Source organism: Thamnophis sirtalis, unplaced genomic scaffold, assembly GCF_051295495.1.
Source record: "Thamnophis sirtalis isolate CommonGarterSnake01/CBP01778 unplaced genomic scaffold, rThaSir2_p1.2 scaffold_4, whole genome shotgun sequence".
In the NCBI taxonomy this organism is placed as follows: domain Eukaryota; kingdom Metazoa; phylum Chordata; class Lepidosauria; order Squamata; family Natricidae; genus Thamnophis; species Thamnophis sirtalis.
The window spans coordinates 123779254-123834320 of NW_028261384.1; the positions used below are offsets into that span (position 1 = coordinate 123779254).

At 44.0% G+C, this 55067-nt stretch overlaps 2 protein-coding genes across 3 annotated transcripts; both read left to right on the top strand.

Annotated features, from left to right (window-relative positions):
• The first annotated feature begins 430 nt into the window (after positions 1-430).
• On the top strand, positions 431-22502 carry MAPK7 (mitogen-activated protein kinase 7). Of its 2 annotated transcripts, XM_014076649.2 has the most exons (7): positions 431-533; positions 5746-5968; positions 10294-10459; positions 13609-14744; positions 16943-17865; positions 19189-19316; positions 22025-22502. In XM_014076649.2, exons 2-7 carry the CDS (start codon positions 5749-5751, stop codon positions 22176-22178), a joined length of 2727 nt encoding a protein of 908 aa, XP_013932124.2. In that variant the 5' UTR covers positions 431-533; positions 5746-5748; the 3' UTR covers positions 22179-22502. The 2 variants fall into 2 exon arrangements, with proteins under 2 accessions (XP_013932124.2, XP_087570231.1); XM_087714105.1 differs by lacking the exon at positions 431-533 and having other exon boundaries at positions 5679-5968.
• A 15097-nt stretch (positions 22503-37599) lies between these two features.
• Positions 37600-52965, top strand: LOC106557407 (zinc-binding protein A33). The gene is made up of 6 exons (XM_014076645.2): positions 37600-38078; positions 44186-44281; positions 45602-45838; positions 47740-47762; positions 50566-50690; positions 52415-52965. The coding sequence occupies exons 1-6, from the start codon at positions 37638-37640 to the stop codon at positions 52963-52965; spliced, it is 1473 nt and encodes a 490-aa protein (XP_013932120.2). The 5' UTR covers positions 37600-37637.
• The last annotated feature ends 2102 nt before the right edge of the window (positions 52966-55067 follow it).

Consider the following 55067-nt stretch of genomic DNA (forward strand, 5'->3'; position numbering starts at 1 on the left):
TGCTGAATAATTGAGGCTATATATTTCTCTTTCCAATTTGGAAAGAGTAGGGTGGTGAATGGTGCCTCCGATATTCGTTTCGCGAGGCGTTCGCTTCGCAGCAACCCACAACAATAGCGGGCTGAAGGGCAACAGGTGAAGCTCCCGCCCTCCACATAAAGCTACAGAACAGCTCCACTCGTATATGTTAATATCATTCCATTCCCTCTCCCATTGGTTCCCTTGCTTTTTTCCCCTCCGCGCTCTCCGATTGGCTCTCCGAAGCGGGCGAGGTGGGGCGTTCCGTTTTGTTCAAGAAAAGGTACCGACGCCGAAGCAATCTCGGGGCGCTTTCGCCCTCGTAGCCACGCCCGCCTGCGTTTTGATTGGCCGAGGAGCAGTCGGAGCCGTAACATCCGGGCACTCTTGTCCAGCCGGGCGAGCCATCATCATCACCACCACCACCAGCGCTAGGGAGTAGCGGACCAGAGTGGGAACCGCCCCTGTTTGTCCACCTCCTGAGACCTTCGGCGCCTCTTCTCGCATCTTGGCAGGTGGGGAATCCTCTTTCTCCCGCGCCTTCCTTCCTATCCTTATTAGGGGGAGACGGTTCCAGCGGGAAGGAGGTTGGGCAGCGGTAGAATTTCCTCTTTGCCTTGCAGCCTCTCCCGCTCATCCTCCAGCCCTCTCCCCCCTCCCCATCCATCGGCAGCCCTTTCCCTTCCTCCTTGTTCTCTTCCCCATCCAAGCTTTGCGCTGCTCTACCCAGCCCCTCCCCATAAGACACCCACCCCCAATTACTGTCATTGTCCGTCAGAGATCAACGTGGGTTGGGGGGGGTCTCCCTTCATTCTTTGTCCTGTTGGGTGGGGGGAGGGAATGTGGCTGATTCGAAGTTGCTCGGGAGAGTTTTTAGAGTGGATTTGAACTTGGGATTCCCCAGTCTTGAGCAAGTGCCTTATCATACCAAACTCGACTCCCTTCCTGTAAAGACATGCTTTTCCTTTTCTTGCTCTATAAAATTGGCTAGTGTCACTTTCTGTTTTTTTCCCTCCAAATCGAGCCCCAGCTTGCTTCTTACTTTTTCTTTTTTATACTTTATTGAAAAGAGAGTGCCATGTCAGGGTAACACTTACAAATAAAGCAAAGCCAAAGAAAAATCAATAGCAAATCTTAACATACTTAACAAGCTAATAACTGTAACAGTGATATATTTACAGTCATTATAATAATACAACCAAAGGGGAAAAAAGAAAATGAGCTTTAACTAAATTTCTACTGACATTACCCCATTTACAATGTTTCCATATTATATCCATAATTCTATAGATCTTTATTTTCCGTGCTGTTATTCGTCAATTTCCCTCTCATTTCTTCCTCTTGTCCCTATCCATTCGTAAAATTTATTCCATGTCCTATAATATTTTGAGTCTTATTTATCTTTAATTTTTAAGGTTAATCTATCCAGCTTGCTTCTTAAGCTCACTCTGTCCTGAGAATTGATTGGGGTGGGGGTGGGGGGAAAACTATTTTTTCTCTTCTTTGAGATCTCTGTGATAACTATGTTTTGATTGATAGGAGGACAACTTTTCCATGCTTCCCTCCCCTGCATTCCATCTCATAATAGATTCTTCTTAATTTCAGACTGTCACTCTTCCCTATTTTATTTTCCCAGTCAGAGGGACGTAAGCTGAAGACTACTCTCTGATGAGTTCTTTACTCTGTTGTTAGTTGCAATCTGATCCATCACGACCCCATGGACAATGTTCCTCCAGGCCTTCCTGTCCTCTACCATCCTCTGGAGTCAATAGCAATAGCAATAACAATTAGACTTATATACCGCTTCATAGAGCTTTCAGCCCTCTCTAAGCGGTTTACAGAGTCAGCATATCGCCCCCACAGTCTGGGTTCTCATTTCACCCACCTCGGAAGGATGGAAGGCTGAGTCAACCTTGAGCCGGTGAGATTTGAACTGCAGTACTGCAGTCAGCTGAAGTAGCCTGCAGTGCTGCATTTAACCACTGCGCCACCTCGGCACCTACTGCTTCAATGACTCCATCCAGCCACCTCATTCTCTGTCGTTCCCTTCTTCTTTTGCCCTCAGTATTTCCCAGTATTAGGCTCTTCTCCAGTGAGTCCTTCTCATTAGGTGGCAAAAGTACTTGAGTTTCATCTTCGGGATCTGGCCTTCTAAAGAGCAGTCAGGGTTGATCTCCTCTAGGACTGACTGCCTAGATTGGATTGCCTTGCAGTCCAAGTTTACTCTACTGTTCCTAAATTAAAAAGGAACTTTTCTTTCACCTTCTCTCAAGTTTTGTATCCCTCTTTCCTTCTACAGTACTTTATACAGTGCAGTACTTCATTACAAGATGCTCAGTGGGTTGAATTATCTTGCAAGTAACTTGAGTTTGTCACAAATAATTTGCACACCCGCTTTTGTGCAAGATTGTTGATGATCTGCTTTTAATTGTATGTTCTCCTTTTGTTCTTTTTTAAAAAAATTGTAGCTCACCCATTACAATCTGCATAGCTAGCTAATTGAGGTCAATCACAGAGGGGCAGGGGAAAAACAATTGATGGACTACATTCAATTATATGTTTCATCTATTGATATAACACACTCATATTTTGCCTGTCATTCTGCCCATCATTCCAAATTTTGCAACTCTAAAGCCTATAAAATAATATAGTCAGTGAGTATTTCAGGACAAATTGGTTTGAGATTTGAAATGCTGTACTGAATACCAGCACTTTCAGCTTGTGCTTAAATTGTAACAAGGTTGGCACATATTTGAAAGCTGGCATGTCTCGAAGCCCATCTACAATCACTGAGGACTCAGAGATGGAGAATAGCATTTTTTGGATAAAAATGTTTAGTCTCAGATTTTGAAACCACAAGCAAATTAAAATAACAAGTAGAAAGACTTTATCCAAAGAATAGATAAGATTTTTTTTTGTATGTGGGCCTTCAAGTCAGTCTTGACTTCTGTTGACCCCTGCCTGAGCTAGTTCCTTCAATTTTTTTGGCAAGATCTTTGGAAATGATTTTCCCTTGCCTTCTGCCTGGGACTGAGAGAGACAGTGACTGACCTCATTCACTAGCTTTGGGTCTAAGATGGTGCTAGAATTAAAAACTCTTCTGGTTTCTTGTCTTTTGCCTTAACCAGCTTAACTAAAGATGCTTTTTTCAGGAGGCAACTGAACTTTCTTGTTTTTTTTTTTTGAAGACGTTTCGCTTCTCATCCAAGAAGCTTCTTCAGCTCTGACTGGATGGTGGGGAATGGAAGGATTTATACACCTTGCAGAGAGCTGGTCATTTGCACCCTTTTAGAGAGTCATTGAGGTCACTTGGAGGTTTGTTTGTGTCCTTAGGGTCACTTGACCAGCTGTTTGCAAGGAGTATAAATCCTTCCAATTCCTACCATCCAGTCAGAACCGAAGAAGCTTCTTGGATGAGAAGCGAAAGTCTTCAAAAGAAGAAACAAGAAAGTCCAGTTGCCTCCTGAAAAAAAGCATCTTTGGGAAAACCATGATGTGAATTGAATGACTGAGAATCTCCATACAGCTTAATTAAACTGGTTCTCTGGTAAGGCATACATATCTTTAAAAGGTAAAGGTTCCCCTCGCACATATGTGCTAGTCATGCCTGATTCTAGGGGGCGGCGCTCATCTCCGTTCCAAAGCCGAAGAGCCAGCCCTGTCTGAAGACGTCTCCGTGATCATATGGCCGGCATGACTAAATGCCAAAGGCGCACAGAACGCTGTTACCTTCCCACCAAAGATGGTCCCTATTTTTGTACTTGCATTTTTTACGTGTTTTCGAACTGCAAAAAACATTTAAAAATTTAAAAATAAAGGTGCATAATTAAAATTGTACATCATCCATTCAGTGTGGGTGGGGCTGGACATTGATCAACAGCCCCAGCCTGCCGGAACAGCCAGGTCTTGGTGGCTTTACGGAAGGCTGGGAGAGTGGTAAGGATCCGGATCTCTACGGGTAGATTGTTCCACAGGGCCGGCGCAGCTACAGAGAAGGGTCTCCCCCGGGGAGTCGCCAACCGGCATTGTCCGGTCGACGGCACCCGGAGGAGGCCCAACCTGTGAGATCTAGTTGGTCGTTGGGAGATATGTGGCAGGAGCCGGTCTCTCAGGTAGCCAGCTCCTAAACCATGTAGGGCTTTAAAAGTAACGATTAGCACCTTGAAGCGCGTTCGGAGACCAATAGGGAGCCAGTGCAGCTCGCAGAGGATGGGTGTAACATGGGTGTATCTAGGTACACTTAATATCACTCGCGCGGCTGCATTCTGGACCAACTGCAGTCTTCGAACACTCTTCAGGGGCAGCCCCATGTAGAGCGCGTTACAGTAATCCAGTCTTGAGGTGACGAGGGTGTGAGTGACCATTCGAAGTGCCTCCCGGTCCAGATAGGGCCGCAACTGGTCAGAGCTGACAGATGGTGTTCTAACGTCAGCTGTGGGTCCAGGAGGACACCCAAATTGCGGGCCCTCTCTGAGTGGTGTATAATTTCACCCCCCAGGCTAAGAGGTGGAATGTCTGGACTGTCCTTGGGAGGCAGCATCAATAGCCACTCGGTCTTGTCTGGGTTGAGTGCAAGCTTGTTCGCTCCCATCCAGACCCTGACAGCCTCCAGGCACTGGCACATCACTTCCACTGCTTCGCTGAGTTGGCATGGGGCGGACAGATACAATTGAGTATCGTCCGCATATTGATGATATTTGATCCCGTGCCGGCGTATGATCTCACCCAGCGGCTTCATGTAGATAATAAATAGGAGGGGGGACAGGACTGAACCCTGCAGCACCCCATATTTGAGGGGCCTAGGGTTCAATCTCTGTCCTCCAACCAACACCGACTGCGACCTGTCCGAGAGGTAGGAGGAGAACCACCGTAAAACGGTTCCACCCACTCCCACCTCCCGTAACCGACGCAGAAGGATACCATGGTTGATGGTATCGAAGGCCGCTGAGAGGTCAAGAAGTACTAGGATAGAGGAATGTCCTCTATCCCTGGCCCACCAGAGATCATCGATCAGCTCGACCAAAGCAGTTTCAGTGCCGTAACCAGGCCTGAACCCCGACTAAAAGGGATCCAGATAATCTGCTTCATCCAAGGTCCGTCGGAGTTGAAAGGCCACCACTTTCTCAACAATCTTCCCTACAAACGGGAGGTTGGAGACTGGATGGTAGTTGTTTAAGATGGCTGGATCCAGGGAAGGTTTCTTAAGGAGGGGTCTCACCACCGCATCCTTTAGGGGGCGCGGGAAGGATCCCTCCCGAAGAGAGGTGTTAACAATCCTCTGGATCCAACCATGTGTCACCACCCTGCTGGTCGAGACCAGCCAGGAGGGACACGGGTCCAGTAAACAAGTGGAGGCACTTACCGCTCCCATGGCCTTGTCCACTTCCTCAGGGCGACAAGTTAAAACTCACTCCATAAAATCGGGATATGTCCCTATTGTACATATCTTTAGTTGGCCCTAAATCCATTCATTGTTCATCATCTTCTAAATTCTATTGCTACCTTGGATTACCTTGAACATCTTGGGTGCCACCCAGTGGTTTAAAGGATTGTCTTTTGTGTCCACCTGCTACATTTCCTGTAACAAAGCTGAGAATAGGAAGCTGGGCATTGGACCAGTAACCTCCTGGAACGTTTGGGCTGGGCAGAAGGATTTCATAATTCACATTTGTCTCTCTGTGTGTGTTTCTGTGTGTGTATGTGTATGTGTGTCTGTGTATGTGACAGACCATGGCTGAACCACCAGTGGAAGACGAGGGCGAGGAAGCAGCTCAAAGCCAACCCAAGCAGGAGTCCACCCATCAGGCCACAGTGGCAGCGAAGAATTTAGCCATTTTGAAGGCCCGGTCATTTGACGTCACTTTTGAAGTGGGAGATGAGTATGAAGTCATTGAAACAATTGGCACCGGAGCTTACGGTGTGGTGAGCTCAGCACGGCGCAAAGACACAGGTGTGTAAGTCGGAGTGCTGCTTCACACTGCTCTCTGCTGTTAAGTGGCTGTTAAGAACTTGTGTGGTTTCCCTCCTGCATAGAGACGGAGCGTAGAGGAATTCTCCTTGACTAGCAGTGTGCATCAATAATATATTTCCTGCTGTTCTCTATGTGGTGTTTTCCGCAGCCTGGGTTTAGTACCCTGAAAAATTAATGCATAGGCGTAGTCCTCATTTTAGCCACTGCCTCGTACAGCCACTATTTGCATTGATGATTGTAATGAAAAAGTAACAATGCAGCCAAGCTTCGCACTTACGATCTTAGCAGGCTTGTAAAACTGAAGGGAAACTGAAGTATGGTCGTATCATAACCGCAGTCACGATTTCACTTAGCTGCTTTGTTTATTGATGAATTGTTGATTCCGGGGGCTATCACAATTCTCCGCAGCCAACTTGCCATGGTCAACTTACCCCAGGGCAACTCACTGTGGGATCATTCAACAATTCAATTATTTAAAATAATTTTAAAAAAATAATTTAATTTTTATCATTCACATTTCATTTTTGTCCCTCCTTTGGCATCCTTTCTTTTAATGATTCTGTTCCACCATTTTTTCCGATATTAATGTAATTCTTGTCCTGCTTCGAGTTGGCTGTAATGCATTGCCCCATTCCTCTGATTCCAATTATGGCTATTAAGCTAGGTCTACCTATAATTTACTCACAGCAGATATTTTATGTGTTAATATTGAAACACGTAACAAACTATACAGATTAATGAGCTACTATTATTGGACTTTTGTTCCTCTTTTTAAAAACATAAATTCTGTATATATATATTGGAACAACTCAAGACAGTCAACATACCTAATAATCCTGCTTCCTGTTTTCCCCACCACAACAAACACATGAGGTGGATTTATTCACTTAATGACAGTTGCATTCACATTTTGGCAGTGGCATTCACTTTACTACCATGCACTAGTGTCTGCATCTGTTGTGGCCCACCAGTGGCCAGTGGAGCTGGCAGCAGATTTGGACAGTGAGCGGGTTGGGAAGGAACAAGGGCCAGTCCTGGAGTCTGGGGAAGACTCTGATGAGGGCTCTGTGTCAGAGGCAGAGAGGGGGCCAGAGCCATATGCCAGATATCAGCTGCCTTCAGAGTCAGACATCAGTGAGACAGATGAGCAGCTGGAGCCTGTTCCCAGTGTGCACATGCGCAGAGTTGCCAGACGAAGGGAACAGCTAAAGAACAGGGGTCGACTTGGGAGTAAGGCCACAGGTGGACAATGAATGGCCCCTCCCAGAGGAAATAAAAGAGGAGCGAAAGGGGAGTGGAGTTTGCAGGAGACAATTAGTTCGTTTAATTAGTTCGTGACTTTCTTAGACTCCTTGCCAGGTTTTGCAGATATCGCCCTGTCAGCTCTCCAAGCCAGATAAGGTCTGTGATTGTAAAGCCTCCCTTGAAAGTCTTTGCTGGGTGTGAATGAGCAGAATTCACAGAAAATTAATAAAAGGGTTTTTTTTGCCCAGGCCATGCATTTTCTGTTAAGACAAAATCCTTCAGAATGCTTTTCACTGTGCCACGTTCAAACTTGATGCCTGGATCCAGGCCAACCTTCGTGCTGGGTTGGAATTTTAGGAAATATAATTCCAAAGGAACTAATCGATGCCAGCCGGGGAAGGCTTGCCAGAGTCTGGAAAATAGGGAGACTTTGTTTTATATATTACACTGAGATGCAGGGTAGGCCCTTGGCATAAGGGCCCACAGAAATGCCAAGGTCCAAAAAGAAAGGAAGAGAGGAGTAGAGGAGAACAGAGGAAAGGAGAGGGAAGGAAGAAAGAGGAAAGGAGAGGAAGGCTGGAAGGGATAGAAAGAGGAGAGAGGGTAGGAAGGGGAAGAGGAAAAGAAGAGTAGGGGTGAGGTAAGGGAAGAAGAAAAGGAGAGGAGGAAGGAAGAAAGTAGGGAAGGGAGGGAGAAAAGAGAGGGAAAGTAGGATGGTGATAATACAAAATAGGTGTATGGGATGGTAAACAAAGCAACCCCGAATGCATATTTTAATTTTTTATATGGAAAAATAAATGTGTAAAAGTAATAAATATAAATAAGTGTTCTGACCCCCCTCCGTCCGGTGATTAACGCCGACACAGGCTTACTGTTAGCCATGCTTTATTCACAGTAATTACTCACAGACAAGACGTTGGCAGCAACCCAAACTCCCACAGATAAGCGATACAATACACAAGAGCTTCTCCAGCTTGGTATGAACGGTTGTGTCCTGCAAAAGGTCTCCTCCCAAAGTCTCATCTTATATACTCTCTTGGGAGGAGCCAAGCCACAACCACCTGGTCTTGATTATCTCTTATGAGTCTGTCTCTGTAACTGCTGCCTCCGTTTCTCCGCCCTCCTTGGCCTGGAGTCAGGGACAAACTCCCTTTGATCTTCACCACTGCTCCATGCCTCAGGTGCCTCCTGGTCCCTGCTCGGAGTCTGAACCCTGCCCAGAGTCCTCCACATTTTTCATAGCAGACTCATAGGGTCCCTCGCTATCGGAGTCCATCGGCAGCTCCAACGGCTCCTGCTGGGCCACAACAAATAAGAATAATAATTAAGTGAATGTATACCTGAAATTGTATGTAAGAGACTAAAAAAATAAAAAACTTTTTTCGACATATTTTTTTTTGCCAACGTCCCAAATCACATAAAATGTTTGTTAGATTCAGAAACTGTCTGAATAAAGGAATAATGTAGTTGTTTACTTTGGTTCATCTTCTTGTACAGCTAGTCCTTGAATCATGACGATAAGAGACGTTAGAATTTCCATTGTAAGTCATGACCATCATAAGGCATCCACATGATTGGATCTGATTTCATGGGATTTTGTGGGCGGGGCGGTGGGGGTGGGGCACTTAAGCAAATGCCACTGCCGTTATGTGGATGCAACAGGCCATTAAGTTAATCAGTATATTCCTATGAGTGATAAGTCACATGACTATAACTTGTGGTCATGTGACTATGATAGACTGCAGGTGAGCTAGTTGCCAAGTGCCTGATATGCATGTGTGTGTTTGTACGCGCATGCACCTGTTGGGACTCCGGAAGCAGGTGCTATGCTTTTGGGTTGTCCGTTGTAATTTTGAATGATTGCTAAAGGACCAGGCATAACCTGAGGACTACCTGTATGAATTTGAACCCATGCATGTATGGTTCATATCTAAACAGTGGTTAAGGAAAGGTGTGAGTTAACTGGTTGGATCTGTGAAATAACTTAGTTTGCAAAGTGAATTACCTGTTTTCGGGGTTCATGCAGTACAGTGGAATATGCATTGACTGACTAGGCTGAGTTCCTACAAGACAGTGTTACGATGACGTAAATATATTAGAAACAAAAGATGTATCTAACTCTCCTGACAGTCAGAACAATGAATCAGTGGAACTGCTTGCCTCCAGAAGTTGTGAATACTCCAACACTGGAAGTTTTTAAGAAGAGATTAGACAACCATTTGTCTGAAGTGGTATAGGGGAGGGGTATCAAACTGGTGGCCTGTAGGTTGGATGTGTCACATGCAGGCCATGCCCACCCAGCTCTGCGAAGGGAAAAAACATTGCCATATGTCATGTGACACAAATGTGATGCTGTGAGTTTGACACTCGTGGTATAGGGCAGTGGTCTCCAACCTTGGCAACTTTAAGACCTGTGGACTTCAACTCCCAGAGTTCCTCAGCCAGCAAAGCTGGCTGAGGAACTCTGGGAGTTGAAGTCCACAAGTCTTAAAGTTGCCAAGGTTGGAGACCACTGGTATAGGGTTTCCTGCCTGAGCAAGTGGTTGGACTAGAAGACCTCCAAGGTCCCTTCCAACTCTGTCATTCTATTCTATTCCATTCCATTCTATTCTATTCCATTCCATTCTTGCACTTTAATAATATTCACATTAGATCAATATTTTACTTTTTATTTTTTCTATTGTATTTTTAAATTTTTGCTTCTAAAACACACTGTACTTTCAATGCATTTCCCCCCTCATTCGCGAACGTCTCCATTGTAATTATTTTGGCCTTTTGTTCCTTTTCCTTTTGTTAGTACTTTAAAAGGAAAATAAATAAATACAAGTTGCACTAAGGAAACACTCCTCAAGTCCTCTCTCTAATAAAAGCCATTAGTTTGAACAGCGTGTAACCAATTAAAAACAAAACCAGCTTTGCTGGCTGATGAATTCTGGGAGTTGAAGTCCACAGGTCGTAAACTTGTCAAGATTGGAGACCCCTGCTTTAGAGTGACGTTCCTGTGAATAGGAACCAAATTTCACGCACACCTCGTCTTCTTCCTGTTTTCCACTTACCAGGCCAGCAGGTGGCGATCAAGAAGATCCCAAATGCCTTCGACGTTGTGATGAATGCCAAGCGTACCCTCCGGGAACTTAAAATCTTGAAGCATTTCAAGCATGACAACATTATTGCCATCAAGGATATCCTGAAACCTTCCGTGCCTTATGCTGAATTCAAGTCTGTGTAAGTGTCTTGCCTTAATTTTTTTTGCCAGGTTTATATGCCTATGCTCTCAGTGTACATAAAAGAAAAGATACATTTGTTACGAATCATAAGGTACAACACCTAATGACAGTCATAAGGTACAAATCAGCAATCAAGTTATACTAGGGAACAATCAATATAAATCATAAGGATGCAAACAACAAAGTTACAGTCCTGCAGTCATAAGTGGGAGGAGATGGATGATAGGAACGATGGGAAGATTAATAGTAATGCAGACTTAGTAAATAGTTTGACAGTGTTGAGGGAATTATTAATGATTATAATATCAGTGATGATGTTTGCAATGTTAACACCTTGGATACCTAGAAAACACACTGTTCAACATAGAGATGGAATGTGTGATATAAAGCAATAAAAATATTTAACAAAAAAAGATAGGTAAGTATCTTCCCCGTGGTAACAGCAAGCATATTTTTGCGTGTCTTTTGCAGATATGTTTATATATTTAAACCAGACATACGTGGGATTTAAGAAAGTTTGCATCTCATTTGGCAGCCCCAACTTACTTGGAATGTTACTATCAAAATCTTCAAAGGATGCTCACAGCAAGAGGGAATAGCTAGGGGACAAATAGATCCATTTCTGTAACAAAGAACAATAAAAGTGCAATGATATCTTTTTAAAAAAAAGTTTGCCAGCGTTGAGAAATACTAGCTGGTCCTAGCCATGCCTTCTAGCCCTGTTTGAAATTCTGGTAGCCTTTATGAATTAAAACAGTTTATCTCTTCTTGTCGAAAGCTGATTAAATCAGTGTGAGCTCAGAAGGTTACATGAAGAGTCCCGAGGCCACAAGTTACCCATCTCTACTTTTGAAAGATTAGTTGACATCTTAATTTAATTGTTCGTTCTATGTAGCTGTCCATCTTCAAGTGTATGACTTTGGTAAATGTCTATGGATATTTTCAGTCATCCAGGTCGTGGTTGTCCCAAAGGTGCTTTTTTCAAGAGGCAACTGGACTTCCTTGTTTTTTCTTCGAAGACCTTTTGCTTCTCATCCAAGAAACTGAAGAAGCTTCTCAGATGAGGAGCGAAATGTCTTCAAAGAAAAAAAAGCAGAAAGTCCAGTTGCCTCTTGAAAAAAGCACCTTTGGGATATATGATTTTGGATTTCTCACCTTTATTAAAAAGAACCCAATTGTTTGTTTTATATAACTGCCCATCTTCAAGTATAGACTGGGTGCCTTACGTATATAATAAATAATGAATATTAAAAACAATTAAAACACCAGTATTAACCTAAAACAAAAATAATAACCTTCTTTGGCTAATTGACATGAAGGATTCTTGAAATACTGAGTGCTTGGGGAATTGGCTGCTTCTGATGGAGGTGATTCCCCCCGCTCCCCAATCCCCCCGCATCAGGTTCCCAGATCCTTTTGGGACCATGAGTGTTTCCAGTGAAAGATCTGTCCTGTTTCTCGAATAAGATGAGATAATGTTAGTGGTTGTCAGGAAGTCTGGAAATCCAGATTCAAATAATGATAGTTTCGTTGGTTGTCCTTGGGTGAGTTGGTCTTGTCCTTATTTTCCAGTCTTATTGTGGATATTTTATTGACTTGGAAACAGCATGTATGACTTCTCAGTTCAAGGAAGTAGAATCAAAATGTACGAAGACCACTTTTTATTCATTTATTTAAGAAAATATAGATGGCCATCCCACTCACTCTCAGTGGCTTTGATGGTTTATAAGGATAAAAGCTTAATGCAAGAACAAGTAGATAATCTGATAATATTACTAATCTTGAATGTAATTTGAACAATGTTGGGAATTCTAAAATATTAGCAATTAGGAAAGGGGAATTCATGAGGTTATTTTTTTTTATAGAAGAAGAGATAAGGTAAATGTATGTGAAAATTGTTTTAAAAAAGATGAAATATAGGACATATAGTGATGTTAACTATATTAAAAAATTAAATGAGAAAAGATAAAGAAATATGTAAAGAGAGCAATATGATTGAAGTTGGTATACCAAAACTATGGTTAAAAATGATTTATTTGTAAAGATTAAGTGCTTAGCAAGCTTAAATGAATTAATGGGAAAAAAGAAAAGATTATATAAAAGAGATTAATATTAATGGAAGTGGGGAAATTAGAATATACTGAAATTATGATTATAAATGAGATGTATAAAATATGACCCAGTCAACACTCTGTCCATAAAGTATGTATGATGAGGGGGGTGGGTGGCAAAAGAACAAATGGGGACCAATCTTAGCTCCAGATGGATTATGTTTCTCAGGAGGGAGAAAATACAGAGAAGGCCTTTCATCTTGGTCCTGCTGGGTGGAGATCCTTAGGAGAGGGAACCCTAACGCTAGCGGAGCTGGTGGCAGATTCAGAGAGTGAGGAGGTTGGGGAGGAATGTGGGCCAGTCCTGGAGTCTGGAAAAGGCTGTGATGAGGGCTCTGTGTCGGAGGCAGAGATGGAGCCAGGGCTGTCAGTTATCAGCTGCCTTTGCAGTTGGAGAGCAATGGGGCAGAAGAACAGCTGGAGCCTGTTCCCGGTGTGCGAATGCTCAGAGTTGCCAGGAGAAGGGAACAGCTAAGGAACGAGGGTCGACTCGGGAGTAAAGCCACAGGTGAACGGTGAATGGCCCCTCCCATAGAGAATAAAAGAGGAGCAGAAGGGGAGGGGATTTTGCAGGAGACAATTAGTTCATTTAGTTAGTGTGAATATTTGTTCGTGACCCTCAGAGACTCTTTGCCAAGTATTTTCTTGTACAGAGTGGCCTTTGGGAGATATCGGCCTGGCAGCTCTCCAAGCCTGATAAGGTCTGTGATTGTAAATTCACCCTTGAAAGACTGTTTGCCGGGGCTTTGCTACAGGAATTCACATTAGCTTAATAAAAAGGGGTTTTGTTGGGATAAGGAATCTACTTCGTGTATTTTGTAAAGCCGAGGTCAGAACAATACATGCAGTGCTACCATTTGGCTCTTGAATAGCCCACAGGGTTATTTTTACAATAACCCCCAACAAGGAAGGTTGCATGCCTGCATACGGGGAGAGAAGAGTCCAAGATTATTCAGTATTGTATGTGACCAGATTCACGCTTTCATTGTTTTATGCCCTTTCTCTCTCTTTCTCTCCCCCCCCCCCCCATTGACAGCTATGTGGTGCTAGACTTAATGGAGAGTGACCTTCACCAGATTATCCATTCATCACAGCCTCTCACCTTGGAGCATGTGCGCTACTTCCTCTACCAGCTCCTCCGAGGCCTTAAGTACATCCACTCGGCAAATGTCATCCACCGAGACCTCAAGCCCAGCAACCTGCTGATCAATGAGAACTGTGAGCTGAAGATCGGTGACTTTGGGATGGCCCGAGGCCTCTGCACCAAGCCGGTTGAATACAAGTATTTCATGACGGAGTACGTGGCCACTCGCTGGTACAGAGCCCCAGAACTGATGTTGTCTCTGCATGAATACACACAGGCTATAGATTTGTGGTCTGTGGGGTGCATTTTTGCAGAGATGCTCGGGCGGAAGCAGCTTTTCCCCGGGAAAAACTATATCCATCAACTGCAGCTGATTATCACCGTCCTGGGCACTCCTCCCGCCAAAGTGGTCCACTCCATTGGTGCTGACCGGGTGCGTGCCTACATCCAGAGCTTGCCGTCGCGCCAGCCAGTGCCGTGGGACAGCCTCTACCAGAATGCCGACCGGAAGGCCTTGTCTTTGCTCTCCAAGATGCTCCGCTTCGACCCACGTGAGCGCATCTCCGTAGTGGAGGCCTTGAACCACCCGTTCCTGTCTAAGTATCACGATCCAGACGACGAGCCAGATTGCGTCCCGGCTTTCGATTTTGACTTCGACAAACAGGTGCTTACCAAGGAACAAATCAAGGAGACCATTGTGGCGGAAATCAAGGACTTCCACGAACGCCGGGAAGGCATCCGGCGGCAGATCAGCTTCAAGCCCGCTCTTAGACCAGCTATGTTGGATGGCGGGGTGGATGATGCCGCTAGCCAGGCGTTGCTACTGCGCTGCAATGATATTGACATGCCCAGTGCTGGTTCTCCACGGGCCGATGATGATTATGCGATGGCCTCTCCCATGCCTTACCCAACGGAGACCATTGACTTCACCTCTCCTCTGGTGGCTTCATCTGTCACGCCGCCAGAAGTAAAGGCTGAGGTGGAGGCCCCAGTGGCGCCACCAAAGCGGGAAGGCGCCATCTCAGATGACACCAAGGCTGCTCTCAAAGCCCTCATCTTGCAATCTGCACTCCGGAATAAAAACAAAGGTGAGGTTTCTCCTGGTTTTGCCCTGGGAAGTGATATGACATGCCTCAAGGTTGGAGGTAACCCAACTCATGGGTCTCCAGCAACTGGCCCGCGAAAATGGCCGGCGAGCCCATGCGCACACACGGGCCGCCTCACTTGTTTTAGCAGCGGTAGAACATGCGCTCATGCTCTGTTAAAATGAGTGGCAGGCATGTGTGTACGCTGCTTGTGTAAAGGGAGCTGTGTGTACGTGTGTGCTTTCCAGTCATTTGCACAGAACCCTCCCCTCTCCTCCCACCCGCAAATCCAGAAACTTTGAAGAATTCTATGTCATTTAATTGCCTCTCTGATATACAGGTAGTCCTCGGCTTATTATCACCATTGCACAGCAATTATTAGTTTTCCAGGGTTCAGTATCCTGGATACTGTAAAATCATGATCTGTTAAAACCCGGTTAGAACCCAGGAAAATGCTTAGAAAGTTTGGGATAATTGCAGTGAAAGTATTAACAAGCTTGTACTCAATCCAGATAAGACCGAGTGGCTGTTGTGCTTCCCTCCCACTAATTGGCCCAGTGTTCCATCTCTCAGGCTGGGGGGTCAAATTATACGCCCCTCAGATAGGGTCCGCAACTTGGGAGTCCTCCTGGATCCACAGTTGACTTTTGAACATCATTTGTCAGCTGTGACCAGGGGGGCATTTGCCCAGATTCGTCTGGTGCGCCAGTTGCGACCCTACCTGAACCGGGAGGCCCTCACAACAGTCACTCGTGCCCTTGTGACCTCTAGGCTGGAGTACTGCAATGTGCTCTACATGGGGCTGCCCTTGAAGAGTATCCGGCGACTTCAGCTGGTCCAGAATGTGGCCGCGTGAGTGATCGTGGGTGTACCTCGCTTCACCCACGTAACACCTATCCTCCGCGAGCTGCACTGGCTACCTGTTGATCTCCGGGTGCACTTCAAGGTGCTACTTGTCACCTACAAAGCCCTTCATGGTATTGGGTCTGGGTACTTGAGAGACCGCCTACTGCCAATTACCTCCACTAGACCGATCCGATCGCATAGATTAGGCCTCCTCCGAATTCCATCAATGAGCCAATGTCATCTGGCAACTACCCGGAGGAGAGCCTTCTCGGTGGCTGCTCCGACCCTCTGGAACAAACTCCCGTGGAGATTCGTACCCTCACCACCCTCCAGACCTTCCGCACTGCCCTTAAAATCTGGCTGTCCCAGCAGGCCTGGGGCTAAAGACCCTAACCCCACCCGAATGGTATGATTGTTGTGTTCTCTTTTAACAATGTATTGTTTTATGTTCATAACTTGTTTTGTCCTCCCCTTCCCCTAACTTGTGAGCCGCCCTGAGTCCCCTCAGGGAAAAGGGCGGCATACAAATAAATAAACTATAAACTATAAACTATAAACTATTTACTGCTTAAATACAGGTAATCCTTGACTTACAACCACATTTGAGTCCCAGATTTCTGTTTCTAAGCGAGACAGTTATTAAGTGAATTTTGCCCCATTTTACAACCTTTCTTGCCACAATCATTAGGCAAATCACTACAGTTGTTAAGTTAGCAATGAGGTTGGCATTTGAATCTGGCTTCACTGTTGACTTTGCTTATTGGGAGGTCGCCAAAGGTGATCACATGACCCTGGGACACTGTGACCGGATATCGGCCGTAAATATGAACCAGTCCACCCAAATTTTGATTATGTGACTATTTGGTTGCTCCAACGGTCATAAGCGTGAAAAACGGCCGTACATCATTTTTTTCAGTGCCGTTGTAACTTTTTACAGTCACTAAATAAATGGTTGTAACTCGAGAACTACCTTTAGTGATGTCCGTGGAGATTCTCAGTCACCCAGATCCTGGCTGTCCCAAAGGTGCTTTTTTCAAGAGGTACCTGGACTTTCCGATTTTTCTTCGAAGATGTTTCACTTCTCATCCAAGAAGCTATTATAAATCCGTTCCTCATCGTCCAGTCAAAGCTGAAGAAGCTTCTTGGATGAGAAGCGAAACATCTTCAAAGAAAAACCAGAAAGTCCAGTTGCCTCCTGAAAAAGCACCTTTGGGATTACCTGCAGTGATACTAATCTGTGATGCATGTGTGTGTTTTTTTTAAAAAAGTGTGGCCTTGATAATATGCTTGCAGCTGCCATCTTTACTTCTTGGATTCCTTCTTCATGAATACCACTGGCTCCTTCTGTCCTGCAGATATACCTTCCTCTGTCTCAGAAACTCCCGATATCCGGCGACCGGTAACGGCAAAGGAACGGCAGCGTGAGAGGGAGGAGAAACGGAAGCGGCGCCAGGAGCGGGCCAAGGAGCGAGAGAAGCAGAAGAAGGAGAAGGAACGGGAACACAAGGACATGCTGACCGAGAATGACCGGAACCTTCTGGAAAGGTGGACCAAGATGGTGGACCGCACCCAGAACAAGCCAATCCAAAATGGGTCCACGGTCCCACCTCAGAAAAACATGGCCAGTCATGCCCTGCCTTCAGTTCCCGCTGCCAAGACTTTGCCCCCGCAGGCCCACGCATCGACCTGTGTCACTCCCGCCCCTTCTCGTAACACGCCTGCCCCTTCCGAATTCCTTGCTTTCTCCGACAAAGCGGCAACAGGTCTTGCCCCTAAGCTCACCCTTGTCCCGGTGGGGACCGAGCTAGCCTCGGTCCAGGCTTCCAACACTAACGTTATCCGCTTTTTCCCAGCGCAGGCCGCCCCCTTCGTGGTGGCCGCCCCGGCTTGCCCCAAAGCCATCCCTGCCAAGTCCGAGTGCCTCTTGAACGTCAAATATGCCCCGAGCCAGATCTTCCAAGGCCCGTATGGAGTGGCGGCTCTCAACGCTTGGCGTAGCGTCTCTCCTCCTGAGAACTGGGCTGTGTCTGGGCAACTGCCTGTTGGTCAGCCTGAGGTAACACCGGCCGGGCCTTTGTCAGAACCGGTTGTCAATTTTGTGGCAAGAGCTGAGGCGGATCAGCCTCTGTTCCAGTCTGAGACAGGCAAGTCTGAAATTCCGCCCCAGGGACTGTCCACAGAAGAAACTAGAGGGCCGGTTCAGTCCCAGGTGGCATCTGGACTACCTTCGGAGTCTCCTGATATCAACGTGGTAACCCAGCAGCTGTCAAAATCTCAGGTAAAAGCCCTTGAGGGTCATCTCCTTTTGATATTAGGAGGCTTGGGTAAGTCAGTTTATTAATGTTAGTGCCCTTCCTAAAATCCCTCACTGTAATCCACAGGAGTTGTGAGCCCTTGGTATCTCTGGAAGATGCTCGCGGCAAACTTAAATGCTGTTTCTGTAGGATGTGTACTAATTAAATTCCTGCAACGTTTTGTGCAGGCTGCAACGTTTCTCTTAGGGAGCGCCTAGAGATGAGCAAGGGTCTTTTCGCAGCCTGAGAAAGAAGCACAAAGAAGTCCTCTTTGTTGTGGGCGTCGGTCAACACAACGCCTTGACTATAACTGTTTATTTTGGATCAGATCTGGAGGGCATTAATTTTCTTCCACTCCCACTGAAAGGAATTTAGCAAGTTTAGACTTGTTTACTTCTCTCACTTCTGATCGTTGTTCAGTGCAGCTGATTTCTTTGAACCTATCCTTCCCCTCCTTTTATTTGCTAAGTGTTTCCCTTTGGCTGCTGTGTTCCAGATGTGCTTTAACACCCGTAATTTTCAAATGGTATGCCCAAAAAGGACGCTGACTGAGGGGATTTCTCTTTAGGGTATCAGGTTGAGGTGATGGGTTTGCTCATGGTGCAAGGGACAGCTGAGTAACTAGGCCAGAGATGGCTAACCTTTTTGTCATTGCATGCCAAAAGTGTGCGTGCTTCAGCACCCATAATGAAATGTGTGTGCGGCACCCCTGCACCCCGCCCCCTGCACATGCGCACATTTTCCCTGTGCATCTGCTTGTGATGCTCTGCGCCTCATTTTAGGTCTAGTAGGCCTTCCTGCAGCTTCCTGCAGCCTCCTGGGAGCAAATACGTGCCGCTGAGAGTGGGGGGGACACACGTGCTGCACCTCCCCCTTTTGGGTCTAGTAGGTTTCCCTGCAGCCTCCTGGGAACAAAAACTGGCTGCGGGGGGTGGCGCGCAGCCCCCGCATCCCCTTCCCCCCCATGGACACCGCATAACTCCCCGCCCCGCGCATGCATGTGTGACCTCATCCGCATGTATGCGTGCACGTCTCTCCCATGCACCCTGCCCCGTGCATGCATGGCAGAGACCTGAAAATCAGCTGGCCGGCGGGAGGCGCATGCACATGCGCAGTGAAGCTGAGCTGAGGTGACAACTCGGGTGCCTGCAGAGAGAGCTTTGTGTGCCACCTGTAGCACGCGTTCCATGGGTTCGCCATCATGGAAGTAGGCTATTCGTGCAGGAATAAGATTGCACGGAGAGTCCCTTCGTTTTCAAATTGTTGGCAGTCCTTCATTAATCTCCATTGGTTCTTCTTCATTCCAGGTGGAAGATCTTTTGCCTCCTGTTTTCTCTGGAACACCCAAAGGCAGCGGTGCAGGTTACGGGGTTGGATTTGATCTGGAAGAATTCCTGAATCAGTCTTTCGACATGGTGGGGGAGAACAGGGAGAGGTGAGCGGTGTTTCATGTATCCTATTTGTTGGGACTTTGTAGGGAGATGTTTGTGCCGTGGAATCAGTGGAGAAAAACCTGCATTCTGGAACAGATGTTTACTTTTTTTGGAACTGCCCTCTTTCCCCGAAAATAAGACCTCAATTGGGCTTTTGAGTCCATGTGCTAAAGTAAGCCCCCCCAAAATAAGCCCTTCCTTAAAATATTGTAGAGTTGCCGGTCCAGATAATTAAGACTTCCATAGGATTGTCTATTGCTTTGTCTTCATCCCATCTCCTGGTCTCTTTTTCTTTTTTAAAAGAGTTTTATTATTTTTTAATTACAGAAATAAACATTCCATCTTTCTCTATGCAGTGTGTCATCTGGGTACAAAACTCTCTGTGCAACATTGTTCCTCTTTTGCCACATCTTTCATATTCATATTAACATTATTTTCCTAAGTGCACAGGTACAATATAGGTGGTACCTTGCTCAACAGTAGTAACTGTGAAAGGGATCTTGGAGTCCTAGTGGACAACCATTTAAATATGAGCCAGCAGTGTGCAGCAGCTGCCAAAAAAGCCAACACTGTTCTATGCTACATAAACAGAGGGATAGAATAAAGATCACGTGAAGTGTTAATTCCACTTTATAATGCCTTGGTAAGGCCACACTTGGAATACAGCATTCAGTTTTGGTCGCCACGATGTAGAAAAGATGTGGAGACTCTAGAAAGAGTGCAGAGAAGAGCAACAAAGATGATTAGGGGACTGGAGACTAAAACATATGAGGAACGGTTGCAGGAATTGGGTATGTCTAGTTTAATGAAAAGAAGGACTAGAGGACACACGATAGGAGTGTTCCAATATCTCAGGGGTTGCCACAAAGAAGAGGGAGTCAAACTATTCTCCAAGGCACCTGAGTGTAGAACAAGAAGCAATGGGTGGAAACTAATCAAGGACAGAAGCAACTTGAGGAGAAATTTCCTGACAGTTAGAACAATTAATCAGTGGAATAGCTTGCCTCCAGAAGTTGTGAATACCCTAACACTGGAAGTCTTTAAGAAGATGTTGGATAGCCATTTGTCTGAAACGGTATAGGGTTTCCTGCCTAGGCAGGGGGTTGGACTAGAAGACCTTCAAGGTCCCTTCCAACTCTGGTATTGTATTGTATTGTATTGTAAATTTAGTATTATAATATATTAGGCATTTTTTTATTCTATTTTTTATTAACAAACATGTAAAACACACACACACACACAATACAATACGAACAGGAGCTTCCTGTTCTTTCTAATAACAATTATCAATTGATATTGCTCACCTTATATTATTTCCCCTTCTATTATATTTCATTTGGATTTCACCATTCTTAACCCTCTTATTTTACTCATAACTATTTTTTTTTTAGTTTTGTTATATTCCTTCATTGATTCTTGTTTCTTTCCTCCATCCACCTATACCGTTTATCCCATATCTGTTAAAATTCTGATTCTTCTTTTCCCTGCATTTCTTTAGTTAGTTTGTCCATTTCAGCACAATCCATATAACCTTTGTTATTATTTCATCTTCTCTTGGAATTAATTTGTTTTTCCATTTCTGGGCAAAGGCAATCTTTGCCGCCGTAATTATATATAGTATTAAATACTGGATTTCTTTTTTGTATTTTGCAGACATTATTCCTAATAAAAAAACTTCAGGTTTCCATTCTATTTTAACCCCTGTTATTGCCTCCAGCCAATATTTGATCCTTTTCCAAAAAAATTTAGCTTCCTCACAGGTCCACCATAAATGGTAATATGTTCCGTGTATTGATTCACATTTCCAACATTTTGGGGAGGTATTTGTTAAGATTTTAGCTAACCTTGTTGGTGCCAGGTGCCATCTGTAAAACATTTTGTACTGGTTTTCCTTGTATGCAACTTGATATTGTCATTTTTAAGTTTGTTCCCCCAAAATTTTCCCATTTGTCTAATTCAATATTATAGCCAAAGTTCTGCACCCATTTTATCATTTGTTCTTTCAAAATTTCCTCTTCCATTTTATACTTCAGGAAGAATTTATATATTCTCCCTATCATCTTTCTATCTGAGCTTTGAATAATTTTATCCAATTCGTGTGGTTCTGTTTCGATGTCATATAATTTAGTATCATTATTGTATTTAGTTTTGATTTGGAGGTAAGTTAGCCAGTCAACTTTCATGTTCTGATCTGCCAATTCTTCAATTGTTTTTAAATTTCCCTGTCTATCAATTAAGTCTCTGTATCTTAGCATTTTGTTCAAATCTATAAAATTTGTGTGAGTCATCCTTTCTGTCGGCATTTAAACATTATAAAACTCTCCACTGTTTTTCTTACTATCTTCTAGTAATAATATATCAACATTAAACATCATTATCATACACAAACTAACCATTTTATATCTTTATTTAAGTGTATTGTCTACTTATTTGTAACCACTTCCAAACTCCTTTTTTATTCTCCAACCATTGGTAAAATACTTCCCAAATCATACATTAATTCAGTTTGCTCTTTCTCCTTAATGGCTAATGTTAGTTCATTGCTGCACATTCTAATATTTCCCTGATTACCTTCTCATCAGTAGGAATCTCTACACTTTTCCAATGTTCTGCAAATACAATTCTAGCTGCGGTTAATACATGAATAATGTATTATTCATGTATTAACCAATACATGGTCTCTCTTTTTTCTTGTACTTCACTTTATTAGCCAAGGTGACTCCGCCCCACTCTCGGCCTCGCTTCTCGCTGATTGGTTGGAAGTCCATCGCATGAACCCTGCTGACATGGAGTCTCTGCAGCAAGAATTGCAATTGGGCTCTCCCATGATCCTCTCTGACATTCCAGACCTGCAAGATGCATGAGAAGCGGAGATCCCGTTGGCCACGTCTTCCTCTTTGGTCTTTCTTTTTCTTAAAAAACAAAAAACAAAAAAAAACAAAGCTCATTAGAGCGGATGAGTGAAAAGATCAAGGCGATTAGCCTTTTCTCAATGACTTGGGTTTGGAAATGTCACCACAGTGCCTGTGCATTTCTGTTGTTTTGCTTTACAGCAAAGGTGAATTGGGCTGATGTTTTAGACTGGGTGTCTTTTGCAATAAGAGTTGAAGTGGACTTGGTTCTACGCTGCCTTCTGTGGGCATGTTGAAAGACACACACACACACACACACACACACACACACACTCACTCACTCACTCACTCACTCACTCACTCACTCACTCACTCACTCACTCACCAGGAAAGGACTCTGGCAAAAACACTAAAGGATGCACCATTGCTTTCCTTGGAAACAGTCAATTTCTTGTTTGACCCCACACTGTGCCTCCTTACCTCATGGCCGATAAACACGGATAACATTTTATGTTTAGAATATTGAAAGCCCTTCGGAAGGGCAGAATTCATGTAAAACGTGTTCTCCAGGTTCTTTCAATAAATAAAGATGCACATAAGCATCAAAGCCAGCCTTTCTCCCTAGGCAACTGTTTTCAAATTGGTGCCCTCCGTATGTATCGGATTTCAGCTTCCCCAGTCTTCCCTTCAGTCCTCTCTTAGATATGGGTAATCCTCGATTTATGACTAGGATGGAGCCCCAGAGTTCCGTTGCTAAGTGAAACATTTGCTAAATGAATTTGCCCCCCCTTTTTTTACAACCTTTCTAAGGTTGTTAAGTGAGTCATTGCAGTTGTTCAGTTAGTAACACGGTTGTTAAGTGAATCTGGCTTCCCCATTGATTTTACTTGTAGAAAGGTCACACAAGATGACCCCGGGAAGCTGCAGTTTTCATAAATATGACTCAGTCGCCAAGCATCCAAATTTTGATCCTATGATGGGTCGGCAATGGTCATAGGCGTGGAAAAACGGCCACGGGTTCTCTTTTTTCACTGCCGTTGTAACTTTGAACGGTCGCTAAGTGAACTGTTGTAAATCAAGGATTACCTGTATCCTAAACTTCATGAGATATGAAATCCAATGAATTTCATATTGCTGAGTGACTTGAGGACAGCCGCTCTCTCTCTCACTCCCGGCCCACATGCTGGGAAAACAGGCAGGAGGCTGATGGATATCACTTTGAGTTGTATAAAATAAAGGCGGATATAAATCTAATAATTAAATGAATAGCCCTCTGGCTTCCTAGGGATGGTGCAGGCTGACGTTCGTGTACATTTGGAAGGCACAGGTGGGGGAACGCCTTTTCCATAGCATGCTTTGCCCCTGCGCTGGGAAACAGCTGGATTACAAACTTGTGGAAATCAAAGAACTGCCTTTGCGTTGAATTAGGCCAGTGGGCCATCCAATCTCACATGCTGTATTCTGACCAGCTATACCTCTTCTTCAAAAATCTCGGATAGAGGATTTTCCTGCATTTTCTGAAACTGGAAATACCAAGAGTGGAAGCTTCAGCCTTACATGCTGTTCAGGTTTTTGCTTTTTCTGTTTATTGGTTATTACTGTGGTTTCCCAAAGTAACGTTCTGGAGAACTTGGCGACGGCTACCTTCAGTAATGCGGTGAGGATGGGACAGAAAGCCCCACAGATTCCAATGGAAAAGAGACAATGTGTGCCAAGGGCTCCCTTGGCCTCGCCTCAAAAGTGCCATATTGTCATGCAGAAGAAGCCTTGAAATTATGAGGGAGGGAAGCCCGTTAAATGTAGGTTTTTCCTCTCTTGACGGCGTTACAGTGACTAAGTCAACCTCCTGTTTTTTAAGTGAAGATATGCAATGTTGTTGGTGCCTACGCTCAAGGTTTTTGAAGACTAGAGATTGTACAACTTTTGTCTTCTGCTTTGGGTGGGATGTGACTGTCCTACCAATACATATAGTACTGTCTCCTTGAGGAAGGGAGCCCTTCTCCCTCTTAGATAGTTTCTACCCCACGTCTTCTGTACCAGGGGCCTTTTAATGGGCCTTCTCTGCGTCCAAGGTAGCTGGACAAGGCTTGTTTCCAGCATCCTGATTGCCACTTGTCATATCAATGTGCCTCCGGACAGTGGCCATGTAACTGTCTCCATAAGGCTGGCGTTGCCATATCTTGTCTGCAGAAACCTGGGCGACCCTTAGGGGGCAGCAGGCAGGCAAGAGAGTTTTGGTTCCTGTTTACTGCCACCTAGATTTTTGCAGCCCAACTATAATATTCCTGATAAGGCCAGCGTGGTCTGTCTTTGTGGACACCCTGCATGTTCAGCCTGGTGACTCACATGGCCTGCCACTTTAATGTGTGTGTATGTATTTTGTGTATGTATATGTGCCTGTACCTTTTATTTATAGAGCCATGATGGCGCAGTGGTTAGAATGTAGTACTGCAGGCTACTTCTGCTGACTGCCGGCTTGTCGGCAACTCGATTCTCACTGGCTCAAGGTTGACTCAGCCTTCCATCTTTCCGAGGTCGGTAATATGAAGACCCAGATTGTTGGGGGCGATAGGCTGACTCTGTAAACTGCTTAGAGAGGGCTGTAAAGCATTGTGAAGCAGTATATAAGTCTATGTGCTACTGCTATTGCTATCATATCAAATTGGGTAATCATGTTTCTGTTTTGATATGTCTGGTAGATTAAGGGTTAGCAAACCCTTAATCTCTCTTAAGATGCCATCTTAACCCTTACCAGCACAGTGGTTTCTCTGTGTAAGACTTCATGAGCCAGTATTCTGTGAAGCATCCTGAATTTTCCTACACCTCCAGTGTGAAGTTGGGCTTGCGGTGGTTCAGTGGCTAAGATGCTGAGTTAATCAGAAAAGTCAGCTGTTCGGCAGTTCGAATCCCTAGCACTGCGTAAGCTCCCGATATTTGTCCCAGCTTCTGCCAACCTAGCAGTTCGAAAGTGCGTAAAAATGCAAGTAGAAAAATAGGGACCACCTCTAGTGAGAAGGTAACAGCGTTCCGTGCGCCTTTGGCATTTAAGTTATGCTGGCCACATGACCACGGAGATGTCTTCAGACACCGCTGGATCTTCAGCTTTGAAACGGAGATGAGCACTGCCCCCTAGAGCCAGGAATGACTATCACATATGTGTGAGGGGAACCTTTACCTTTTAGTATAATTAAGCCAACCTGTGGTGTGTTTGACTCTGGTGGCGGGGACATGTTGCAGCTTATATACATACCACGGCTTAGCACGTTGAGCCAACTCATTGAATTGTATGTGAGGATGTATTTTCCCCCCCCCCTGAGTTTGAGTAGATGTATTTGTTATTGCTGAAAAACAGCAGTGATGGCACCCCCTGGAAATGCTTTTGCAAAATTTGTTCCTTTGGAGATGGCTGTCCCAACATTTAAGTTACCTACCATAAAACTTAGAAGGCTTTTACTTACAAGCTCATGCCCCCAAATATCTAGTCCAAAATTTTGGGCAGAGAAGCTTTTGTGTTTCTGTAAAGCAGGGGTTTCCAAACTTGGCAACTTTAAGACTTGCTGGCTGGGGAATTCTGGGAGCTGAAGTCCACAAGTCTTAAAGTTGCCAAGTTTGGAGACCCTTTCTCTAAAGCAATATTTCTTAAAGGAGTGTGGTCTTAGGATTTCTGGAGGCCTCCCAAGACCCTTTCAGGAGTCCTCCAAATCAAAATTATTTGCTAGCCTGTGTTGAAAAATAATGTAATACTAAACAACTTGTGACTGATTGGGTCATTCTTTTTCACATGTCTGGCACCATTTCCCCTCCCCTCATAAGCCTCAGCAGGGTCCCTCCTCTTGGTTGACCTGTGGAACAGCCTGCCACTTTGCTGGGAGGAGAGGGACCAATGGGAACCGTAGATCGTGAGAAAACCTCCCATTCTGGCCTGTCCTCCAGGGAGGGAGAGGACTCACCCACAGAGATCTCCAGCCAGCTCTATCTCAGCAGCAGCCATCCATGTTGCTCCCTTGTCCTTCCCTTCACTGACCACTGCCATTAAGATATTTCAGATTTTGGCTTCAATTCCAGAGTAGCCAATAGCAACTCGCCAATTGACCCTTGCCGCCAGCTGATTAGGCACAGGAGCCAGAAGGGGGTGGGAAGAAAGGCAGGGATATACCCAGAGGTGGGTTCCTACTGGTTCAGCCCAGTTTGGCTGAGTAGGTAGTAACTCAGTCTGCCACGCCCGCGAATCAGTTCTATCGTCGACGCTGCCATCTTGCTTTTTGGTTCTGCGCATGTGCAGAACAATCTTCATTGCAAAGTTTCCCCCCCCCCTTTCTAATGTTGTGCACATGCGTAGACCTTTTTAGGTGCAAATGTGCACACGTATGGAACATTTTTTGAGCGCAGAACCGGCAGTAATGCCAGGGAGAACCCACCTCTGGATATGCACATGAAGATCACATGATCACGATGGCCTAAAGCGGCCACAACTTTATCAAATCCCATGGGTGTAATCATGGGGGGAGTTTCCTGGATTTGGAGTGCATTTTTTTAAAGATAGCCCACCCAAATTATGCTGATTCAAAAATTATTGCTCTATAATGTACCACTTTGCCCAATGAAAGCCTACAAATAAACAAACATGGGAGTTTTATTTTATGTTGAATAAAATTCCCTCAAACAATTGTGAGAAGTAAAGGCAATGAACACATCAGTTTTAATTTGTAATAGGGTAAATATGGATAAATACAATTCATACGAAGAGGGTGGGGTTTTTCTTTTTTGATCCGCCATAATTTTTAAAAGTAGGAAGAGTTCTTGGGAGAAGAAAGTTTTAAGAAACATTGCTCTATGGAAATAATCATAATATGTTGTCTAGTAGAAAAGCTCCTTTTCCAATTCATAGAGCAGGGGTATCGAACTCCTGACCCAGATCTGGCCCATAGGGCTGCCCCACTGGCCCGTGGGGCAGCCCTGGAAACAGCAAAGAATTGGCCCGTGGTACTTCTGCCAATGAACCCCCCCCCTCTGTTTTCGCTGGCAGAGAGTTGCAGGAGGTTGTCGCGGCCGAAAACAGCTAACGGGGGTGGCCCTCTGAAGCTCAATTCTTGCTGGCAGAGGATGCAGGAGGCCATCGCGGCTGAAAATGGAGTTCGGTGCCCGTTTTCACTGGCAAAGCGCTCAGGCTGCCACAGGCGCCCCTGACACGAGTGGTGTTGAGCTGGCCATGCCCACTCCTGGCCACCCCCTCCCAGTCCCGCAAGGACAAACACAATCCTGATGTGGCCCTCAATGAGATCGAGTTTGACACCCCTGTCATAGAGTATGGCTAGTAAAATTATTTGCTGCCCAATTAACTTGGATTTAATTGGGATCAGTTAGTCAGATATTCCCATTAGTTCCAAAGTAACCAAACAGTGTCTTCACCCCTAAAATATTTACAAGGCCAAATTGTTATACTATTCCATCTTCAGCCACAGTTGCCTTTTACTGTGTTGGGTGGGAATGTGTGGATTTGAGAGTTAATACAGGTAGTCCTCAATCACAACCACAAATTTTCTGTCATTATGCAAGGCAGTTGAGATGTACCTTATTTTACAATCTTTTGTCACAGTTGTTAAGCGAATCACTGCAGCCGTTAAGTGAGTCTGGTTTTCTCCATTGGCTTTGCTTGTTGGAAGCCGGCCGAGAAAGTTAACAAAATGGTGAAAACATGACCCTGGCGCAGTGCAAATTGGGATAAATATATTTCAGTTGCCAAGCACCTGAATTTTGATCGTACGACCAAGGAGATGCTGCAGCGGTTGTTAAGTGTGAAAACTGGTTCATAAGTCACTTTTGTTCCAGTGCTGTTAAAACTTCAAATGTCCACTAAATGAATGGTTGTAACTCGAGGACTACCTGTACATGGAAATCGTACGTATTTTTCTGACCCATACATATTTCACCTTTGAAGATCCAAGGGGTCAGATTTGGGACCAAGTTTTGGGGTGCAGCTTTGAATTAATACGTGAAACTTGTTTGGAGCGCTTTGAGCATTGTGTGTCAATTATTTGTAATCCCTTGGTGTGGTGTACTCCCCCCCCCTCTCTCCCTCTGTTGATGTCTTAGGAAAAAAGAAAGAAATTGTTCATTAAACTTTCTATTAAAATTGTTATTTGTAAAATGCCACAACAGTGTTGTTGTACTATATGGGTAAGTTTGAATCATCACCCAGACATCTGGTTTTCTTTCTTTCTTTCTTTCTTTCTTTCTTTCTTTCTTTCTTTCTTTCTTTCTTTCTTTCTTTCTTTCTTTCTTTCTTTCTTTCTTTCTTTTTATTTCAAGTTTTTTTATTATATATTTATACATATCACTGCGTGAATGATGTGATACCTGGGTGTCATACATTTCAATACAAATAAGCACAATATTATTACAGGTATTAAATTTCATTTTCATTGTTTCATGTTGTTTACACATACCTTTTAGTATCACCATTCAGCTGTAAACCTTTTTGTTCCTTCATACATCTTAATATTTACACACACACACACACACACACACACACACACACACACACACACACACACACAAACAAACAAACAAACACAAACACACTTTTTTTTAGCTCTTCACATCCATTTATGTTAAAGTTTCATCCTTCATTCTTTCATTATTCAATATCTCAATATGCATTTGGTTTCCAAGACTTTCCAGAACAGATACTCTAGTTCTTTCTTTGAAAAATAAAAAATAATACAATATATACTGTATATATTTAAATATATATAACCCCCCCCCCCCCAAAGAAAATATCTGGGTCTCAGTTAACAGTCCTCAGAAGAGATAGAAGATTAAACTGGCAGGAATAGCCAACACCCTTGAATACAAGCTCGGGATCCAAAAAGATCTAGACCAGGGGTAATCAACTTTTTTATACCTACCACCCACTTTTGTATCTCTATTAGTAGTAAAATTTTCTAACAGCCCACTGGTTCCATAGTAATGGTGATTTTATGAAAACCTAATGAAAAATTTTAAATAATGCTATGAAATTTTTTTAAAAAGTCAATTAAATTTTAAAAAAAGGAAAATGCTTCAGTATCGGACAAAACCCCTACCGCCCACCATGAAAGCTGGAACGCCCACTAGTGGGCGGTAGGGACCAGGTTGACTACCACCGATCTAGACAAACTTTATTTATTTATTTATTTATTAAATCGATTTATAGGCTGCCCAATCCCGGAGGACTCCGGGCGGCTTACATCGAAGAAAGAAAAATAATTAAAAAATGACAATAAAAACATGTTAAAAACAACGCATATGCATTCGTTACGATTGGGGCTGGACCTCAACAATGAGGTTGAACAATGGGCGGGCCCTACCCAAACAAAATGAATTTTAATGTGGAGAAAAGTTTTACATTTAGGCAGGAAAAACCAAAGGTATAAGTGCAGATTAAGCGAGACCTGGCTCAAAAAACAGTAACTGTGAGAGGCACCTTGGAATCCTAGTGGACGATCACTTTTATATGAGCCAAAAGCGTGCAACAGCAGACAAAAAAGCTATTATAATCCTTGGTTGTATAAACAGAGACATAGAATCAAAATCACATGAAGTATTAAGTACTGCTTTATAAAACCCTAGTAAGGGCACACCTGGAATACTGCAAGATGTTGAGATTCGGAGAAGACCAACTAGGATGATGAAAGGCCTGGGGGACTAAAACGTACGAAGAACGACTGGAAGATTTGGGTTTGGCTAGTCTAAAGAAAAGAAGAATTAGGATTGGCATGATAGCAGTGTTCCAGTATTTGTGGGGCTTTCACAAAGAAGGGGTGGTGGTGTCAAATTATTTTCCAAAGCATCAGAGGGCAGGACAAGAAGCAATGGGTGGAAACTAATCAAAGAGAAAAGCAAGCTGGAATTAAGGAATAACTTCCTAACAGTGAGGACAATTAATCAGTAGAACAGCTTGCCTCCAGAAATTCTGGGTGCTCCATCACGGGATGTTTTTAAGAAGAGATTACTAAACAATTATCTGAAATGCTTTAGGTTCTCCTGCTTGAGCAGGAGCTGGACTAGAAGACCTCCAAGGTCCCTTCCAGCTCTATTCTCTAAAATGTCATAAAAGTTTTGCCTGCAATTGTTTTAGATGGGTAACCCAATCCTAGCCTGATGAGTCTCCATCTAAAGCATTATTTTTCATACTTGGCAACTTTTAAGATGTTAACAAGAGACTACTAGACAATCAATTATCTGAAATGGTATAGTTTCTCCTGCTGAGCAGGGGCTGGACTAGAAGACCTCCAGGGTCCCTTCCAGCTCTATTCTATTCTCTCAATGACTTCAACTCCCAGAGTTCCCAAACCATACTTTAGTTCTCGGTAGCAAATCAGAATATAAATCGGAAAAAAAAAATATTTCTTCCAATTCCTCAACAAGTTATGGACAGAAAACAAATAAGCTTGTTCAGGGCTCCCAATTCAGGGATGAAATTCATCCGGTTCTGACAGATTCTGGAGAACCGATAGTAGAAATTTTGAGTAGTTTGGAAAACCGGCAAGGGTGGGAATGGAGATTTTGCAGTATCCTTCCCCTGGAGTTGGGAGGGAATGGAGATCTTGGATACTTTCCCTGGAGTGAGGAGGAAACAGATTTTGCAGTATCCGTCCCCTGGAGTGGGGAGGGAATGGAGATTTTGCAGTATCCATCCCCCGGAGTAGGGTGGGAATGGAGATTTTGCAGTATCCTTCCCCTGGAGTTGGGAGGGAATGGAGATCTTGGGTACTTTCCCTGGAGTGAGGAGGAAACAGAGATTTTGCAGTATCCGTCCCCTGGAGTGGGGAGGGAATGGAGATTTTGCAGTATCCGTCCCCTGGAGTGGGGAGGGAATGGAGATTTTGCAGTATCCGTCCCCCGGAGTAGGGTGGGAATGGAGATCTTGGATACTTTACCTGGAGTGAGGAGGAAACAGAGATTTTGCAGTATCCGTCCCCTGGAGTGGGGAGGGAATGGAGATTTTGCAGTATCCTTCACCTGGAGTTGGGAGGGAATGGAGATCTTGGGTACTTTCCCTGGAGTGAGGAGGAAACAGAGATTTTGCAGTATCCGTCCCCTGGAGTGGGGAGGGAATGGAGATTTTGCAGTATCCGTCCCCTGGAGTGGGGAGGGAATGGAGATTTTGCAGTATCCGTCCCCCGGAGTAGGGTGGGAATGGAGATTTTGCAGTATCCTTCCCCTGGAGCTGGGAGGGAATGGAGATCTTGGATACTTTCCCTGGAGTGAGGAGGAAACAGAGATTTTGCAGTATCCGTCCCCTGGAGTGGGGAGGGAATGGAGATTTTGCAGTATCCGTCCCCGGAGTAGGGTGGGAATGGAGATTTTGCAGTATCCTTCCCCTGGAGTTGGGAGGGAATAGAGATCTTGGATACTTTCCCTGGAGTGAGGAGGAAACAGAGATTTTGCAGTATCCGTCCCCTGGAGTGGGGAGGGAATGGAGATTTTGCAGTATCCGTCCCCTGGAGTAGGGTGGGAATGGAGATTTTGTAGTATCCTTCCCCCAGAGTGGGGTGGGAGTGGAGATTTTTTCAGTATCCGTCCCCCGGAGTGGGGTGGGAATGGAGATTTTGTAGTATTCTTCCCCTAGAATGGGGTGGGTGGGTGGGTATCCATCTCCTGGAGTGGGGAGGGAGTAGAGATTTTTCAGTATCCGTCCCCCGGAGTGGGGTGGGAATGGAGATTTTGCAGTATCCTTCCCCTGGAGTGGGGAGGGAATGGAGATCTTGCAGCATCCTTCCCCTGCTATGCCCACCAAGCCATACTACACCCACCAAGCCATGCCCACAGAACTGGTAGTAAAAAAAAATTGAATTTCACCAATGTCCCCATTTCCTTGCTTTGGGCCATTTCTGAACCTTGAATATGTCTAATAAAAAACTGAAGCTTTTCATTTCAGAGCAATATGCATATTTCCCAACCAAAGCTTTGAATGCCAATAAGATCGCAGTTGGATATGTTTCGTTATTTGAAGCATTACAACATTTGAGGTGGAGCCCTTTTATCGGTGTTGACAAAACAGCAGGATAAAGACTTGAATAAAGCTTGAAAAGCTTCAAGTAACTTGGTGCAAAATTCTCAGGAATGCAATGCTTTTGATTTTTGCTCCAAAGCACCGCAGGGATGGACGGACGGACGGACGGACGAACGGAGACACACACACACACACACACACACACACACACACACACACACACACACACACACACACACACTGGTTAAAGCTCTGTTTATTATGTGTGGTCAAATTTAGTGTGCAAAGCTTCACTGATTTCCATTTTTGGTCATCTTAGCTCAAGTACAGTGCAAGAGAGTTCAGGTCACAGAATCAAGTGGTCGATTGTGAGATGGATGGATAGATGAAAGAAATGAGGGAGGGAAGGAAAAAAGGAAAGTGGGAAGGAAGGTAATTGGAAAAAAAATGTTCTAATATCTCGGGGGCTGCCAAAAAGAGGATGGATTCAACCTATTCTCCAAAGAACCTGAGGGTAGGACAAGAAGCAATGAGTGGAAACTAATCAAGGAGAGAAGCAACTTAGAATTTAGGAGAAATTTCCTGACACAACACTTAATCAGTGGAACAACTTGCCTCCAGAAGTTGTGGATGCTCCAACACTGGAAGTTTTTAAGAAGATGTTGGGTAACCATTTGTCTGAAGTGGTGTAGGGTTTCCTGCCTAAGCAGGGGGTTGGACTAGAAGACCTCCAAGGTGCCTTCCAACTCTGTTATTCTACTCTATTCAATTCTACTCTACGTACTCTATTCTATTCTAATAGTATGGCCACCCGAGGGTGATGGGAGGTGATTAAAAAGTCATAAAAACACCAGTGTAGGAAAACATGTATTTCCAAGCATCTTCAACTCATGGTGCTTGCTAGATATTTGTCACCATTTCTCATTTTGGAGAAGCAGACAAAAAAACAACAACAATCCCAGACATTTTAAAAACAAACAAGGGAAACTTGAGATAAGTACGTTTTCTAAAAATATTGCGAGGATAACCTATGACAGTGCTTTAGGATAACATTTTGTATTTCATTACTTCTCGGAATGTCTATCCTTGATCCCCGAGAGTTACAACTCTCAGAAAGGTGTAGTTCTTATATATGTATAGTTAGAATTTACGAAACGGTCATGAATAGAGATAATTCTTTTGGGAGTGCTTTGTGCCTCGCCTTTCCTTCCGGTTTTTGTTCTCCCAATCTTTTCAAAAGAAGCTTAAAAAGAAACAATGGGTTCTGCCCAAAAGCAATACAGTAAAAATATTGGCACCAGATGATAGAATTTCCTGCCTTTTCATTAGTGACTCATTGAACCCCAATGGCAGGAGAATCAGTTTGGCCTAGTGGTTTAAGGCACCAGGCTAGAAAGCAAGAGACTCTGAGTTCAAGTCCTGCCTCAGCCATGGAAGCCAGCTGGGTGACTTAGACCAATCACTAGGAGACTGAGAGTTCTAGTTCTACCTTAACTATGAAAAGGTGACCCTGGTGTGTGTGTGTGTAAAAATATGGGGGGGGGGGGGTAGCAGCAGGGGTGAAATTCAGGAGGTTCTGACAGGTTCTGGAGAATCGGCAGTGGAAATTTTGAGTAGTTCGGAGAACTGGCAAATGCCACCTCTGGCTGGCCCCAGAATGGGGTGGGAATAGAGATTTTGCAATATCCTTCCCCTGCCACACCCACCAAGCCACACCCGTAGAACCGGTAGTAAAAAAAGGATTTCACCACTAGATAGTGGGCTGGATATGTTTGTTGTGTTGAGTTACGTATATATCCCGTCTTTATTATTTTTACAAATAACGCAGCAAACATATCCAACTCAGCTTCCCCCTCCTATTTCCCCCACATTTTAGATCTATAAAATGGCAGCCCAGGGGGTGGGTATTAGCCTATTGCAGTGCTCCAGTGAACCGGGAAAGACAATACTGCAATGGTGGAACATTCAAATACAAAACCTGCATTCTGGAACTAGAGATAAACAGATACCAATAAAGGAGAATATTTGTAGTTCGTGGTTGAGATGAGGAGTTCTTAGTACTCTCTGAGTTTAGTTGTTTTCACATCATCAGTGCTAGTAAAAAATAGGGTTTGCTCTCAATTTATATTTTGGTAGCTTGCCCTATCAGTGTCAATCAAATGAATATCGAATAACACCAGATCAACAATTAAAAAGTAAACAATATTCCAATTTGCCAAACAAGCTAACATTAACCAGCCTTCCAAGGCCACTCCCACCAGGGCAAACCATCCCATTCCTTACTAGCACTGATGATATTACCTAGATTGGGTAATGAAACGTCTGCAAGAAAGCAACCAAGATCACAGAGCACCAAGCGCCCCCCCCATCATAAATACCGTATTTTTCAGAGTATAAGACGCACCAAAGTATAAGACATACCAAGATTTTGAAGAGGCAAATGATAAAAAAAAGTTTTTTGCACTCTGCAGACCTCCCAAAAATGGCTCTTTCTTTTTTTTTGAAAAAACAGGCACGTTTTCTTTTTTCAAAAAAGAGCATGCATAGCCTTTAGGAAGCTTATAGAGTGCTCCTTGGCGCTAGGAAGGGGGGGCAAAATTTAGCAAAAAATGGCCTGTTTTTCACTCATTTCTGCCCTCCCCAAACCCCAGAAGCACACTGGAAGCCTCCAAAAGGCTATGCACGGCCGTTTTTGCAAAGGGGGTGGGGTTTCGGATGGCAAAAGATGCTGAATTTTGTGTATCAAACGCACCCAGATTTTCAGCTGCTTTTTTGAGGGAAAAAGGTGCGTCTTATACTCCAAAAATATGGTGTGTGTGTGTGTGTGTGTGTGTGTGTGTGTGTGTGTGTGTGTGTGATAATTACAACCCCCGGTATGCCCAAATATGGGAGGAAGATCACTACTTCCATTCTCTGTCTTTCGGCTTGTCGCTTTCTGCCTGGATGGTCTCTTGTGACGAGCCGAAAGACAGAGAATGGAAGTAGTGCTCTTCCTCCCATATTTGGGCATACCGGGGGTTGTAATTATCTAATAGATACCTTTCACCCTGGCTTCGCTGATAACGGATAAGAGCCTGTGGCCTAATGGCTAAGATGTTTGCCTAGTATGGATTATAGCCCAGGTTCAAATCCCAGTAAGGGTATGGCTAGCTGATGAGAGCTAAATAGCTTGAAATAGATCTATACTAGTCTCCCTTTATTTATTTATCAGCACAAATACAACGAAACATATCTATATCTATATCTATATCTATATCTATATCTATATCTATATCTATATCTATATCTATATCTATATCTATATCTATATCTATATCTATATCTATATCTATATCTGTCTGTCTGTCTGTCTGTCTGTATGTATGTTATATTTGTGTTGATATATATATATATATATATGTGTGTGTGTGTGTGTGTGTGTGTATGTACAAATGTACACATGCACACATGTATATATGTATGTATACACACACACACACACACACACACACACACACACACACACACACACACGTATAATAAATAACAATCCAGAAGGAGAAGCAGGCTGAAGTGGGAGATTTTCCCCTCAATCTATAGTTTTGAATCTTTCTCTGCAAAAGGCCAAGGGGAGAAAATGGTACTGAATGAAGAAGTTGTAAATAATCTATTTCTCCACATTTTTATGACTGAATCATCTCTGGAAACAACAATGTTTATGCCTAGAAGGGTCAACGGATCAGAAGCCTTTTAAAACTAATCCCAGGCAGAATACCAACAATGGGTTTACTCACATGAGAGAGATGAAGCACAGGGTATTGATTGAGTAAGAAATTTTCCTGCCTTGGGTGAGGCCTGATTACTCATTCTTTACTTTTCCCAACTGTGCTTTCTTCCTCGTTCAGAATTGAGATGACAAATCAAAGAGAGAGAGAATCTCCTTTTAATGCTCGAAATCAGCATTTCTGGGAGTCAGCCTTGAAATTGCTAAGGCAGAAAAGCACTGCTCCAAGTTACCAGTAATCCTTGATTTACAACCACAATTGAGACTGGAATTTTGGTCATAAGTTCAGGCAGCAGGTGACTGGATTCAATTTTACAATTGTTTTATGAGAGTTATTACGTGAGTAACCATAATCGTTATGTGGAGCATATGGTCATTGAGTGAATCACGTGGTCATAAGACAAACCCATTTTATCCAATAGGAGATTGGAAAATGGTAAAAAAAGTCTCAAATTGCATTTATATGACCATGCCTACTTCTGGTTTCTGGTGAAAAGATACCCATTGCAGGCAATACGTTTGCTTGACAACCATGGCATTCACTTAATGACCAATTAATGACCACAACATTCACTTTAAGATTGCCACATTTTGTTTGATTATTCACAGGGATGCCTTGATTTGCGACCATCATGACATACAACAGAAATTCTGGGCTCCATTATCACCATAAGTTGAGGACTATCTATATCCATGATAGCGAACCGATGTGCGTGCATGCTTGGGGAAAGGGGGCGCACATGCAGGGTTTGCACATGAACACACGGGGATGTGGGACATGTGAAGTTCATGTGATCATGTGTGGGGGATTAGCACGTGCATGCATAGGGGTGGGGCACATGTGGGGATGAGTCATGTGTGCGTGAGTAGGGCTGGGAACTGCGGGGGGAGCGCATGCATGCATAGAGCAGGGTACATGGGTCACACACATTGCAGTGTGTGTGTGTGTGTGTGTGTGTGTGTGTGTGTGTGTGTGTGTGCTTTCAGCATGCAGTGACAAAAAGGTTGGCAATCACTGATCTTTATATTTAAAAGCCTTGCATTCCTGGCCAATAATGGTGATCCATCTATTTCTATCTATCATTCCTCCCTCCCACCCTCTCCATCCACCTATCTACCCATCTATCCAGCCGTCCATCAGTTTGTATAAAGAGGCTTATAGATGGGGTGGTGCAAAGCGTCATCAAAAGAGGAAGAGATTTCAGACACATGATCAGATTCAAGGTGTGGTTTCAGTGGGAAGCCCTTTAAAAACAATAGCGAATTCTTCGGAAGGTGTGCTAAGGCTTGTCTGGGCAGGGTTGACTGGATGAGAAGAATCCATTAAGAGAATCCTATTTTGAAAAAGAAGGCAGCCAAGAGCTTTGCAAAGGAGACTGGGCTCTGCAGTTCATTTTGCTTACATTTGTTCAAAATCGATTCTGTTACCCCTGGAGCACGTTTTTAAAAAGCGCCAAGAAGGGAAAGAAAATGAGGAAGTAAGGACGAAGGACCGAAAGCTCAGAAACACCGTCAAATGTTGCATTTGTAACAGAGAGTAACCCAGGGGGAGTGGTCAATTCAATAACTGAGAAGACAAAAGTTCAAGATCTGAAGAGGTAACAAACCAGAGAAGAAACTTGAGAGGTAAAATACAACTGGGAAGAGCAAGGAAGCTTTCTGAGGAGAAATCTTATCCTTTTCTGATTTGGGAAAGATTGTTCTTTTCTCCATGGCTGCCCCAACAGGCATAGAACGCTTTGCTGAGGATCTTCGCTGTTCTATTTGCCTGGAGCTCTTTTCAGACCCCGTCATACTGGAATGCGGGCACAACTATTGCCAGGCCTGTATCACTCGGTTCTGGGCTGAGATCCCTAACAACCACGAGGAGGACATGCCACCAACACTTCCTACTTGCCCAGAATGTCGGCGTGAAATCCCCGGTGGCAAATATACACCTAATCGGGTGCTGGGACAGCTGGCTTGCAAAGCCCAAGAATCTCTTTTGGTCCAGGCTGGTGATGAGGACACCAACGGGGATAAAGATGATGATGAGGAGATGCAGGGGGAAAAGCTGTTTTGTACTGAAGATGGGTGCCTGGCGAGAGCTTTACAACCAGACCACTGGGGCCACCAGTGTCTCCCTCTGGTTGAAGCTGTGGAGCACTTCAAGGTCAGTAGAAGGGGCTTGTAGAATCGGTGACTAGGAAGAGGGGTACAGAACAGATGTTCTTGGGGTTGCTGATGGAAAATGAGAAGATATAGGTTATCTGAAAGGAAGCAAGGCAAAGCAACTGAGTGTTAAGGAAGTGAGGGCAACCTTGGTTTTTGAAATGAAAGTACAACTTATTGCTTAACAACCATTTGTTTGAAGTGATGTAGGGCTTCATGCCTAAGCAGGGGATTGGACTAGAAGACTCCAAGGTGCCTTCCAACTCTGTTATTTTCCTCTCCTCTCCTCTCCTCTCCTCTCCTCTCCCCTCCCCTCCCCTCCCCTCCCCTCCCCTCCCCTCCCCTCCCCTACTCTACTCTACTCTACTCTACTCTACTCTACTCTACTCTACTCTACTCTACTCTACTCTTCCTTTCAACTCTGCTATTCTGTTCTAAAACAATGGTATTCATAAAAAATGGTGCTCACATCTATGAACTTCGCAGCATCTCCATGGTCAAAGGCTCATGATTCATATACATAACAATTGTGATCAACAAGATTGTCATTTGGAACAGTCCCAGCCAGCTTCTCATATGCAAAGCCAGTGTTGAAACCGGCAAGGGCTTGCAAATCAGAGTTGCATGGTATTCCACTTAAACTTTCCTCATCCAAGATTGTTGGAACTTCCCTCATGAATAGGCAAGATCTCATGATGTTTTCCCTTAACGATCGCTTCATTTAGCAACAGAGTGGCTGGTCCCAATTATGATTGGGGACTCCCTGTGGACAAGGGACTCGCCCCTCACCTGTGGACAAGGGAGGCGGTGGCTCAGTGGCTAAGAAGCTGAGCTTGCCGATCAGAAAGGTCGGCAGTTTGGTGGTTTGAATTCCTAGCGCCATGTAACGGAGAGAGCTCCCATTACTTGTCCCAGCTTCTGCCAACCTAGCAGTTCAAAAGCACGTGAAAATGCAAGTAGAAGAATAGGGACCACCTTTGGTGGGAAGGTAGCAGCGTTCCGTGCGCCTTCGGCGTTTAGTCATGCCGGCCACATGACCACAGAGATGTCTCCAGACAGCGCTGGCTCTTCAGCTTTGAAACGGAGATGAGCACTGTCTCCTAGAGTCAGTAATGACTAGCATGTATGCGCGAAGGGAATCTTTATCTTTACTTGTGGACATATTGAAGAAGATAATAAGGCCATTCACTGGCTATTAGTTATGCTAACAAAGGTTAGATGGGTTTATTTATCTATTTATTGGGCATCATACATTCAAAGAAAGATAAAATATTTAAATTAGTATAATAGTCTAAATTAAAAAAACACCAATAACTATATAACACATATAAAAATTAAAACATGGAAGGAATTCAAAACACTGATATTTGAGGCCCAGAAAGAAGTGATCTGAGTAGCTGCATTATGGGTCAGGAACCAATTATCTGTTGTACATGGTCCATCAAGATTATGGGAAAACGGATTCAGGATATGTAGAAACAATGTGCCACCAATTACAGTGTCCGGGGGTGGGCTTCCCGGAAACATCTGGCTATCCCCAGCATCTGGATCGCAGAGCATTGCACTGTACATTATGTTTTGAACTGGGCCTTGTCCAGCCTTTGGAGCTGCTAAGTGTGTTAAACATTTTGTGGGCCTCTGGTAGGCATTTGCAAATGTATATGTGCGTGGGTGTGATTGCTGATTCCCAAACCAGCTGCCAGGATTGTGTGATCAGTTGCATAACACCGTTTTTCAAAAGGGAAACTTTTGAAAACTCTTCCTCCTCTCTTTAAGCCCTCCAGACTTCTATCGGTTGTTTTTATTTTCTGGGGAAGGGTAGACAGAATGGCATTAAACACCAAGCAACTGTCACCCCTCATTTCTATAGTTTTGCGAAAATCTTTATGGTTTTCAGAGCTCTGACATTCTTCTCAAGCAGGAGACTGGCAATAGGCTTTGCTGCAGGCAATCTATTGCATTATTTACTATGCAGGGGATCAGAAAGAATCTAAAACTAAAATGCTGTGTTATCTAGCCATGTTTAAGTCTTATCAGATTATTGTCTTCTTCAATAGGGTGGTGTAGTCGTGCTTTACTTTTGAAAACAACGGTATATTTTGCAGCAAAACTTACACCCCACTGTGTTTCGGGAGGCCACCTTCTCTTCATCCTCAATAGTGTTTAGCATTGCAAAGTCTGAGCATTTTGGGGGATGCTTGTTTTAAATTCCATCAACGCCTTCCTCAGTATGGTGCCAGGCCGATTTTGACATGTATACTGCATGCGGATTAGACTTCTTGGGAAATGGGGCTGCAACACATCTGGAGGGCCCCAGAGTGAGGGAAATTGTTCTAGGATTTCTCAAGACAAAGTTTGCTGTGTCCATACAAAAGGATTCTGTTTTGTGGTGCTTATTGTGCCGTTGTGTAGCTCAGCAAAAGTTTATTGAAAATTGGGTTAGCTAGTCTGCCCTTGTGATAATTGCCCTTCCTTCCTTCCTTCCTTCCTTCCTTCCTTCCTTCCTTCCTTCCTTCCTTCCTTCCTTCCTTCCTTCCTTCCTTCCTTCCTTCCCTCCCTCCCTCCCTCCCTCCCTCCCTTTCTTCTTCTCTATCTCTTTCTCCTCTTTCCAAATGAAAAGTAGGGATGTTAGAAGGAAATAGAAAAGGGGGCTCTGGAATTTTTCTTGTTTTATACATGTGCATTCAGAACATTATAGTTACTCCTGATAGAATTATGCCATTGCCAACTATAGATACCTACCACATTTCCTTGAAAATAAGACAGTGTCTTATTTTCTTTTAATCCCCCCAAATAAGCGCATGGCCTTATTTTTGGGGAAGTCTTATTATTTTTGAGGTGAAGAAGGCACCTTAACTACTGCCTGTGGCCTGTGGATCAGATAATCCAGAGAGGGCTGGAAGTTTTTTCTCTGTTTCTGGCACACTCTTGCCAACCTAGTATCGCTGGGCCTGCCTCTCTTTTTGCGGCCGCCACTAAGAGAAAGAGCGTGGTAGCAGGGGTTTGCAGGAATGGCATTCCGCGTGGATGGCAGGTGCATGTGGGGCACATGGGTCATGTTCCCCTTTCTGCCCCCAGGAAATGATGGGCACTGGCTACGCATGCGGTTAAATATTTTAGGGGAGGTCTTATTTTCAGGGGAGGGCTTATTTTAGCGCATGCGCTCAAAAGCTGATTGGGCTTATTATCCGGGGAGGTCTTATTTTCGGGGAAACAGGGTATTTAAGCTTTTCCTACCCTCTTTTGTATACAACTGTTAACTCACAACGTAGGCATAATGAGAAGAAGGCAGTTCTTCCACATTACCTTTCTATATGTCGGGGATTTTTTTTTTTTTACATACTAATCAGTTGTGGCACAACTGAGAGTTACTTAACACTGCAATTCAGTCTAATGAACAGTTTATTAATATGTTTCTCACACGTCTCTGCCAACTGATTGCTCATATTTTTCCTTCGGTTTTTTAAAAAATAATTATTCACAAGGTTTGAGCTCTTGTTTCGCAACTCCGGACAAACAGTCCTTATTAGATGTGATTTTGTTTCAGTCTCTTGTTGCGTTCTTCACCATGTAAGCTAACCTTTGGCTACCACACCCAGCACTGACTGTGGTTTGCTCAACTGTGGGAGATCCATATTTGCCTTATTCACCTCTTCTCCTTAGCTGCGTGTTGAACATTAAGTGAGAATTACTACATGTTGGGAGATTAAAAAAATAACCACAAGAGAAACAGTTCCAAACCCAGAGAAGAAGCCTGAATGAGCCAGGTGCCACATCAGCTGGTTAGATGTTTGGAAGCTTTGTTTTTTTTTTAAAGTTGAGTTCTGAGTGCCCATCCAGATGCCACCTATATTATCTCTAACAGTTGGCATAGTTGAAGAATGAGCAAACATTTTTCCCAGAACAGCTTCAGGTTGACTCATCCTTCCTTCCTTCTGAGGTTGGTAAAATGAGGATCCAGATTGTTGGAGTCAGTAATAAACACCTAGAGAGGGCTGTTAAAGCATGATAGCAGTATTCCAGAGGCTACCACAAAGAGGAGGGGGTCAATTTATTTTCCAAAGCACCAGAAGGCAGGAGACGAAATGATGGAAACTAATCAAAGAGAGAATCAACCTGGAATTAAGGAGAAACTTCCTACTGTAACTGCGAGGACAATTAACCAGTGGAAAAGATTGTCTTCAGACATTGTGGGTGTTTCATCAGTGGAGGTTTAAAAAGAGACTGGGCAGTCACTTGTCTGAAATGGTATAGAATCTCCTGCTTGAACAGGGAGCTGGACTAGAAGACCCCCAAGATATATAAGTCTAAGTGCTATTTCTAATGTTTTGGGGTAAACTGCCCAAATGCAAGCATGTGTGTTTCCAGTTTTGTGTACTGTATGCAGAATGAAATGGAATTATTTTGTCCTCTGTGTGAATACATGAATGCAAGAGGGTTATTTTTTTTCAATATACAGGTATTCCCTGACTTACAGACATTCGTTTAATGGCGGGTTAAGGTTACAACAGCACTAAAATAAGGTGACTTATGATCAGGGGTGGATTGAAAAATTTCAGCAACAGGTTCTCTGGCCAATTGCTGGGTGGGCGTGGCCATGGTGGGCGTGGCCTAGTCAGCTTCCTGCACCACGGCGGCTGTGGGGGGGGGGGGGAGGGTATTTTTACCTTCCCTAGGTTCCGGAGGCTTTCCTCAAGCCTTCGGGACGGTGAAAAGAAGCCCTCCAGAGGCCGGAAACGGATCTGATTCCAGACTTCTGGTACTTCCGGTAGGCTGGTTTTTCACCCTCTCAGAGGCGCTGTGCGGGCCCTGCACTTACCTGACGTGATGAACGGGCCGCGTGGAGACTCCTGGGAGGGGCGGTGTGGTGCGGTGCGGGCAGGGTCAGCCAGTCCTTGTAACTACTAGTTTGGTGAACCAGATTAAAATCAACATCCAGTATCCAATATTCGACCTCAGGCGATACACAGGTACCCGCCCTGGATTTTACCATATGTTCTGCAAGCCCTGACCACTGCTCCATTCGAACCTATGAGAACTGCCAGCATTCGGCCCTTGACTTTTAAAACTGCCTTCTTAGTATCAATTACTTCTGCTAGGAGGGTATCAGAGATTGTGGCGTTCTCTGTCAGGGAGGACCTGTGTATCGTCCATCATGATCGGGTTATCCTGAGTCTTGACCCTTCTTTCATACCAAGAGTGAATTCTCACTTTCACAGATCTCAGGAGGTGATCCTCCTGAACTTTTGCCTAAGCCTAAGCACCCCAAGGAACGTGTCTGGCACAAGCTGGACGTTCGACGAGCCGTCCGCATATATATGAACAGGACTAAGGGTTTCAGACATTCAGAGTCATTCTTTGTGTCGTTTCAGCCTGGGTCGTAAGGTCTCATCCTCAACCGTTGGGCATTGGCTGCGGGCCTGCATCAAAATGGTTTATGAACATCAGGGCAGGACCGTGCCAGGTCGTGTGATGGCACACTCCACAAGGAGTGCCGCCACTACAGCAGCCTGGGCAACCCAAGCGTCCATCATTGACATTTGCAGAGCTGCTACATGGGCATCCCCCACAGCTTTAATCAGAAATTATAAAATTGACCCCTTTGCCTCAGCCTCAGCCTCCTTCGGAAGACATGTTTTGCAGCAAGTTGCCTCGGCTCCGGACAATCTGGACACGACTTCGACACTCCCTGGGACAAAATAGCTTGGGCATGTCCCATGCTAGGACTCTCCAAGCAGTGCACAGGAGAATGACCGTTGGCTTACCTGAATGGTCATTCTCTGGGCACTGTGGGAGAGTCCAACCCCGGGTTTATTGCAAGGTCCAAGGTTCAGCATTACGATTAGGATACCTGAAGGGCATCCTACAGCAGACAAAACTTCATTTTTAAACTGACCTCAATGAGGCAAAGGAGGCGTGACCAAAGAAAAATCTATTCAGTCCTGGGGAAGATAGGCTGTGTTAACCCATTTTTGGACTCTCCCGCAGCACCCAGAGAACGACTGTTCAGGTAAGCCAACATCATTTTCATTGATCTCACATGAACAATAACTGTGAATGAGTTGCTGTAATCTGGTTCTATCTTGTGGGGTCTCTGCTTCCCTCCAGGGGATCTTAACAACATCTCAAGCACAGCTGGAATCCAAAATTCAAGCAGAAAGATCTGTTGAAGAGCAGAGGGCCCAGAAACCTCCAGAAATCACAGTAAGTCAAAGCTTCCATGTTGCTGAACCTATTGAGGGTATTTTTGACATGCTCAGCCAACAGTGGTTCTTTAGAAGGCAAATGAAAGTAACAGTAGCGATACTGTGTGGTGCCAAATTAAACTTTTAGTGTTATGCAGATATAGTGTTGAGTGGCATGGTGGCCAAGTGGTGAAGATGCTCACTTCCCACTTGGAAGACTGAGAGTTCGATTCTAGGTAGCGGCAGACGTTTCTGTCTAAGGCCACAAAGAGAAAAGCATCAGGGGGAGGCATCTGGCCAGTAAATGCTTAGTTCCATCTAGTTGCCCTGACACTACCCAGAATTAAGGGATTATAGGGTTATAAAAAGGGAATATATATATATATATATATATATATATATATATATATATATATATATATATATATATATATATATATATATATATATATATAGAGAGAGAGAGAGAGAGAGAGAGAGAGAGAGAGAGAGAGAGAGAGAGAGAGAGAGAGAGAGAGAGAGAGAGAGAGAGAGAGAGAGAGAGAGAGAGAGAGAGAGAGAGAGAGAGAGAGAGATTGTACATTCAAAACCAATGTAGGTTGGGGAATTCTGGGAGTTGCAGTCTATAAATCTTAAAATTGTCGAGTTTGGGAAATACAAATCTAAATTATGAATAAAATCGGTCCATAAATGAGATGGAGGTGAATGGATGGGTAGGTAGGAAGGTAGGAAGAAAGGTAGGTAGGTAGATAGCTGTATGTATGTATGTATGTATGTATGTATGTATGTATGTATGTATGTATGTATGTATCTATGTATCTATGTATCTATGTATCTATGTATCTATGTATCTATGTATGTATAGATAGTGTTGATAGATGATAGATAGATAGATAGATAGATAGATAGATAGATAGATAGATTGATAGATTGATAGATTGATAGATAGATGGATGGATGGATAGAGATAGATAGATAGCTGGATGAATGGATGGATGGATAGATAGATGGATGCATGAATGGAGAGATCATAGATATATAAACATTTGTATGGTTGGGGCTGGTTAGTATCTGATGGGAGACCACCAAAAATGTCAAATTAGACAGAAAAGTTAAAAAAAAAAACTAACAGCAGGTTAAAAAAAAATCTGTATTATTCAAAGAAATGTCACAAATGAGCCCATATAATTGGAAGCTTGATTTAGTTGGAGACTTGACTTTATTTTCCACTAAACTACGCCACAGGGCAACTCGAAGGGGCCTCCTTGATGTACAGTACTTTCTAAAAGCAGAGGTGGTGGTGGGGATCTCATGCATTCCTCCTCCTTCTCCTCCCGAGGCCCAACGGCTACGTCTGGAGCAGAATGTCTCTGCCCAATTCATGGAGCTCCATCAGTGGCTTCAGGAGAAGGAGGCTGCACTGATCAGAGAGATCCAGAGAGAGGAAAAACTGCTTCTGAGTGAACTGGACAGGAACCAGAGGAACAGCCAAGAGCAAATCCGCACAGCCAATGAGCAAATAGCTAAGATCCAGGCTCGGCTTGCGATGGAACCGGACTCTGAAAGCTTCCTTAAGGTCAGTGCATTTCTCAAGCCATAGCAACTTAGACTTATATGCCGCTTCACAGCCTCTCTAAGCGGTTTATAGAATCAGCATATTGTCCCCAACAATCTGGATCCTCATTTTACCCACCTTGGAAAGGGTGGAAGGCTGAGTCAACCTTGAGCCCGGTGAGATTTGAACTGCCAAATTGCAGTCAGCGGCAGTCAGCAGAAGTAGCCTGCAGTACTGCACTCTAACCACTGCGCCACCGCGGCTCATAGCGACTGTTCAAAGTTACAGTGATGCTAAAAAAAAGTAACTTACAGCTTGGTCCTCGCAGTTACAATGGTTGCAGCAATCCTGCAGTCACAGCAATGCTATCTGGTCCCTTGGCTACCAGTTTTATCATGGTTGCAATATCCCAGAGACATGTGATAGCCAAGTGCCATCTTCCCAGCAGCATCTCTGACAAGCAAAATCAACAGGGAATTAGTTGCAACTTGTGGCCATGTGATGTCGCACTTAATGACCAGGAGGGGAAAAAAAGTTGTGCGATTGGGTGTGGCCACATGATGCCTGGCTTAGGGTTCACACCGCTTAACAATGGATTTTACAGTCCTAATTGTGCCGTGGTGGTGCAGTGGTTAGAGTGCAGTACTGCAGGCTACTTCTGCTGACTGCCGGCTGCCAGCAGTTCTGCAGTTCGATTCTCACCGGCCCAAGGTTGACTCAGCTTTCTATCCTTCTGAGGTTGGTTAAAATGAGGACCCAGATTGTTGGGGGCAATACGTTGACTCTGTAAACTGCTTAGAGAGGCTGTAAAAGCACTGTGCAATGGTATATAACTCTGAGTGCTATTGCTATAAATCAAGGACTTACCTATGTATCTCCAGTATTCAAGATCACATGCAGTTTTCCTTTCACCTAACTCAAGGCTTTTTGCATTGCATTTATCAGTAGGGTTGATTTTTAAGCCAACTTAGTATTTGCTTTCCAAAGAATCTTCCTAAGCCTTAAAAAGTTGCCATCTAAGCAAGTCTCCCTCTGTTGTGTGATCTTCCTGCCAAAAAAATTTATTTATTCTCCACTAATTTGTCTTTGAACACTTGAAAGTCTATCACAGAGAAGAGGGTATAGATTCATTATCCCCAGCCGCCAAGGTAGGAGACGAACCAATGGGTGGAAGCTTTACAGTATATGGAGACAACCAAGCTCAAAATAAGGAGGATGTTTCCTCACCATAAAAGCAATTAAACAGTGGAACAGGTTGTCCTTTGGAGGTGTGGAGTTCCATCATTGCAGGTTTGCAAGCAATGGTTGGACAAGTAATTGTCCAAATCTTTGTCCAATTCCTACTCTGCCTAGAGCAGGGGTCAGAAACCTGTGGCTCTGGAGCCGCATGTGGCTCTTTCATCCCTCTGTGGCTCCCTGTCGCCAGTCAGTGCCACAATTTTGGGAGGAGCCTCTGGGTTGTGTGTGTGTGTGGGGACAATGTGCCAGGAGAAGACTCTATGGCAAGGAGTGGGTTTTCCAGTCAGCTCCACAATTGATAAGGCTTTCAGTTAGGACAGGTAGAGGAAAAAGGATGCCACATTAGGAGGAGACTCTATGGTGTCTTCTGATCAGCTCCAGAATTGAATGTGGGGTTTCTGATTAGAACGTTTGTGGCTCCTGGTGCTTTCTTTTGTGTGGGAAACGGGTCCAAATGGCTCTTTGAGTGTTTAAGGTTGCTGACCCCTGGGCTAGAGGATTGGACTAGAAGATCTTCAAGAGCCCAATGATTCCACAATTCAACGGGAAAGATGGTGGCATTCCTCTTTCTTCCATTAGATGAATTTTGGTGAGCCCAGTTTAAAGGAATGGGATAAAGAAGACAGGAAACTATTCTTAACAGCTGGCCTTTCTCTGATCATTCTTACTATTTCTTTCCACAGGATATCAAAGGCTTCATAGAAAGGTGAGTATTTCTTCTTGGTGAACCAGTGTCCTGATGTTCTGTTGGTCTTTTATAAGTGGAGGCCTTCCATTGAGTTATTTTACTTTGGTTTATTAATAATACCTACAATACAGTAATTATCTCCTGTTCTTTGTTTGGCTTGGAGCTTTCCCTCACTCCTGAGCTGAAATCCTCTGCACTCTTCCTTGAATCAGTGGAAGACTATGTCAGCACGACATTGGCTGTTTTCATTTCTGATCCCTGCTGCCTCTGATTCCAGATTCAACGATCTGCCCAAAAATATTAACCGTGAATAAATCTCAGAGCAACCTTGCAAGTTGTTGTGAGGTTAAAATGAGAGCTGATTGCTCAACAAAGCCAGCCTGATGTAGAGGTTAAGGCACCAGATTAGAAAACTGAAGACTGTGAAGATAGGTGGCAAATAAGTTTAACAAATAAATAAATAAATTCTAGTCCTATTTAGCAGTGGTGGTATTCAATTTTTTTTTTTTTTACCAGCGGTTCTGTGGGCATGGCTTGGTGGGCTTGGCAGGGGAAGGATACGGTAAAGTCTCCATTCCCATCCCACTCCAAGGGAAGGTTACTGCAAAATACCCATTTTCTCCCCAGTCCAGGGGAAGGATACTGTAAAATCTCAATTCTCCCCCCATTCCAGGGAAAGAATGCTGTAAAATCTCCATTCCCACCCCACTCTAAGGGAAGGATACTGTAAAATCTCAATTCTCTCCCCCCTCCAGGGGAAGGATACTGTAAAATCTCCATTTCCACCCCACTCCACGGGAAGGATACTGTAAAATCTCCATTCCCATCCCACTCCAAGGGAAGGTTACTGCAAAATACCCATTTTCTCCCCAGTCCAGGGGAAGGATACTGTAAAATCTCAATTCTCTCTCCATTCCAGGGAAAGAATGCTGTAAAATCTCTATTCCCACCCCACTCTAGGGGAAGGATACTGTAAAATCTCAATTCTCTCCTCTCTCCAGGGGAAGGATACTGTAAAATCTCAATTCTCTCCCCCTCCAGGGAAAGGATACTGTAAAATCTCCATTTCCACCCCACTCCAGGGGAAGGATACTGTAAAATCTCCATTTCCACCCCACTCCAGGGGAAGGATACTGTAAAATCTCCATTCCCACCCCACTCCAGGGGAAGGTTACTGAAAAATTCCCATTTCCTCTGAATCAGCTGGGACTCGGGAGGCAGAGAATAGATGGGGGCGGGGCCAGTCAGAGGTGGCATTTACCGGTTCTTCAAACTACTTAAATTTCTGCTACCAGTTTTCCAGAACTGGTCAGAACCTTCTGAATATCACCTCTGCTGTGTAGGCACAAACCAGCTGGGTGACCATGGCCAGTCACTCTCTCTCAGCCCTAGGAAAGAGGCAATGGCGAACCACTTCTGAAATCTTGCCAGGAGTCAATGCTGACTTGAAAACAGAAAATAATACTAATACCAATACTACCAATACTAATACTAACAAAAAAATTGCTGCAGACTGTGAAAATGGAGAACATTATTAAAACAACAAAAACTAAACAGAATATAAGGAAAAACAGCTGGATGACAAGATTAAATAGATGGAAAACCAAAACTTTACATGTACAGCACTTGAAAAATATTGAAGGAAAATGTGATAACAACTTAACATGGGGATGGGTTAAGATGGGAACCATCAAGAAAGAAACGGAAGGTTTAATACTTGCTGTTCAAGACCAAGCACTACAAACCAGCTACAAAAATCCACTGACAACCCAAACTGCCCACTTTGCAATGACAAAAGTTGAAACTGTTTCACCTTTAATATGTGAGTGCAGCAAAATTGTGCAAATTGATGGCAAAGCTAGATATGACCAAGTTGCTAAATTAATTATAGCAGTAGACTTATATACCGCTTCATAGGCCTTTCAGGCCTCTCTAAGCGGTTTACAGAGAGTCAGCATATTGCCCCCAACAATCTGGGTCCTCATTTTACCCACCTCGGAAGGATGGAAGGCTGAGTCAACCCTGAGCCGGTGAGATTTGAACTGCTGACCTGCTGATCTAGCAGTAGCCTGCAGTGCTGCATTTAACCACTGCGCCACCTTGGCTCTTATCTATCTTACTCTGATAGAATTCACTGGTCATTATGTAAAAAATATGACTTACCTGTGTCCGGAAAAGCATGGGAACATAAAGTGGAAAAAGTTGTTGAAAATAAGAAAGTGAAGATCTTGTGGGACTTTTTAATACAGATGGATCGTCATTTGGAACACAACACACCATATATCACAGTTGTTGAAAACCAAAACATACAATTTATTGATATCTATGATGTACCACAAGACTGAAAAAAAATCATGAAATATCGCAACCTGGCCATCGAAACTACATGATTATGGATGAAACATGTGACAGTGATACTCATTGTCATCGGGCCACTTGGCACCATGTCCAATAATTTTACAAATTTTCATGCAATAACACCAGTGGAACTGCAAAAGACTGCGCTACTTGCAAAAACATACATTTTAAGAAGATACTTGGCCGATACCTAGGATGCTGGCAGCAACCCATATCAACTATCAGAGCCAGTCAATAATATTTATGATACATTTTAAAATGTTCAGTTGACTGAGTTTCATGTTCAAGGAATAAAAGATAATACCAATACTAACAGTAATAAAATTTCCTCGGCACATCATTTTAAGCTGAAGGAAAGGTAGTATTGAGAGCGTTAGAAATTCCCAGATAAGGCCACCAGATGGCGATCAAGATCAAGCCATGGCATTGCACAGTTCTTGCTGATATTTCTCTCTCTTTGCAGATACTGCCCTGGTGAGGACAAGACAAGCCCATTTCCTGTGATTTCTCGCGATTTCAATTTAGGTCAGTTTAAAGGGCCTATTCAGTACATGGTCTGGAGAGAGATGTTGCTGGCCTTAAGACCTTGTGAGTATCAAGGGTGAACAGCATTAAAATTGCAACAAAGCTGAGTGAATTACAGGGTGATTTCATCGTGCATAACTCATTTCAGTTCTGGATCACAGCAAGGGTGGCATCGTGGTTAGAGTATTAAGCTAAGCTGCAGCCTTGCCTGAAATGGGACTCTCCCTATATTGTGGATTACAACTCCCATCAACTGCAGATAACCGGTTGGTTCCCAGGCTGATAAAAAAGAGTCAGGAGGCTGTTATAGACAGACAAATCTTTCCATTGTCAGTGAAAAGCCACACCTCTTTTTCAGATCATAGGAAAGCTGTTAGAAAAGAAATAATAATAATAAAAGTTTCACCCTTAAAGTAAACAGTTCAGCAGCTGAAATTGTTCTAAAGCCCATTCTTTTCGTGACCCGTCAAAACCGCGGTCCACTAAAGCGCGCCCGATTAAAGCGCGTACCTGACGTCATCAGCAGCGCGACAAATAAAATTAAAAATAAATTAAATTAAAATTAAAATAAAATTAAAGCAAGCCGATTCACATAAAGGTAAGGGTTAGGTTTAGGTTTAGGGTTAGGGTTAGGGTTAGGTTAAGGGTTAGGGTTAGGTTTAGGGTTACGTTAAGCGTTAGGGTTAGGTTTAGGGTTAGGTTAAGGGTTAGCATTAGGTTTAGCGTTAGGTTAAGGGTTAGGTTTAGGGTTAGGTTTAGGGTTAGGTTAAGGGTTAGGCTTAGGGTTAGGTTTAGGGTTAGGTTTGGGGGGGTTAGGTTTAGATTTACGCGTTAATTTTAAGTTTACCGCTCACAGCGTGCTGTTTTCGTCGCGCTGTGATGACGTCACGTACGCGCTTTCGTCGAGCGCGCTTTAGTCTACCGCGGTTTTGTGGTGGAACCATTCTTTTCAATTCAAAACATGCTGCTCAAATGAATTTTGAAAACATTGTGGCTGGAAAGAATCATGATAAGCAGCTGCCAAGGAGCATAACAGTTTGCTTAATGTTTATGGATGATGGGAATACTAGAGCTCAGCTCCTGGATGAAACCAGGTTAAGGTTAAGGACACTAAGCTCCCAAACCACCATTCAGTCTGGTGCCATCTTTTAACTTACCATATTATTCGGAGTATAAGAGGCACTTTCCCCACCCCTAAAAGAGAGCGAAGATTTGGTTGCGTCTTATACACCGAATGTAGCCCAGCCCACCCGTTGGCCCCCACCCTTTGGCCTCTGCCTCCCAGCAATTTGCCTCCTTGCAGCAAACAACAAACAGCCTGTTTCAGTTTCAGCTTCAGCACAGCCTGATTAGCACAAGCAGCTGATTGTTGGTTGGATCGGCCTCCCAATGATCAGCTGTTTAAGGCTGCAGGGATCGCCATAGCCTATTGCTGCCTCCACACACCTCATTTTCGGCATCCACATCTTATTTTTGACCTCCATGTGATCCATTTTCCACCCATTCCGATCCCCGCCACCTGGAATGATGGAAAATGGGGCGTGCAGAGGCCAAAAATGTGGTGGTCAGAGGCTGAAAGCAACAGTCCCAAATTCACTAAAATTCGTCTAGTTTTTAGCAGGAGAATAACAGGATTTTTCGGTTGACATTGCTGAAAACTGATGTGAATTTGAATTGTCTACTTGGCATAAACCTGGTTGTTTTTTTTTTTTTTTTACAACTTCTTAGGTGGACATTTCCAAAGTTGTCAAATAAGGGTAACTCTCTCATTGTTCTCCTTCCAACAGTCCCTTCATATATTACCTTGGATCCTGCCACCAATCATCCCAACCTCATGCTCTCCAAGGATCTTGACACAGTACGCTTGGAAGATAACCCCGAAGAAGTGGTCCCGGATGGTCCAGAAAGATTTAGCAAGACTGTATGTGTGCTTGGTGCCCAGGGATTTACTTGTCAGTGCCATTATTGGGAGGTAGAAGTTGGAAACAAAACCAGCTGGGATATTGGAGTGGCCAAGGAGTCGGTGAACAGGAAGGAGGCTAAAGTCACCGTCAAGCCCAGCAATGGTTTTTGGGCCATTTGGCTACGGAACGGCAATGAGTACAAGGCCCTTGACTCTCCTTCCAAACAGCTGCTCCTCAAGGTCAAGCCTCAGAGAGTAGGGGTCTATTTGGACTATGAAGGAGGACAAGTCTCTTTTTATGATGCTGACACCATGACCCACATCTACACCTTTCTGGATGACTTCTACGAGTGCCTGTACCCCATGTTCAGCCCCGGGGTCAACAAAGATGGCCTCAACGGTGAACCCCTCTGCCTCCTGCACCCACGGATCTAGCAAGGACTATGTAAGAGCTATTGGGATCTGCGTTGACATTTATTTCAGTTGTGAATAGTCTGAAAATGGTCTAACACAGTGATGGCGAACTTTTTAGGCACCGAGTTGCCCAAACCAGAACATGCGTGAATGTATGCACACCGCAGTGCCGGAAACCCAAAGACCAGCTGGCCGGCATTCACATGCCTGTTTTTTTGGCTGTTTTTCAGGCTGTTTTGTGGGTCATTTTCAGGCTGTTTTTAGAGCTGCTTTTGGCCTGAAAATGACCCCCAAAACAGCTAGAAAAATGGTCTGGGTTTTGGCTGCTTTGGGGGCTGTTTTGAGGCCATTTTCCAGCACTCTGGCATCTGTAAAGACCAGCTGTGCATGTGCACAGTGGAAACCCAAAGACCAGCTGGATGGCATGCACATGCCTGTTTTTTGGCTCTTTTTTTTGGCTGTTTTCAGGACGTTTTGGGGGGTCATTTTTGACCCAAAGAAACAGCCAGGAAAACAGTCTGTTGTTTGGCTGTTTTTGGACCCGTTTTCAGGCTGTTTTCCTGTGCTCTGGCACGCCCAAAGACCAGCTGGGTATGCGCACACTGGAAACCAGAAGAGCAGCTGGCGATGGCGCACATGCTCACAGAGCATGGGTCTATACATCCATAGATCTATACCTCTTCATTTAGAAGACATTTTGAGAAATGAGAAGTTTCACATAGGCAGCAGATGCTTCTGTGGCTCATTCTCCTTAAGTGGATTTTACAAATCAAACAATAACAACATTCTGGTTGCTAAATTTTTTTTTAATAAGTTTGTGTTTTGAAAAGTATCTAAGGGGCCCAAATGCTTTGGGGGCACTTGTCATTACTCCTGGGCGAGAAAGTACACCTGTTCACTGGGGAAGCCTCATGGGGAATGCAGCAATATAGAAAGACATGGGTTGAGCCAACCAGAGATTTTCTTCTCTGAATTTTCTTCTCGGATCAGATTTTCAAAGGTAAGGGCAAAGGTAAGCGTTTGTGAGCAGGGGTACACTGTCTTAATTTTTTAATATAATTTCAGGATGAAAAACAATCCTTTGAAAAAGAATTGTAGGTTCTAAAAGGCCCTTTGTTGTTGTTGTTAGTTGGGAAGTCGTGTCCGACCCATTGCGACCCCATGGACAATGTTCTTCCAGGCCTTTCTGTCCTCTACCATCCTCTGGAGTCCATTTAAGTTCAGGCCTATTGCTTCAGTGATTCTATCCAGCCACTTCATTTTCTATATTGTCCCCTTCTTCTTTTGCCCTCAATGTTTCCCAGCATGAGGCTCTTCTCCAGTCAGTCCTTCCTTCTCATTAGGTGGCCAAAGTATTTGAGTTTCATCTTCAGGATTTTCTAAAGGGCATTCAGGGTTGATCTCCTCTAGGACTGACTGGTTTGATTGCCTTGCAGTCCAAGGGACTCACAGGAGTCTTCTCCAGCACCAGAGTTCAAAGGCCTCAATTCTTTGTCACTCAGCCTTCCTTATGGTCCAACTTTCACAGCTATACATTGCAACTGGGAAAACCATAGCCTTGACTGTTGGAAAAGGCCCTGGTTGTGCTGTTTGCAATTGTTCATGAAGGCCCATTTGAGAGTCTGTTTGTTTGATAGAATCTCACATAAAACAATAGTTTCCTTTTCATTCCAAGTTGCCGGAATAATTTTCTGCACTTCATGGCTTGTGATAGCAAATGCTCCAGCCTGAAACGCATCTGTTGAACTTGATAGTGATTCACTGGGAATTTATAGGCGATCATGGTTTGCTATGTGGAATAAGTTAATGTTAAAATTGTATGCATCCAATCACATAGAATAATCTTAAGTTTTTAATTTTTTATTCACTACTACCATTTCAGCCCTGTTAAACTCTACATGATTCTGCTTAATGGTCTAGTGGTTTTAATCTAGAGATTCTTTCACTCTGGGTTAAAGTTAGACGAGCCAAGTCCTTCCTTCGAAAATCTTTGGGAGAAGCCTATGATGGGATCTGTAAGTTGGCACTTTTAGCTTTATCATATATGGTAGGTTGTCCTCCAATATTCAGTAGAATGAAGTTAATTTGCAGATGCCTTTTTTCTCTTTTTATAAATAACAGGA

Excerpts from the sequence above, each read along its gene's own strand:
- MAPK7 (XM_014076649.2), top strand. The coding sequence starts at position 5,749 with ATGGCTGAACCACCAGTGGAAGACGAGGGCGAGGAAGCAGCTCAAAGC. Across the intron at positions 14,745-16,942 it reads ACTCCGGAATAAAAACAAAG|ATATACCTTCCTCTGTCTCA; the intron begins GTGAGGTTTCTC and ends TCTGTCCTGCAG. Across the intron at positions 19,317-22,024 it reads GTGGGGGAGAACAGGGAGAG|CCAAGGTGACTCCGCCCCAC; the intron begins GTGAGCGGTGTT and ends TCACTTTATTAG.
- LOC106557407 (XM_014076645.2), top strand. The coding sequence starts at position 37,638 with ATGGCTGCCCCAACAGGCATAGAACGCTTTGCTGAGGATCTTCGCTGT. Across the intron at positions 45,839-47,739 it reads ACTCTGAAAGCTTCCTTAAG|GATATCAAAGGCTTCATAGA; the intron begins GTCAGTGCATTT and ends TTCTTTCCACAG. Across the intron at positions 47,763-50,565 it reads ATCAAAGGCTTCATAGAAAG|ATACTGCCCTGGTGAGGACA; the intron begins GTGAGTATTTCT and ends CTCTCTTTGCAG.